This window comes from Carassius carassius, chromosome 5, assembly GCF_963082965.1.
Source record: "Carassius carassius chromosome 5, fCarCar2.1, whole genome shotgun sequence".
Taxonomy (NCBI): domain Eukaryota; kingdom Metazoa; phylum Chordata; class Actinopteri; order Cypriniformes; family Cyprinidae; genus Carassius; species Carassius carassius.
Window position 1 is genome coordinate 41278795 of NC_081759.1, and position 72089 is coordinate 41350883.

The 72089-nt window shown below is 37.8% G+C and overlaps 2 protein-coding genes across 2 annotated transcripts in view; one reads left to right on the forward strand and one right to left on the reverse strand.

The window, feature by feature from the left end:
* Positions 1–9481: 9481 nt before the first annotated feature.
* LOC132140478 (neuropeptide FF receptor 1-like) lies at positions 9482–43036 on the forward strand. The gene is made up of 4 exons (XM_059549259.1): positions 9482–9700; positions 36727–37086; positions 40857–40956; positions 41872–43036. The coding sequence occupies exons 2-4, from the start codon at positions 36759–36761 to the stop codon at positions 42857–42859; spliced, it is 1416 nt and encodes a 471-aa protein (XP_059405242.1). The 5' UTR covers positions 9482–9700; positions 36727–36758; the 3' UTR covers positions 42860–43036.
* Positions 43037–69259: 26223 nt separating this feature from the next.
* The window catches only part of LOC132141622 (hexokinase-2-like), a 30378-nt gene continuing 27548 nt past the window's right edge, over positions 69260–72089 (reverse strand). Inside the window, exons 17-18 of the mRNA XM_059551307.1 lie at positions 71355–71591; positions 69260–69433 (exon numbers count right to left, since the gene is read on the reverse strand). Coding sequence (XP_059407290.1) covers positions 69292–69433; positions 71355–71591 — 379 coding nt within the window. The 3' untranslated portion in view covers positions 69260–69291. The remainder of the gene's footprint in view (positions 69434–71354; positions 71592–72089) is intronic.

Here is a 72089-nt window from a genome sequence, read left to right on the forward strand (position 1 = left end):
ATAGATATGGGTATAATTTTTTGTACATTTGTGTAGGCTAAGATTGGATTGCAGAAGGTGATGTCATAATCATTATTTAAGGCTTGTTTTAAACTAGCTCATTTTCATGCTTCTGGCTTATTTTAGTAAACTCAGAATGAAAGTTCTATCATCATTTATTCACCTTCATCATGTTCCAGCACGCTCGTGTCTTTTCGAAAGTAGACTGAACAACAGTTTATAATGAGGACGGAAGCAACATAATTGTGTTTCGAATGACTCCTACACTATATTTTCTGTAATGTAGTAGTTTATCTAGCAGTTTTCTCTCTAAAGAACATAGGGTGCCTTTTATGCTTTATAAAATGTAAAGGGACATCAGTTTGTACCCTGTTTATGGAAAGTGGCGCAGATAATATTTAATCTTTTATAAATTATTTCTTATGAAATGGTCATGAACTGAGAAAACAAAATTCCCTTGAGCTTTTAAAATATAAGAGGTCACTGTGCTATTAGTCTCGTGTAGCCAGAGCTTCAATCTAACGGCTGATGGTCTGGGATCCATTGGCCAACCCCCGCGCATGAGGCCGTTTGACTGACATGTCAAACAACCAATCACAGTTCGTTTGGTTCAGCGTCACATCTCAAGGCGTGAAAATGTCACCACAATAACAGACTTCTGTGTAAAACTCTCAGATGTATTTATAAGATTCTAGGCCGCGGACTTTAATGATTTCAGATACTCTTGAACATCCAGCGTTTAGTTGATCACAGGTGTAAACGCTATGGCTTTCTTCTTTCGTGAGGGGTTTGGCAGCACATCATCTTTGTTTCCAGGCAGAACGTTAAAGAACGTGACACACACGTCTCCCAGAAATCCTGTACAATTCAACCGATCTGATGACGACTTCGACACTCGTGAAGCGTTTCTTCGGTCTTGACTTGTCAGAAAGACTCGGTGATGTTCATAAAAACATCAAACAGATGGCACGTGGGATTGTTTGCCATAAAACATTAAATATGAAGCGAGAGACAAAGTCCAGTTTAAGACAGATTCACAAAGGGTCATCTGAACTGTGAAATAGACTGCCAGAAAATGACTGACTTTTCTTTTTTGGTTCTCTTGGTTATGTTTCATAAAGAAACTTTATCCTAAAAATGCAGTGTAAGATCTAAATTTAATGTGGATCACATAGTTAATCTTGAACTTTCCTACATTTGATTGCAGACTTGTATCTGAGCTAATCAGAGCAGTGAGAGCTCTTTTTGACAGATATGTAAAATAACTGCAGTTTCTCACCATTTCATCTCATCTTCATCTTCATCTTAGAGAAACATTTAAAGGAAAGAAAGAGATCCAGTCTTCTTTGTGATTAAACCTTTAATGATGAAAATCACTTGATACATATGAAATGTTTTTGACTCATATTCTCCTGAATTATCTCAATGCAACTACTTTTTTTTAAATCATGAATTCCCGTGCAATGCTTTTAACAGTGAATGAGTGAGTGAGCTAAGATGCAAGCAGCTACAAATTTAATATTTAACAGTTTTATGATAGAAATGTAAAATCATCAGTAGTAATATTTTTGTTAAGTTCTGCCGATTTGAATTATAAAGATAAGATTGGTTTCATCACTCAGATAAGACACATTTCAAGGTATTCTGTTTGTAATATAATGCATACTCTTATTTATATGTCATAACACAAATATTAGTCTGAACTGCATTTAGCAGGGCTACTCATCAATGGTAAAAATAAAGACCTTGAATTAGTTTGCTGAAAAGCCGTTTGGCTGATTGGTCAAGGGACATAAGCATGTGAGAGGAAAGGTCAGATGTCCACAATGTGATTTGAATCAGGTTTTAGATTGACATTTTGAGCTTTTCAACACAGCTATTTAATGCAGAAAAATGCACCGTGCAAGAGGAGTGGTTTAAAATCAATAAAAGGAAATAAATTATATTGGTTGGTTTTCAAGGGCTTTAAATCCACGATAGCCGTAATTGACTCATTCATGTTTTATTTATTTTAGCAATGAAATAATAATAATAAAGATAAAAATGTATAATAAAATGTGATCTTTTTTATCACAATTTCAAATGCAATTTCAAATAGACACCCATGTTCTTTGTTGATTTATTTAACTATTATTTTTTTAATTCCAATTAATCTTAAGGCTGTTTTTAACTTATTCCACAACAAAGCACACATAAGAATCCTATTACATACAAGCTGCAAACAGTATGTTACCTCTTGTCCTGAATACGTTTGACCATCCAAACTTCTTATGTCATTCAAACCTGAAAGCAATATGTTATCGGAAAGCAATTGCTGCATGGTCTGCAATAAAAAGATTATCTTGCATATTAAAGTGGAAGGCAGTACTGTGTTAATGAACCACACAGAGGCATCATCACTGCCTTCCTCTAATCTAATAAAAACTATCTCTAATACAATGAACAGATGCATAAAAGAAGCTCAAGTTTCTTGAGAATCTGCTGTTTGCCAGCAAGAAATGTGAAGCTGAAAGAAACTCAACTCATTCATAACGACCTCGAGTGCACCGTTTTAACGAGTTGTCCGTGTTTGGAGAACAAAAGCATCAATGTCCTTGATTTCTCCTTTCAGCGCACTGACCCGAGCCAGTCTTTAATACAATTGAAAAATGGCTGTCAATCATAAAAGGTTGTGAATCCTGTCAAACTGGAAATTTCATTTTTATTGTCGCACACGTTAAAAGGAGACAAAAGCTTCATTCTTGAATAATTAGTATTTCATTTGGCATATTTAAAAGTGCAGCTTTTGAGAGTACTAATATGAAAAACCTGAACCACGATAGACAGATAGATAGATAGACAGACAGACAGACAGACAGACAGACAGACAGACAGACAGACAGACAGACAGATAGATAGATAGATAGATAGATAGATAGATAGATAGATAGATAGATAGATAGATGCTTTTACTATTGCTGTGAATATCCTTGCTGTTTAAAACTGCTATCCAGTGACATTATTTCTAAGCCGACCAAAAAGTGTTCACAATATTTTTTCATTGGTTGTTTTCCCCTTTCTTTCAGCGCAGCGTGTAAATGTTTGACTGATGTTCTTCTCAGTTGGAGAAAATAAATTTCCCTAAAGGCTGCGATCACACCATTATTTTGTTAGTAGGGTCCTAAGAGTAAAACTTAATGCATAATTCCTCGCTCAGTCAGTGTCTCCAAAGCCACTTTTGTGAAAACATTCTCTTTTATTGCATTTGTTTCCCTGTGCACCTGGATCAAGATCGTTCCTGTTGTTATAATCAACATTGTGCAACTCTACATATATGGTTTGCTCACAGGAGAAAAATATATATATATTTCTATCATAAAGGAAGGAAAGCTAATACATTCTCATCCTGATTGTGCATTTTTACACTACATTCTACATCATGCTGAGCATATTCTGGGCAAAATCTGACAAGAGAGCACTAACAAGCTGTTAAGATGCCTTCAGCTCGAGAGTGTTGTTACAACATTTTCCAGCAGGGGCAGACTGGACCATGCATTTCTCCCTCTATGACAATTCATCTAAACACAAGCAGCCAAAGATCATTTCACATTAAGAATAGGAAACATCCTCTACAACAGTGAGTCCTCATTCCTAATTTAAAATCATCTTTGGCTGCTTGTGTTAAAAATTTATTCCAGGCGATTAAATGGAAGATTCAGCCTTTAACAAACAATAAAATAAGGCCCTCGAAGTTTGTCCCATTTGTCCCAAGTTTTTTCTTAACACAATTTTCATTCATTCATTCATTTGTTGTCAGTAGTCATCTGTCAGCAACCAAGCATAATGAAAATTAATCATTTCAGGGCAAAGTCTGCAATAATTAAAAACATCTGGGTTAAAAGCAAACAAGCCTCAGCAGCTGGTGATTATTAGTTCATGTAATTTGTGTCATTTATGTTTTGCTATCACTGATTCCTTCATATCATGGAGCGAATAATAGGAGAAACCATTCTAACAGACTAGTGAGCATAAATAACAAAAATACAAAATCATAATAAATACCTTTGACCGGGTATACATTTGCATTCAAGGTATACATTTTATAATTGAATGCATTCCTTACAAATTAACCCTTGCATGTCTAACACCATGATTAAGTTAGTAGATGATTTGGGAGAGGTTAGCAATAGCAAGCTAGCGGTGAATGCATAAGATCCCACCCTCCCTGCAAATCACTCTCCAAAGCCACACCTCCTCCAAATCACAGACAGACAAATGCATCGCTGTCAGATTAGATCATGTCTCATTCACCGGTGAGCAAACATCCGGGTTTTTTCAGTATCACTACTCCAGTCCTCAGTGTCATGTGATCTTCTGAAATCATACTTTTGACTAATAATATAAATCAATATAATATAGTGATGCTGCAATGCATGCTGGGAGCTAGGGATAGTCACTTCCTAACTCACGATGCAATGTGATTTTTATGTATGCAGACTCACCGACGCTTCTGTGACTCAGAAAAAAAATTGTATAGAAGTGTAACTCCTACAGCTTCACTATTAAATATTAATGCTGGAACTGATGTCGCATTTCAGTGTTACCTGTTTTCAAGCACAGCTTAAAACTTGAGAAAAAGACTTTGAACCTAGAATTAGCAATCAGAAAACACCTTGAATAAAAGATAAACCTTTTCCGTCCTGTCAGAAGACTCAGCCACAGTTTGATTAAGACTAGAAGACCAAAGCTAAAGAACGTCTTGTAGTCCTACTTAAGACTGATAATATATATATAAAATTCTAGACAATTTTAATATGATTATCACAAGCCTTCAGATGCGCTGAACATCCAAGAATATCTTTGAACTCAACCGCACAAACTATCGATTTGAAGGAGAAAGACTGGTATGATTCAAACGATTTAACTAAACGTATTGTATTTAACAGTTTATTAACAGTACATGATCAACAGAGGTACGAAATCCTCATATTCACCATATTATTCTGCAAGAAACAAAAACGAAAAGCTGTTTTGGAGAATGAAGAGCACAGCATGTAAATCTCGTGATTACATTATCACCATCTTCAGTCTGCTGTTCTTTTGTAGGACTCTAGTGAAGTGTCTAAGTGACAGTGTCACAAGAAAAGCATGCTATTCCCTTCCCAAGTGGAAGAAATTATCAATAGGATAAATGTATTTTTTAGGGATGTAATACAGTACACGTCAATTCCTCCTTCACTACTGGTTTAATGTGAAATAAACATGAATGAACATCTCATCAAGTCTTGTGTCTGTTAAATTAAATCTGTTATGAAAAAATGAGTTATGACAGCCAATGTGTAAATGCATATATTTCAACAACAAATTTTGTAATATAGAAGCTAGTTTAAAAACTGCATCATGGACATGTTTGCAAATGATTTTTAAGTTGAGTGTTGATTATTATATTTATAATTTAAGTTTGGGCTCCGATGTTATAGCAATGCAAAATAGTGTAGAGCACCTAAGAATTTGTTTATTATTATTGCATATATTTAAAGAAAGAGCCATTTGATCAATAAACCACAAAAAAAAGAGATGTTCACAGTGTAAAAATAACAAACTGCTGATTTTGTCACATTGTGTTTAGTTTTAAAGGTGCCATCTGTCATGTCTGGCAAAAAAATCAAGTCATGCTCCACATTCCGTACCAGATGGGGGCAGTATGCCTCAATAAAGTGAATTAGTCTACTCTAGAGTAACAAACGAGAAACGGCATAGTCTCTATGCTCCGCCCCTACCTTCACAACAACCCTACAGCCATAGCCGAAGCCTAAGAGGAACGTTGGGTGATGTCAAGTGATTTTGAAACATGACATCTTCAAGCTACTCCCCTTCACCTTTACCAGTGAATATGTTCATATTCGTTTAGTTAATATTACATTCTGAGTTGTATATACACATTATTTGAATTAAATTAATTTGACAGACAGCATACTGTCAACATCATTGGTCAACATCAGACAGCTGATGTTGACCAAGCTAGCGCCAACCAACGTAACCAGAGCTGCCAACTCTCACAAGCATTCACCGTGAGACACACGCAATTGACTCTTTTCACACGCTTTCATGCAACACATCAATTTTCTCACGTACAGAAAAACCAGGAAGTAAAGAGGACACGGAGACCAACAGACTAGACAGAGCAGGTTAGTTATGATATAAAAAAATGTGTAAGTTATAGCTAGCTAATTATCAAACGCAGCTACGGTTAGCCATCGCTAACATTAGCACGTTTATAGAACAGCCTTCGATACATTTCTATGTTATAACTTCCCGAAAAAAATACACAAACATATAAAACAAACTTCTAGCGAAAAACTAACAGCATCTAACTTACCAATCCAAAAGAAAAATTGCAAGTTCGGTGTCGAACCTCATTTCTTTCAGGTCCATCAGTTGGTTTACTCTGTTGTTTACTCTGGTTTGGCTCCTTTTCTTATCGGATTTGATTTGTGATTCCGTGCGCGGTTGTTTCCCTGTAGCGGGTGGTGGTCTCTTGCCAAGGGCTTCAGTCACCTTTCCGCTCTCTTCCCTGAACTGAAATGAAGTAGTGGGCTGTACTTTCCACATGATTGACATCAGGTTCAAGTACGCCCACACATGCGCCCACAAGCCGTGCGAGTTATTCGTGTATTGCAGGTTGGCTGGTGGTTATGTTGCCCGCATACCGCCTCCCATGGCCGAAACTGGTATTACGACACCTGTCGGGCCGGGACATTTTTTTTTATGACATCATCGTCCTTATTTCTTCTCATTCTTTTGATGCGTGTAGGTCATTTTTTGGATATTTTTACCTCAATTTTTGCACATGGCACCTTTAATGAACAGGATTTGCATACTGTCAGAGACACTAAAACATGCATGGAGCTTCAATTAAAGATTGACTGGTCAGTTTTAAGTTTGCTGAGAGTGTTACTTGTTACGCACATCTTAAAGTAATCTATCACATCACGATTAAGCCTCATCTGTTGATGTTATTTGGATCACCGCCCAATAAATAATTAAGATTCATTATGGTGTTCTGTTCTGCTGTAATAATTTACAATCCATCACATAATAGAAAAACTGATGGGAAAATGGCTCCAATTAGACTCAGTGGAGCAGTGAGTGTCCTCAGTGGAGTCCAGACACAATTTACTAATAATTGCATAGGTTTTGAGCCAGAAAGATTTCGATGCAATGAACAAGTGTCTAAACAAACCAGCAAAAAATATAATAATCAGTCATGGGCCCACTCCTGAATCTGAACACAAAGCACGAGGAGAGCTAGATCTTTCCACACAACACATGTTGCTCAGTGCAGCCGCATTCAAAAGTAAAGGTATTTTTCAGTTAAAACACAAACCTTTGTTTGTTACCTTCAAGAAAATGCCAAAATCATCTCTCACACTCCCTCTAGAGGAAACCAAAGGTAACTTCATTCCTTTCTTTATGCTTTCTTAAAGATTGTGGTGCATTCATGGGAAACTCAGAACTGGAGTTGGATGACATGGAGGAAGCATCTGTAGAGTTTCTTCTAGAATAAAACCACGTTTCATCTACAAAATTCAATAGTGTTGTACAGTTACAATAGAATATATAAACAATCAATTTACAAAACATTAATAAATTGAATTAAAAAAACACACCTTTTACACAATTATTATAATTTTTTTTTTTTTTGTAGAAATTGCACATTGCATCTCACACCTGATGCCATAATTTTAACTTCCAAACTCATAAATATAAACTTTTCAGCAAGACTTCACACATATCAATACCAATACCATTTCCCCCACACTTTTTCTGTGCGGTCAAGCTCCAAAAATGAGACGATAAGTACTTTAACTAGATTCTAAAGTCAAAACTTTTATAAAATAAAAAATAAATTGCCATTTGCAACATATTTGTTTATAGCTATAATAAGGTCAAGAGAACAGGCGATGTTAAACGATTAGAGCCATTTTTCTGTCATCTGGTTTTCATGGTGGATTAGTGAATATGTATGACTAGAAAAATGAACTATTTACAATGAGATCAAACCCCAAATGTTCAAATCCATCTCGCATAAAATACAGAGCACATATTTGTAGATGCTCTGCCGAGTGTAACCATGTCAGTACAGTCTGTCATAGAGGAAAGCTGTAGATTTATTAAGCTTTGCTTAGTTTTAGGGAAAAATATTTCCTTAGCAAAAGAGCTTTGTATTGTAAATGTTAAAAGAACAGTGCATAAATAGATAGTTGTCATTATTTATTCTCTCTTATATCGAACTTTAATTATGATTTGTTTGCTCTGTGGAATACAGAATAAGAACATTTGAAAAAACCAAAGTGATTTTTCACCGAAAATTCCCACTTCTCCTTCTTTTTCAGATCTCATTCTTCATTTGAACCAGCCAGTCAGTTCTCAATGGAAAATAACAGCATGTGGGCTCTGAACAAACCATGGCATGAATTTTAATTTAGAGGTGAACTATCTCTTTAAAGCGACTATGGCCTGCAGACTTCACTAGCTTCACACTCACCCTAAATTTTAATTGCACGCAGTAATTCTGTAATCAAGGCCGATTCAGACCAACTCCTACTCATGTCAAGTCTGATTAATCGAGCTAGTTTACCTGATAGCTGTGTTTATCTCTGGAGTGGCTGCTGTTGTAGAACAGATTTGGAGGGAAAAAACTTTTGTAAGTGCTCTTTTGACTCGCCCTTTCAAAAGGAGAATGATTGCTGAGTGTGGTGCCTTTGTCTTGAAAAATACATTGTGAAAGACTTGTATAAGCATGGGCTACCCGCTCCGAAACACTTTATCTGGCAGAGCGAGCTAAGTGAGGACCACAATCAAACCTGTGACCCCTCATACAGAGAAAACTGAATGTTTAAATGCAATCCGACAGCTGTGATGCTGTGTAAAAAACGTTCCTCGTAAAGACAAAGTTTATCCCGAGTGTCAATCAAGAATGAGAAGCAAGGTCACTGTGGCTGTCGAGCATCTCCTGAAATGATTTTCGTGGCTGCGCTGATCCTTTAAAGGATTTAAATTCTGCCAAACAAGCTTTTAGACTTCAATAAGATTTCAATTTAGAAAGGATTGATAACAAAGAGGAAATTTTGAAGGCACGTGGAAGGTTGAAGAGGTTTAGAGGTTTCTAAACGAGTAATTAAAGGGCAGAACAGGTTGAGTGCATGTCTGTCTGCAGGGCACACCACGCTCTCTCAGTGATGGGAGACAGAAAGCATGATGAGTGATTTGTGTTATACAGTGTCCAGATTGTTGAACAAATGAGCATGAGTGCATTGTAATTTAAGAACGCAATGCAAACTTTCAGTAAATGCGTTCTGAACGGCTAATGAACAGAATTGCAGGATGACACAGTGCTCTCTCGCTCAGTGTTGTGAGTCAGGAGCAGCAGACGAGAGAGAGACAGCGCTGTAGAGGGCTGACTTCAGCTGTGGATATGAGTGAAAGGCTTCTCCTGTGCACTACTTGTTGACTCAGAGCTTCACCAGGAGCGCAGAGAGGATCAGCGGGGATGCCAATAATGTGTCGTGATCACCAGCCGTCCTTCTCAGCCTCACTAGTGCATTTATGAACGAGGAATACCTTTGTAAACTGCCTACATATTCAAGACGTTCGGTATTTTTTTATTAAAGCTGCAGTGTGACACCAAGGCGTGGGAGTGAGAAGTCCTCGTTTGCAGGTGAGTTATTATTTATACATGATCCTTTTGTCTTGATTTATTTACTTGGGTTTTATTTTTATAGGGACAGTACAGATAAGAACACAGATCCATTGCGAGTCACATTTCTTTTTAATGGCTCGAGATGCCATTTGGGCATTCATTTAAATTAAGGATGAGGGCTTTGATGGTTTGGTGCAGAACAGTCGGCTAGCCACACACTCAGAAGTTACACTTGTGCTCACAACTTTATTAGTACATGATTGCTCTGGTAAAATCAACTTTAATGCATATCACTTAAATTGATTGTGTTTATAAAAAATACAAAATAAAAAAACACCAATGAGTGATGGTTTGACGTGTTATTGTACTGGTCTTAATGGAAACTATAATGAAGCCTGTGGGTCTCTACTGGTAATTAATCACTTTCTGTTGGTGGCTTGTTAAAATCAATAAATCGTAATGGAACATGTACTCTGCAAAACCAGTTTTATTAACCCTCTGGAGTCTAAGGGTATTTTTGGGGCCTGGAGAAGTTTTGTCATGCCCTGACATTTGTGCTTTTTTCAGTTTCTTATAAATATCTAAATGGGTAAAGTCTAATCTCACTGTAATCAGCACAAACTGGGCTGTAATAATATGTGAAATTATTGTACGTACATGATTGTGTTTTTGAGAAAAAAAATGTTATGCATGGTTAGTGAAAAACTAAAAATGTTAAAACGCTTGAATAAGGCAAAAAAACACATAAAGAACAATGGTTCCCGGGATTTTTGAGAACTGGAGCTTGTAGCCTAGAATTTTTCTTTCTAAATTATGTGAAAATCATCTTGTTTACTCACTCAAAACAATATATTGATTTAAATTTTCTAAGACACTTTTTGTTGGTAAAAGTCATGCGAGTAGGCGTCAACTATCATGAATATCATTGTGATTTACACCTGAGAAGACAAAGGCCCGCATAATGAGTCGCATAATGAGCCGCATAATGAGCCGCATAATGAGCTGCATAATGAGCCGCATAATGAGCTGCATAATGAGCCGCATAATGAGCCGCATAATGAGCTGCATAATGAGCCGCATAATGAGCCGCATAATGAGCCGCATAATGAGCCGCATAATGAGCCGCATAATGAGCCGCATAATGAGCCTCTCAGTCAACTGTGCCACTGTAGGGAGGAGTTACAAGAAAGAATGTGAAGACAAAATAAATCTATATAATTTTATGTTTGTAGTTTATTTAGAATATATTTAATTATCCCACAACATAATTTAATATTCACTTGGGGGAGCAGTTAAACAGTTTATTAGGAACAATCAAAGCCGACTTTCAAACTAATTTTTTGCATCATTACAATCCTCACAGAATCCTTCAGAAATCCTTTTAACAATATTATTTTCTACAAAAAAACATTTATTGTTATTATTATTATCATTATTATTAATGTTGAAAAGAGCTGAGAATATTTTTTCAGGTTTTTTAGGGGAGATAAATTAAAAGAACACCATTTTTTGTTACATTTGTTACAGTTACATTTATTTGTTACATTTATATTATTTACATCAAGCTTTTGAATGGTATAGTATTGTATATTGTTATTGAAACTTCATAATGTTTCACTTGATTATACATTTAGTCAGGAATTATAGTTTGGAAAAAGTCTAACTAGTAAAATGTTTACACGTTATGTGAAAACTAGTACAAGTATATAAATAAATAAAAAGAGACTTACTCATGTTTATGATCTCTGCTGAATAAAGTGCTTCATTCTTTTTTTTCTGAGGAAATACATTTCTCAAATCCTCAACCACATCACACCTTTTTGGGGTGAATTATGTCTTATTCCTCTCATCGCGAAGCAAACAGTAAAATAAAAACTTGAAGAACAGTCTGGCTGCTTTTTCTTCTGTTATGGGCGTATTCAAGCCACGCGCTTCAGTTTGAATCTGAATAGCGCGTTCGGCGCGGGGGCGTGGTCACATTAGATATTATCAGTGTTGGGAAGGTTACTTTGGAAATGTAATAGGTTACAGATTACAAGTTACCCTGTTTAAAATGTAATAGTAGTGTAACTTTTTCAATTACTTTATTAAAGTAATGTAACTAATTACTTTTGAGTACTTTTTGATTACTTTTCTAAATGTGTGAAAATTAAAGAATAATAAATAAAGGCATATACATCAACTTAAATACAGTTATCTAATAAGCATGTGACGTATTCTGTGTAATAAACTCCTGAAACATTGGTGTTTTTTTAAACTGCTGTCTCTTTGTATATGATGATAGTTTTCTCAAAATAAGTAAAATGCACATGAAGTGACACAGAGCAGTTCTAGAAATTATGTTTATGTGCTCGTGTACTCCTATATTGAGGCAGCAGAGGTTGAAAACACTGCGAGCTTCAGTAGGCCTATGTGTAGTAAATGAAACCATGTCTTTGCCATTAATTTACAGGAGGGGCGGACTGGGAAAAAAAATCAGACTGGAAAATTCAAACTCATACCTCCATCTCTCCATCTCTCTCATGACTTTAATACTCAAGATTGAACAAAACTATACTTTACAATACAATACTCTACAATACTACAATATCTTTATAGAAAAATCCTAATACTGTACACGATGTTTTTCCCTTACAAAAAAATTACCATGCTTTTATTAGCCTATATAAAAGTAAAATAACCTTGTTTTGTTTTTTTGCAAATGGATTTGTATTTATTTTTAAATAAATACATTTGTAAAATAATTTTACATTTTTGGTTATCACATTTAAACAATAGTAACCATTTTCTCTGGATTTATAGTTAAATATTAAAATGTTAATTCTCGTAAGGGTTGTGTTGTTGTCTGTCGTAGCTCCCCCTAAACCTATGAATTTTTTTTTTTTTTTCAGCTAATTTCCTACTGTAACCTTACAACAGATAATAATGATGTCCTTTATATAGTATTTTGAGTGATGACTGATGAGCAACGTGCTGCTGCTTGATTAAATAAATAAAAAAACAAAGACAAAAAAGCATCTTTACAGATGAAACTGACCTGAAACCCTGAACAGTAGTTCTGCTTCTCTGCTCCAGCTGTCCACTCTATTCTCTCTCTCTCTGACACTCTCTCTCTCTCTCTCTCTCTCTCTCTCTCTCTCTCTCTCTCTCTCTCTTTCTCTCTCTTTCTCTCTCTTTCTCTCTCTCTCTCTCCCTCTCTCTCTCGCATTGATTACTCTGAGTCTGATCCAAACCGTTTGGCGGAGACGCGGAGAGCGCGCGAGTCATGACTAACACTTCATGACTTATTAGAGATTTAATTATCAAATGGCGCATTCGCAAATGATCGCTTTATTACATTCGGCAGGCAATTATACAATAATGATATTAAATAGTGGGGCAAAATCGGCCTCTAGGCCACAGGGAATTGTCCCGGTTCTCCCGGTGTCCAGTCCGCGCCTGATTTCCACAGACACGCAGAATGTGCAAGTCATATATTGCACCTACTTTTGATTTAGTCATCCAAAATGTGGCATATTCCGTCCGCGTTAGGCATTCCGTTTTTATGACTGGATTCTACGAACCAGACTGTATTTCCGCATCCCGGAAATTATTAGGGCGGCATGTGTCAGAATAGTCAGTGCAATTTGGGTGCAATTTAATTACTCCTTTTTTCGTAGTAACTGTAACTAATTACAGTTACAATAATTTTGTAATTAAATTACGTAACGCCGTTACATGTAACTAGTTAGGCTACTCCCCAACACTGGATATAATGAAGGGAGATGTGAAAAACAGACATCGCGTTGTTTTCATATGGATTACTTTATCACAGAATATCTGTTTTCGGCGGCACTTGTTTAGTTTAAAAGTAGACATGTCAAGCTTTCTATAGATATCTCTCTCATGTCTCTTTGTTGAGTATTCACAGAGTTACAGTTCATTTTAATGACGTGTTTGTAAATGAAGATCAGCGCAGACAAAGGCTGCAGACAGCACACCTTGTTTGTTATCTTTATTTTATAAGTGCACAAAGTTTTGTTGTTATTATGTCTGTATCCAAAAAAAGTAGACCCTTTACAGATTCGATTGATGTATTGCTCCTATCTGTACGATTAAAACTGAAAGTGTAATTTAAGTTCTTTTCAGGGTAATCAGGAGAAAATGACTCATAACGCGTATTCGCGTTAATCGACTCCAGAGGGTTTCATTCATGGTTTCATTGGTTAAAAGTTGATGGTTTGTAATGGCATGAATTTTCTGTGATGGTTCTATAGTTTTTTTTTTCAGAAGGGTATTTTGAGCGTAGCAATATTACTATGAACAATACGTCCTGAATATCTAACTTACATGCATAACTACTTTTTACATTTACATACAGTAATAGGCATTTGCCAGACACTTCCATTGCATGTGAAATCACGTTATCAGTTCTTGCGTGTATCAGTATAGACCCAGTATTAAAGAGCACATGAACACTAGAAATATCAGTCGAAGTGATAACTGCTGTCTCTTTAGCAGTGCAAACGCTGCTGTCATTAGTGCATCTAGGTTTGAATTCCCTGTTATGAAAGCTTCCTCTGATGTCTGATTTAGTAGCCCTGCAATATTTGCATATTTACATATTTAATGAAATAGCTGTTCCACATGAGATATTTCAACATCATCTTTCAAAATATCCTGCTCCTGTCTCTTGCTACAGCAGCTTGGATATAAGATTTGGAAAACGTTTTTATTATTATCTGCTCCAATACGTATAAAGATTACAGGTAGGCAAGTGGGTTCATAATGCACAATTTTTGCATGAAATGCAGCGTGAAGTGTGTGGGGGGGGGGCAATGCAATCACACATGAATCACAAACTGCTGTCACATATATTTTAGTGGAAGCTCTTTATCCGTTGCAGTTTTGGGGATATTTTTGTGTTAGAGTTCCAAACCATAAAGCATGTGAGTCCTATGAAATATGTGATTTAGTTATTAGAGCCACTGACATGACATAAAGCCCTCATACCATCATAATTAGTGTTTGCATGGGTTGCTCTAAGATATAAAGTGGCGTTTGGGTGAAGTCTGCACTTTGTACAATGAAAAGAATGAAAGCCTCTACGTTATTTGCTTTCTTTTGAATATAAACTCAGAAACACTTCTTGCAACTCTTTAACAACAGGTGAGCTCCATCAATGAAATGTTGAGTGAAGCTGTCACAACCTGAGATTATTTGATAATAATTTAGATCCAGTTTGTGTTCAGAGGTGGAAAGTAACGAATTACATTTACTCGCGTTACTGTAATTGAGTAGCTTTTTTGTGTACTTCTACTTTTTTAAGTATTTTTTTTAATCTGTAATTTTACTTTTACTTAAGTATAATTTGTTTGAAGTATTGTACTTCGCTACATTTTAAAACACATTAATTACTGAGTAAAAAAAAAAAATCGCTCCCTGGAAGCTATGTCAGTAAATAATGAGCAGGAGGGCAAACTGGCGCTAAAATCACAAGAAAGATGCAGACGGACAAAACAGGCGTTAGTGGTGCAGACACCGCTGAAAACGAAACCCCGTAATATTCTGAAGTTGAACTCAAGGAAATGAAGTGAACCCCTGGCCATATGTATGCTCTATTATGCTGTGTATGCTGTGCTTGCCTAGGGAGACCAAACTAGCAGCTTATAAAATCTCGACAGGACATCAACCCCACGTAAGCATATAGAGGTGAGCTAAATAATTGCGTCATTGCATTGGTGGTTAAAATGATGCTTTGACATTTTAGCAAGAGGTTTTGCACAAATTAGCCAAAAAGACTGGTGCGGAGTGTGCGATATATATTGTCTGCGATAATATCATAATTGTTGTTTTAATGATGTACGCGCGCATTTAGAGTGTTCTTTCACTGTGTGATTCAGTCTGTTGAAATGCATTTAGAATGAAATCAATCAAAATCATTTAGAATCAAAATCACACAAAGAATACTGTCTTTTCCTCTAAAAATCATAATCACACACACACACACACACACACACACACACACACACACACACACACACATATATATATATATATATATATATATATATATATAGATCAGTGGGGATTTCTTTAAGACTGCAAGGGAAGCTCAGCTTCCCCTCTAATGTAAAAAAAGAAACCCAACGGTCAAATATGTACTATTGTGTATTATGTATTGTGTTAATCAGCTACATGTCGGCTGACTCGATTTTCTTCTCATACATTCCCGTAGCGTCACAGTGCATTTCCCTGTTGAAGCCGAGCGTCCATTGACTTCAATGGGGCTGCTTTGAACAGTTTTTTTCAGTGCTCCGAAGCTAGACGGTCATTGGATAAATGCTGCGATTATGTCCCGCCCACGGACGCTCAGCGTCTCTGGAGGTGAATGAAGACTGGGCTTCCGCGTGATGATTGGAGGATCTGTCGATCTCCTTTTGACTGACAGCGATCTGCACCATAAGAAGTCGGTGAAGCTGTTTCACACTCAGTCCCATGATCGCGGATTTCTCAAGTGTATTCGAAAGACAAACTGCGGCAATATTTCTTGATATTTGTAAAATGCAGAACCACCACAAAATTAAATTGGTAACTAAGACAGATTGAAAATGTGCGCGCGCACACACACACACACACACACTATAGCCATCTAGTGATTTATTACAATTTTTAAACTGAATTTCCCCAAAAATGGGCAAAAATCTTACATTAAACCTTATAAAATTATCCATGGTATCCCCATGTATGAAAGTTAGAAATCTGGGTCTTTTATGAAGTGAATTTTACCTGAAAGGCTTTTTTCTTTTTTTGTAAAAAAAAAAAAGCCTATTTAAATAAATATTTATTTATTTATAGAAATGTAAAAGATTTAAATCCTCCAAAAACTGTACAAAGTTTAGTAAAAACATAAATGAACAGAGTAAAATTATATTTGTAAAAAATTTAAATATTTTACTATTACAAAATGAAATGTTATTGTCTGGGGTCAAAAAGACCCCGAGTGTCACTACAAATGAAGACCATCAGAGGGTTATAATGTAGGCCGAAAATGAGCTTCCCCTCTTTGAAAGACCAGCAGCCGCCACTGATGTATATATATATATATATATATATATATATATATTTTTTTTTTTTTACAACAGGACAGTAAACTAAGAGACTTGCGTTTTAGACACCATATTGCCATTGTTTTTGCTCTATTTCTACAACAAAAATTTATTCCAAACACAGCCACCAAAGCAAAATTTTGCATCTCTGAGCAACATGACAGTGTTTCGTTTCTGAATGAATCAACCGTTTAAATGATTTGGTTCAATCGCAATGACTCACTTATTAACAGTGACTTGCTGACACATACTGGCCATTTTAATTTCACATTTAAAGTATCTTTTTATTTTTTTATTTTTTTATAATTAAGTTTTTACAATTTCAAATGAGTATTCAACATTTTATGTCTGGCATATCAAAACATTATTCATGCATTTGTAACTGCAGGTTAAATGCATTCTTCTCCTGCACTAAACAGTGTAATACATCTAAATGCCACATCCGATGAAGCTTTTGCATTTCCTCTGTATTGAAAAGATGAGTTTGTTGATACTGATTTGCCAGATAACAGCCCAAATGTTTTATTATTCTAAATAACTGATTCCTTTAATTAAAAACAACTAGTTTGAGACTAATAGACCTATTCCAGGGGTGTCAAACTCAGTTCCTGGAGGGCCATAGCCCTAAACCTGCTCCAGCACACATATCATGTAGTTTTCAAATAAACCTAAATGATTAGATTAGCTGGATCAGGTGTGTTTAATTAGGGTTAAATCTAAACTGTGCAGGACTGTGGCCCTCCAGGAACTGAGTTTGACACCCTTGGTCTGTCCCATTTTTGACTCCCTCCCACTGGTTAAAATGTAACTAAGTAATTTTTACTCTGAGTAAATTTTAAATGAGCTACTTTTTACTTTTACTTGAGTGGATTTTTTAGACTGGTACTTTTACTTGTACTTAAGTAAAATTTCATTAATGTAATGGTACTTTTACTTGAGTAGAATATTTTTGTACTCTTTCCACCTCTGTTTGTGTTTTGAGTGAGGTGCTTCCGGATGTGCTTGAGTTTTGCTTTGGTGAATTGATTCTGAAGGAGGGAGCAGATGAACTCATGGAAAAGAAATTTATATTGCAATTGATATCGCAGTCAGAATCTTCCAGACTAATCAAAAGATGAGAGAGCTGCAAAGAGATGGTGATACTTGAGCAGAGTGGCCTTGGAGTTGGTGTCTGAAATGAAAAACAACATCAATAACTAAACCAAAAGTCTTAACTGTCTCTGATTACTTCGATAAGTGTGGCATTAACATGTGATGCAGACCTTGCCCTTTATAATATGGCCATCTGGCGTTCTGCATAATGTCTGAAACGAAACGCTAGAAAAATAAAGCGGAAACAGCTTTTTAAGAGACACTATGAGTGTGAATCTGGCATTGACTCCTTGGACAAATCTAGTGAGTTTCACATAATTAGAGCAGAAACCACACTTATGGAAAATGCTGAATGATTTACATACTCTTATCTTCACCAAGGCTGCGTTTGTTTGATCAGAAATACAGTAAAAAGAGTAATACTTCTGAAATACTAATGAAATATGGATACCAACTGTTTTTAATGTCATATATTTTATGCAAAGCTGAATTTTCAGCAGCCGACGATTCCAGTGTCACGTGATTTTTCAGAAATCATTCTTACAAGCTGACTTGCTCTTATTATTAATGTTGAAAACAAATGCCTAATATTTTCTGGAAATTGTGGCACACCAGCATTTAAAAGGTTAGTAAGACTTTAACCTAACCTAACCCTTAAAGAAGAAAAGTAAAAATAATAATAATGCTACTGTAAATCAGACACATGAAATGGATGACAACAAGAGAGTTTCATTTGAAATAATTGCGGTCCGTTCAACTTGGACTGAACTTCTTTTTTTTTTTTTAATGATTCCACAAAACATCAGGCAGTGAATTACAGTGTATATTAAAATATATTGAAAAGAATACAGATGAATGAAATCAGCCTTTGTAAGCATAAATGACTTCTTTCGTAATATTCTATAATATATTTCATAATATACATACATACATATAGACGAAATATGGTAACTTGCCTTGCTCTGACAACACTGAACTTTTTCATTAAAATCATAATCTTTCCCTGAAGGCATGCTGTCTGTTAGTTCTCACAACAGCAAAAAATGATGAAATTGGATTTTTAGGTTGCACTACTAGACACACACACTTGTGAGAAACCCTTTCATCAAATATGTTCTGTGTCCTAAGAGAGCAGTGAAGAGCAACAGCTAATGAAATTGCATGAGAAGGGCAAAAGAAGCAGCAGCTAAATAAACAACAGCAACAAAAAAATGATGCCTACATCTCCCCAAGCACTACTTAATTCATTTACATTTGGCCCTTATCCCTGTTCCTACAAATCAGTGCAAAAATCACTGTAGAATAAAATAACCAGTTTGATTCTACGGTGCAAAAAGAAAATGGTCATAAAACTTTAAGAATATTTTAAGTGGACCCCTGGGAAAGTAAAATATATCAAATGACTACTTTTTCATAATGTGGGTTCATAAGTTTTCCCAAATAGTTAAATTCTCTCTAGAGATAGAAACCACAGAATCACTTGAGCTATCGACTCATTGCACCTTCATTTTCAAGTTCGATCCAAAACATGAATCTTTTCAAAACTTGCTAAGTGAGACTTTATATACAGTGTCCTTGTTACTCGTTACATGCACGTACTATAACAAAAATCAATTATGCATAATTGCATACGACTAATTCTAAACTAAACCCTCATCCTAACCCTAACCATACATGCAGTTAATGTACATGAAAAAGCAGAACAACAGATACCAATTTTGTTATACTGCCAGACATCACAAAGTATTATTTCTGTGATAGCTCTGAAAAGATATTCTATTATATTCTATTATAAAACAACTACATTGCTGTGCAAAAAAATAATAATAACTTTAAATGTAGAATTTTAAAATTGCAGTGTGCGTCCAAACAGTTACAGTTTTTCTCGATTGTTTACACACATTTTCTGAAAGCATGCCTCATATTCTCAAAACTCTACACACAAATCCAAAAACACACACACAATGGGCAAAACCCCTCAATGCTCCTGCAAAATTAAACTTTACATTCAAAACAATGTTATTTCTTCTCAAAATGTTATTTTGTTTTCAAATGACACACACAAACCATCATATGAATAGACATTTATAAGAACCATTTGAACACTGATGTGCTCAGTGTAAAACACTATGATGAATGGAAAACACTTATTCTCCATTCATCATAATCAGTGTTACACTTACTACAGACAGTACATACATAAGTGTTTTGTAAAATATTTGAGAATATTGTTTTGACAGAACACACAAATACACGGTAACGAATATATTTAATTTTTCCCACAAAAACAATGTACACAGTGTACATCCCAACCAACACAAAGTAGGACATACAGTGGTCTACATACAAAACAACAGAAGAATTTACTGTATACAGTTACAGTAATACTGTAAAAAAAAAACACTATGCTGCTTCCTCTCTTCTGTTGCGGTCTGGCCACAGCACCTCATCCACATCACGAGCAATGTTTTCCCTGGCCAAGCAGCGGGGGAAATATCGCCTAGCATGGCGATTCCAGCCATGAAAAGCATCAGCTGCTATATCTCCACATGCGTCCTCCATAGCTTGGAGAAGAGGTATACGCGTTTGAGGATTTCGGTCATACACTTTCCATCTCCAGGCAGAAAAAAATTCCTCAATAGGATTGAGGAATGGAGAATATGGAGGGAGATAAACAACTAAAAAGCGTGGGTGGGCAGTGAACCAGTTACGAACCAGAGCAGCCCTGTGGAAACTTACGTTGTCCCAAATGACAACGTACCTGAGCTGCTCTGGGCCATCTCCCTGATCTGGTGGAATGAGTGTGTTGTGTAGGGTGTCCAGGAATGTGATCAGATGGGCGGTGTTGTAGGGGCCAAGGGTAGCATGGTGATGGATGACGCCGTGATGGGTAATCGCTGCACACATTGTGATGTTCCCTCCGCGCTGGCCAGGGACTTCAACAATGGCACGCTGGCCGATTATATTCCTTCCCCTCTTTCGTCTTTTTGTGAGGTTGAACCCAACCTCATCAATGAAGATGAACTGGTGCTCCACTGCAGCCACCTCTAGCTCAAGGACTCTCTGAAACACACATGACAATATCAGAAATAGACATGGAGTGGTCACTATTGTGAAGCTCAATCATTATGATTACAATATTGAAATATGTATAATTTACAGTAATGTATACAGTGTTGAGAGTATGCATCAATTGTGGGACTCACTTGCACATAGTTATGTCGCAATTCTTTGGCTCTTTCTGAATTGCGTTCAAATGGCACCCTGTAGACCTGCTTCATCCTGAGATGATTTCTGCGCAAGACACGGTCCAGTGTTGATAAGCTTACCCTATCAATATTTTGAAATATGTCATTTTTTTCTATTATCTTTCTTTGTATTTGTCGTAATGTTATGGCATTGTTTTCTAGGACCATGTTAATGATTTGAGTTTCCTGTTCAGGAGACAGAACACGTTCCCGACCGCCTTGTGTTGGTAATCTTTCAGTTCTGCCAAACAAATACATAGTAAAATAGTGTAAATACAAAGTAGGTATACATTTCCTATATACATGAAGCATACTTTACAGCATTTTTACAGTCCAACAGAACAGTCCACAGGCAATAATGTACTACTGTACTCATTGAATACTGTATTTATATGTAGTACTGCAATTTTCTAGTGAAAGTAGATTTCTTACCTATTCTCATTTCGGAAAGTCCGGATGATGGATGCCACAGTGTACCTGCTCAAATTTGGCTGTACTCTTTGCCCAGCCTCCCTCATTGTTAGACCATGGTTGACCACATGATCAACTAAAGTGGCTCGGATCTCATCAGAGATTACGTTCCTTGGCCTTCCTCGTCCTCGTCCTCGTCCCCGTCCTCCTCCTCCTCCTCCTCCTCCTCCTCCTCCTCCTCCTACTCTCACTCCTCTGGCTCTGCCTCTGTTTCCAATGTTGGCATCCATTGTTCCATTGAAGAGCTCACCTGTTGCCCTTTTATGCTAAAGCTCTGATTGCTAATTGTAAAACTGTGTGACGGGTGTTTGCCCATGTGATGAGTCAGTGTGCATATCTGAATGGCAGTGTGTTCCTTGTGAAAACAAGAAATTTTCTGCATGAAAATTGTGCCTAAAGCAGAGAATTGTGTGTAGTGTTTTGAAAAAAGTGTGTTTTAGAACTGCAGTTTGAGTGTAAAGCAGGAATTGTGCTTGTAGTTTAGCAGAATTGGCTCAGGGGGTTGGTGAATGAGTTACATGTTGTGATCATTGTGTCTCAAGTACCAGAAAATGTGTGTAAACAATCGAGAAAAACTGTAAGCAAAAAAATTAAAAATAAAAAACTTTAAATTTTGATGCCAGACATCTCTAGCTTCTACCAGCAGGGATAAGAGGGCTTACTAACCAAGCCTTGTAGTCCAGAAGACTTGAAACTCCTCAGGGAGTGTGGATGTTGGCCAAGAGTAATTATACTGACTTTCCACAAAAGACCAGGCAAATGACATGCAGCTAATGTTGAAGTTGTCAGTGTTTGATTTGGGTGCATTCAAGCGATGAAGAGCTTCTAAATTAGCAGAGATTATTGGTGTTAATGTCTGCATTGTATGTATCATTGTATCACCAAGACTCGTGCTCATACATTTTCATAATCAACTAAACAAAAAACATCTCAGCCCTGTCATTAAAATTCTGCACTGGTATCTGCATTGGTAGTAACCAAAATTATATGTTAGGCATTTTAAATTGGATGAGGCAATTTTTCCTAATAATGATAATTTGTCACACACACACACACACACACACACACAGACACACACTTACACACACACACACACACACACACTCACACACACACACACACACACAATCACACACACACACACACACAGACACACACTTACACACACACACACACACACACACAATCACACACACACACACACACACACTCACACTCTCTCTCACAAACACACACACACACACACACACACACACACACACTCACAGACTCACAAACTCACACACAAACACTCACACACAAACTCACACACTCACAGACACACACTCACACACATGCACACTCACACCTTATCTGGCGATGACACAATCCATATGGCCTTTCATTATTCTCACCTCCATAATTTCAAGCCTCCTCCTGAAATTGTAAAAAGAAAGATTAATATATTTCTTAGCTATCACTTCAGCTTATTCTGAGAATGAAATTGGTCATAGAACAGCTTTAAAGACTTCTGGAGGCACCTGAAATCTATTACCCTCCTTTCGACGTGCAAGTATTTTGAACTGTATTCCTGGTGCGCCTCTGGCTTAAAATTTGTCTATATTTATTTCATAGAATATCTACTGAAAGTTGCGTCTGCTAACTGCAGAGTCAAGGTAATGGGACTGAGGTGATGAACAGTACTCAGAGGATTTGATCTTGTGCGCTAAATATTCTCTTTAGTTTTCCAAAGCGTATACTTTAAAATAATCCAATGTTCACAAAATTCATACACAGAAATGAATGATACAGTAATGCTTACTGAAGACAACAAACCAAGTCAACCAACGAACGAGAACTGAGAGCTAAACAAAGTGTGTACTGTCTAATTGCTTTAATAGCTGAAATGCAACACATAAAATGTAGTGTTTTACAGTTTTTTTCGATTGCTAAACGACAGTTGGAGTCACATGTGCAAAACTCTAACTACAGTCTGCAGTTCATGTGACCAAACTCTAGTTCGTTTTTCATTGCTTGAACACAGTTTTCAAAACTCTACACACTTATCCCACGACTTTAACCACAACCTGCACAACACTGTGGATTTACAGCACTTTGTTCAAATGCTAACACACTGCTGTCAAAACTGTGAAGCACACATTCAAAACAGAAGAGATTTCAAACACTGCTGATTGTAATTTCAGGATTAGCCCTAAAATTATTTGTTCAAATTACAGTTTGTTTTAGTTTCTACTTTTTTTCCTCATTACTGTAATTCTGTAAATTACTACAGACTATTGAAGCAATCTGCTAATTTTCATTTACCTTAAAGAATTGTTGTGTTCTAAAAATGTAAATAAATCATGTTAAAGACTGTCACTCTTTTCTTTGAAGAAAATATTACTTTGTATGAAGTCACAGAAATTGTTCAAACTGAAAAGATGAAAAGTGAGTATTTTCTGTATTGGTGTTTGATGCTAGTGTTTCTCCTCTCGGTGTGTTCTGAGTGACGGTGTGTGTTATCTCAGTGAGGGTTGTGCGTGGTGTTTCTCCTCTCGGTGTGTTATGAGTGACGGTGTGTGTTATCTCAGTGAGGGTCGTGTGTGGTGTTTCTCCTCTCGGTGTGTTCTGAGTGACGGTGTGTGTTATCTCAGTGAGGGGTGTGTGTGGTGTTTCTCCTCTCGGTGTGTTCCGAGTGACGGTGTGTGTTATCTCAGAGAGGGTCGTGTGTAGTGTCTCTCCTCTTGGTGTGTTCTGAGTGACGGTGTGTGTTATCTCAGCGAGGGTTGTGTGTGGTGTTTGTCCTCTCGGTGTGTTCTGAGTGACGGTGTGTGTTATCTCAGCGAGGGTTGTGTGTGGTGTTTCTCCTCTCGGTGTGTTCCGAGTGACGGTGTGTGTTATCTCAGTGAGGGGTGTGTGTGGTGTTTCTCCTCTCGGTGTGTTCTGAGTGACGGTGTGTGTTATCTCAGCGAGGGTTGTGTGTAGTGTTTCTCCTCTCGGTGTGTTCTGAGTGACGGTGTGTTATCTCAGCGAGGGTTGTGTGTGGTGTTTCTCCTCTCGGTGTGTTCTGAGTGATGGTGTGTGTTATCTCGGCGAGGGTTGTGTGTAGTGTTTCTCCTCTCGGTGTGTTCTGAGTGACGGTGTGTTATCTCAGTGAGGGGTGTGTGTGGTGTTTCTCCTCTCGGTGTGTTCTGAGTGACGGTGTGTGTTATCTCAGTGAGGGTTGTGTGTGGTGTTTGTCCTCTCTGTGTGTTCCGAGTGACGGTGTGTGTTATCTCAGAGAGGGTCGTGTGTGGTGTTTTTTCCTCTCGGTGTGTTCTGAGTGACGGTGTGTGTTATCTCGGTGAGAGGTGTGTGTGGTGTTTCTCCTCTCGGTGTGTTCTGAGTGACGGTGTGTGTTATCTCAGTGAGGGTCGTGTGTGGTGTTTCTCCTCTCGGTGTGTTCTGAGTGACGGTGTGTGTTATCTCAGTGAGGGTTGTGTGTGGTGTTTCTCCTCTCGGTGTGTTCTGAGTGACGGTGTGTGTTATCTCAACGAGGGTTGTGTGTGGTGTTTGTCCTCTCTGTGTGTTCCGAGTGACGGTGTGTGTTATCTCAGAGAGGGTCGTGTGTGGTGTTTCTCCTCTCGGTGTGTTCTGAGTGACGGTGTGTGTTATCTCGGTGAGGGGTGTGTGTGGTGTTTCTCCTCTCGGTGTGTTCTGAGTGACGGTGTGTGTTATCTCGGTGAGGGTTGTGTGTGGTGTTTCTCCTCTCGGTGTGTTCTGAGTGACGGTGTGTGTTATCTCAGTGAGGGTTGTGTGTGGTGTTTCTCCTCTCTGTGTGTTCCGAGTGAGTGACGGTGTGTTATCTCAGTGAGGGTTGTGTGTGGTGTTTCTCCTCTCGGTGTGTTCCGAGTGAGTGACGGTGTGTGTTATCTCGGTGAGGGTTGTGTGTGGTGTTTCTCCTCTCGGTGTGTTCTGAGTGACGGTGTGTGTTATCTCAGTGAGGGTTGTGTGTGGTGTTTCTCCTCTCGGTGTGTTCCGAGTGAGTGACGGTGTGTTATCTCAGTGAGGGTTGTGTGTGGTGTTTCTCCTCTCGGTGTGTTCCGAGTGAGTGACGGTGTGTGTTATCTCGGTGAGGGTTGTGTGTGGTGTTTCTCCTCTCGGTGTGTTCTGAGTGACGGTGTGTGTTATCTCAGCGAGGGTTGTGTGTGGTGTTTCTCCTCTCGGTGTGTTCTGAGTGACGGTGTGTTATCTCAGTGAGGGGTGTGTTCTGAGTGACGGTGTGTGTTATCTCGGCGAGGGTTGTGTGTGGTGTTTCTCCTCTCGGTGTGTTCTGAGTGACGGTGTGTGTTATCTCAGTGAGGGTTGTGTGTGGTGTTTCTCCTCTCGGTGTGTTCTGACTGATGGTGTGTGTTATCTCGGCGAGGGTTGTGTGTGGTGTTTCTCCTCTCGGTGTGTTCTGAGTGATGGTGTGTGTTATCTCGGTGAGGGGTGTGTGTGGTGTTTCTCCTCTAGGTGTGTTCTGAGTGACGGTGTGTGTTATCTCAGCGAGGGTTGTGTGTGGTGTTTGTCCTCTCTGTGTGTTCCGAGTGACGGTGTGTGTTATCTCGGTGAGGGGTGTGTGGTGTTTCTCCTCTCGGTGTGTTCCGAGTGACGGTGTGTGTTATCTCAGCGAGGGTTGTGTGTGGTGTTTCTCCTCTCGGTGTGTTCTGAGTGACGGTGTGTGTTATCTCAGCGAGGGTTGTGTGTAGTGTTTCTCCTCTCTGTGTGTTCCGAGTGACGGTGTGTGTTATCTCGGTGAGGGGTGTGTATGGTGTTTCTCCTCTCGGTGTGTTCCGAGTGACGGTGTGTGTTATCTCGGTGAGGGGTGTGTGTGGTGTTTCTCCTCTCTGTGTGTTCTGAGTGACAGTGTGTGTTATCTCAGCGAGGGTTGTGTGGTGTTTCTCCTCTCGGTGTGTTCTGAGTGACGGTGTGTGTTATCTCAGTGAGGGTCGTGTGTGGTGTTTCTCCTCTCGGTGTGTTCTGAGTGACGGTGTGTGTTATCTCGGTGAGGGGTGTGTGTGGTGTTTCTCCTCTCGGTGTGTTCTGAGTGACGGTGTGTGTTATCTCAGCGAGGGTTGTGTGTGGTGTTTGTCCTCTCTGTGTGTTCCGAGTGACGGTGTGTGTTATCTCGGTGAGGGGTGTGTGTGGTGTTTCTCCTCTCGGTGTGTTCCGAGTGATGGTGTGTGTTATCTCGGTGAGGGGTGTGTGGTGTTTCTCCTCTCGGTGTGTTCCGAGTGACGGTGTGTGTTATCTCACTGAGGGTCGTGTGTGGTGTTTCTCCTCTCGGTGTGTTCTGAGTGACGGTGTGTGTTATCTCGGTGAGGGGTGTGTGTGGTGTTTCTCCTCTCGGTGTGTTCCGAGTGACGGTGTGTGTTATCTCGGTGAGGGGTGTGTGTGGTGTTTCTCCTCTCGGTGTGTTCCGAGTGACGGTGTGTGTTATCTCAGCGAGGGTTGTGTGTGGTGTTTGTCCTCTCGGTGTGTTCTGAGTGACGGTGTGTGTTATCTCAACGAGGGTTGTGTGTGGTGTTTGTCCTCTCTGTGTGTTCCGAGTGACGGTGTGTGTTATCTCAGAGAGGGTCGTGTGTGGTGTTTCTCCTCTCGGTGTGTTCTGAGTGACGGTGTGTGTTATCTCGGTGAGGGGTGTGTGTGGTGTTTCTCCTCTCGGTGTGTTCTGAGTGACGGTGTGTGTTATCTCGGTGAGGGTTGTGTGTGGTGTTTCTCCTCTCGGTGTGTTCTGAGTGACGGTGTGTGTTATCTCAGTGAGGGTTGTGTGTGGTGTTTCTCCTCTCTGTGTGTTCCGAGTGAGTGACGGTGTGTTATCTCAGTGAGGGTTGTGTGTGGTGTTTCTCCTCTCGGTGTGTTCCGAGTGAGTGACGGTGTGTGTTATCTCGGTGAGGGTTGTGTGTGGTGTTTCTCCTCTCGGTGTGTTCTGAGTGACGGTGTGTGTTATCTCAGTGAGGGTTGTGTGTGGTGTTTCTCCTCTCGGTGTGTTCCGAGTGAGTGACGGTGTGTTATCTCAGTGAGGGTTGTGTGTGGTGTTTCTCCTCTCGGTGTGTTCCGAGTGAGTGACGGTGTGTGTTATCTCGGTGAGGGTTGTGTGTGGTGTTTCTCCTCTCGGTGTGTTCTGAGTGACGGTGTGTGTTATCTCAGCGAGGGTTGTGTGTGGTGTTTCTCCTCTCGGTGTGTTCTGAGTGACGGTGTGTTATCTCAGTGAGGGGTGTGTTCTGAGTGACGGTGTGTGTTATCTCGGCGAGGGTTGTGTGTGGTGTTTCTCCTCTCGGTGTGTTCTGAGTGACGGTGTGTGTTATCTCAGTGAGGGTTGTGTGTGGTGTTTCTCCTCTCGGTGTGTTCTGACTGATGGTGTGTGTTATCTCGGCGAGGGTTGTGTGTGGTGTTTCTCCTCTCGGTGTGTTCTGAGTGATGGTGTGTGTTATCTCGGTGAGGGGTGTGTGTGGTGTTTCTCCTCTAGGTGTGTTCTGAGTGACGGTGTGTGTTATCTCAGCGAGGGTTGTGTGTGGTGTTTGTCCTCTCTGTGTGTTCCGAGTGACGGTGTGTGTTATCTCGGTGAGGGGTGTGTGGTGTTTCTCCTCTCGGTGTGTTCCGAGTGACGGTGTGTGTTATCTCAGCGAGGGTTGTGTGTGGTGTTTCTCCTCTCGGTGTGTTCTGAGTGACGGTGTGTGTTATCTCAGCGAGGGTTGTGTGTAGTGTTTCTCCTCTCTGTGTGTTCCGAGTGACGGTGTGTGTTATCTCGGTGAGGGGTGTGTATGGTGTTTCTCCTCTCGGTGTGTTCCGAGTGACGGTGTGTGTTATCTCGGTGAGGGGTGTGTGTGGTGTTTCTCCTCTCTGTGTGTTCTGAGTGACAGTGTGTGTTATCTCAGCGAGGGTTGTGTGGTGTTTCTCCTCTCGGTGTGTTCTGAGTGACGGTGTGTGTTATCTCAGTGAGGGTCGTGTGTGGTGTTTCTCCTCTCGGTGTGTTCTGAGTGACGGTGTGTGTTATCTCGGTGAGGGGTGTGTGTGGTGTTTCTCCTCTCGGTGTGTTCTGAGTGACGGTGTGTGTTATCTCAGCGAGGGTTGTGTGTGGTGTTTGTCCTCTCTGTGTGTTCCGAGTGACGGTGTGTGTTATCTCGGTGAGGGGTGTGTGTGGTGTTTCTCCTCTCGGTGTGTTCCGAGTGATGGTGTGTGTTATCTCGGTGAGGGGTGTGTGGTGTTTCTCCTCTCGGTGTGTTCCGAGTGACGGTGTGTGTTATCTCACTGAGGGTCGTGTGTGGTGTTTCTCCTCTCGGTGTGTTCTGAGTGACGGTGTGTGTTATCTCGGTGAGGGGTGTGTGTGGTGTTTCTCCTCTCGGTGTGTTCCGAGTGACGGTGTGTGTTATCTCGGTGAGGGGTGTGTGTGGTGTTTCTCCTCTCGGTGTGTTCCGAGTGACGGTGTGTGTTATCTCGGTGAGGGGTGTGTGTGGTGTTTCTCCTCTCGGTGTGTTCCGAGTGACGGTGTGTGTTATCTCGGTGAGGGGTGTGTGTGGTGTTTCTCCTCTCGGTGTGTTCCGAGTGACGGTGTGTGTTATCTCGGTGAGGGGTGTGTGTGGTGTTTCTCCTCTCGGTGTGTTCTGAGTGACGGTGTGTGTTATCTCAGTGAGGTGTGTGTGTGGTGTTTCTCCTCTCGGTGTGTTCCGAGTGACGGTGTGTGTTATCTCGGTGAGGGGTGTGTGTGGTGTTTTTCCTCTCGGTGTGTTCCGAGTGACGGTGTGTGTTATCTCGGTGAGGGGTGTGTGTGGTGTTTCTCCTCTCGGTGTGTTCCGAGTGACGGTGTGTGTTATCTCGGTGAGGGGTGTGTGTGGTGTTTCTCCTCTCGGTGTGTTCCGAGTGACGGTGTGTGTTATCTCGGTGAGGGGTGTGTGTGGTGTTTCTCCTCTCGGTGTGTTCCGAGTGACGGTGTGTGTTATCTCGGTGAGGGTTGTGTGTGGTGTTTCTCCTCTCGGTGTGTTCCGAGTGACGGTGTTTGTTATCTCAGTGAGGGGTGTGTGTGGTGTTTCTCCTCTCGGTGTGTTCCGAGTGACGGTGTGTGTTATCTCAGTGAGGGGTGTGTGTGGTGTTTCTCCTCTCGGTGTGTTCCGAGTGACGGTGTGTGTTATCTCAGAGAGGGTTGTGTGTGGTGTTTCTCCTCTCGGTGTGTTCTGAGTGACGGTGTGTGTTATCTCAGCGAGGGTTGTGTGTGGTGTTTCTCCTCTCGGTGTGTTCTGAGTGACGGTGTGTTATCTCAGTGAGGGTTGTGTGTGGTGTTTCTCCTCTCGGTGTGTTCTGAGTGACGGTGTGTGTTATCTCAGCGAGGGTTGTGTGTGGTGTTTCTCCTCTCGGTGTGTTCTGAGTGACGGTGTGTGTTATCTCAGCGAGGGTTGTGTGTAGTGTTTCTCCTCTCGGTGTGTTCTGAGTGACGGTGTGTTATCTCAGCGAGGGTTGTGTGTGGTGTTTCTCCTCTCGGTGTGTTCTGAGTGATGGTGTGTGTTATCTCAGCGAGGGTTGTGTGTGGTGTTTGTCCTCTCTGTGTGTTCCGAGTGACGGTGTGTGTTATCTCGGTGAGGGTTGTGTGTAGTGTTTCTCCTCTCGGTGTGTTCTGAGTGACGGTGTGTGTTATCTCGGTGAGGGTTGTGTGTAGTGTTTCTCCTCTCGGTGTGTTCTGAGTGACGGTGTGTTATCTCAGCGAGGGTTGTGTGTGGTGTTTCTCCTCTCGGTGTGTTCTGAGTGATGGTGTGTGTTATCTCAGCGAGGGCCTTGTGTAGTGTTTCTCCTCTCGGTGTGTTCTGAGTGACGGTGTGTGTTATCTCAGCGAGGGTTGTGTGTGGTGTTTCTCCTCTCGGTGTGTTCTGAGTGACGGTGTGTGGTGTTTCTCCTCTCGGTGTGTTCTGAGTGACGGTGTGTGTTATCTCAGTGAGGGTTGTGTGTAGTGTTTCTCCTCTCTGTGTGTTCTGAGTGACGGTGTGTGTTATCTCAGCGAGGGTTGTGTGTAGTGTTTCTCCTCTCGGTGTGTTCTGAATGACGGTGTGTTGTCTCAGCGAGGGGTGTGTGTAGTGTTTCTCCTCTCGGTGTGTTCTGAGTGATGGTGTGTGTTATCTCAGTGAGGGTTGTGTGTAGTGTTTCTCCTCTCGGTGTGTTCTGAGTGACGGTGTGTGTTATCTCGGTGAGGGTTGTGTGTAGTGTTTCTCCTCTCGGTGTGTTCTGAGTGACAGTGTGTGTTATCTCAGTGAGGGTTGTGTGTGGTGTTTCTCCTCTCGGTGTGTTCTGAGTGACGGTGTGTGTTATCTCAGCGAGGGTTGTGTGTAGTGTTTCTCCTCTCGGTGTGTTCTGAGTGACAGTGTGTGTTATCTCAGTGAGGGTTGTGTGTGGTGTTTCTCCTCTCGGTGTGTTCTGAGTGACGGTGTGTGTTATCTCAGCGAGGGTTGTGTGTAGTGTTTCTCCTCTCGGTGTGTTCTGAGTGACGGTGTGTGTTATCTCAGTGAGGGTCGTGTGTGGTGTTTCTCCTCTCGGTGTGTTCTGAGTGACGGTGTGTGTTTTCTCAGTGAGGGTTGTGTGTGGTGTTTCTCCTCTCGGTGTGTTCCGAGTGACGGTGTGTGTTATCTCAGTGAGGGTTGTGTGTGTAGTGTTTGGCTGCACTGAGTCTGTTTTGAGCCGTGTGTTAAGAGTTGTGTTGCTTGGAATGAGTTTTGCAGGTGATGTGAACTGTTGAGCTCAGGTGACTGTTGCTAGTGCAGACTGTAGTTAGAGTTTTGCACATGTAGCTCAAGTTGTGCTCACTGTCGTTTAGTAATCGAAAAATACTGTATTAACAAATATATGAAAATAGCGTTTTATGTTTTCTTTGGGTATTGACTTTTTAAATAACCTCAAGTAAATGTATCTTGATTTAAGGATATTCAAATATTTAAAAGGGAATACAAAATGAAAATACTGAAGAAGATATATTAATTTTTACAGTGCATGCCACATTGAATGGCACTTAGGCCTTCATTTGAAGAAGAGTGAATTAAGACTTTTTAGACCTTAATTCTTGGCAATATAGTTGACTTGATTGACTATTGGATGAGAGTTGAAATAAACTGACTTTAACAGAAAAATTTACAATTTTGAATTGAATTTTTTTTGCATTATTGACACTGTTTTCCTGTTTATTACTGAAAAGCTGCTTTTACACAGTCTGGAGGGTAAAAAGAAAGGTAAAGGTGACTTGACCCACAGAAACCCTGTATTTAAACATCCAAAAAAAGGAGAGACTTTTATGCAGTAGATGACAGTAGATATTATATTAAATTACCACCATACAAACATTTGTCCCTAGAAAAGAACTCACCTTCTGGTTGCCAATTTTGTGATTTAATTGCAACAAGGTGATCAAACAAAGTACTTTCAAAATCCAGAGAATGAATTCACTTTTCAGAAGAAACAACACTTTCTTTTCCTATGAATGTGTGAGTAATTTGTGTTGTGAAAATGGCTCTGTCCAGAGGTGATGAGAGGTGGCTTGGGTCAACCCATGAATCCAGTTTTTATTCTGTTGTATTATTAGTATTCCTTTGAACAGAGGTTGAGTAGTGTGTGATGGTTGTGGAGCAATTTTGTTCAAAGTCAAAGGCCCCAAAAATGAACATTTACTCTCATGCTGTTCTGAAGGTTCTTCCTTCTTTGGAACAAGATGTTTTAAAAAATATTCTGGTCACTTTGCCATGGAATTGCAGTGAATTGTCGACTAGAGCTTTCAAGTAAAAAAAAAAAAAACATTTAAAAAAAAACATAAAAGTTGAAAGAGGTCAAACAGATTTCAAAACGGTTTGAAATGTGCACACTTAAAATATGAAACGACAACTAGCTTTAATGTTGATTTAAAAAGCCTTTGATTAAGGCTCCAGCCAATTAAAGTTGGATTAAGTAATATTATTTTTTCAAGTATGTTACAATGGATGTGCACATTAAGATTGCTATGAGTGTCTTGTGCTTACTCTCTAAATGCAATATACAGTCATAAACAAGGAACACATGAAGCCTTGTTTGTCCAGAATTAAACTCTGATCTCAAATGTCTCTGTGCAAATCATATATTTAATAAACTCCGGCCTAGCTAAGAAAAAAGAAAAGCTTTTAGCCTCCATTTGGCTAGTTGAAAATAAGATCAAAAGAAGAAGCTGAACATTAATCATAAAGACAAACCTATTAGTGAAGTTAGAAAAGCAAGATATTTTCTACTATAAGAACACATTGCTGCAGCAACATATAAACTTCTACATCTTTGCGGAGTCACTTTCACAAACTTTTATATTTTCCCTTTAAATTCTATTCCCATTCAATGGGATCACGGTTTGACTTGAACAGGCAGAATGTATACCAAAACATAAATGCTATATGCATCTGATTTTGCTTGCATGTAAACCTGTTGTTGGCGACTGCCATAACCAAATTATAAATCCACATAATAAATCCACTTTAAGTCTGACTCAGTGTCAATTCACAATATCATAACAGGAAATGCATCATAACATCTGTATAGTTGGCATAAAGGTGGTCCCCTGACAAATAAAAGATGAAAATATCCTCTTGTGCATTGGCATGTCTCATGTTGCTCTATGTGTAACTTTTCTAAGACAGCTTTTGCAAAAGGTTTCACTTAGATCTCAAAGGCACTGGGGGAGCCATGAAAAAAATAGTGGTAAATCTCTAGCAACAAATATAGAGTCCAGTCCTGCAGGCTTTCTTCTCAAAGAGCCCTGCAGACAGCTCTATCAGAAGTCGAAATCATGAAGTGACATTTTATACAGCAGTCCTAATGCCCTCTGCTAATATAAGAGGTTCAATCTTTCAGAACACTGAGTCCCCAAAGCCTGACGTGATGCATCTTGCTGTGCATTCTTTGACAAAGCTGGATATTTTTTGAGTGCAGCTTTACTAATGCTGGGCATTGTGCTGTTTATTATATTCTGGGTGGTTTTCAACAACAGCAAGACCGAAGCATTTCCTATGAATCAGAAAGTGAAATGGAAGACAGACTGCATGACAATTCACTGCTCGGGAAGATGATTGATCAAATGGACTGAAGATTGCAATCAATCTGTGCTCAGGACTTGTCGGTAAGGAAAAGAACAAAGAGTGTGCTTCACAATAATATTTGTAAAGCCAGTTCTGGCCTTTCCAGTGAACTTTTGTGCAATTAAGTGAACTTACGATACAGTTCCACTCAATTTGTGCAAAATAGGGACCATTAGCTACAATAGAAAAGTGTTGAAGAATGTGAAGATGAGTAACGTAATACACTGAATAACATAAAATCAACAGCCAGATATGGAGAAGTAATACTATAAATAAGTGTGTTGTAGCTGATATTTAATTTGCTTCTGAAAATACATTTTATTCTGTCTTTTCTGTTCCTTGGTGATGGCAGCGTTAGACGTATACCTCTCCTGACTTATAAATGCATCATAACACAGCCTGATTGTCTGGAAAATCTCACTTCATGCTGATTATATTATGTAAATTGACTACTGATGTGAAAATACCAATATGAGAAGAGTAACAGTGGTAACAGTTTCAAGTTAAATATGTCTTGATGAGTTAGTTTCTTACAAACAGGCCACATTTGTTACTTTTAAACCGTCTCGTATTGCAACATTGTGTCACTTTGAAAGTCTATTACTGACCGTTAAACTTCTCATTAAACAATTTTTACTTACTGATTGGTTATTTTATCATTTGGTGCAACATATAAGTTGATGAAAATAATCGGAGGACGTAAAAAAAAAAAATCACACAATACTCAAAGAAACAGATTCACATCATCTGTTATTTTCTGCTATAATGAAATTAATGACTGCCAGCCTCTCAATCTCAATGTGGATGACGACAATTATTCTTTCGTTTCCTCTGCATTTGCATTTCTGATTACACTTGAAGAGAGATTAAAATGAATCGTGTGATTGAAATAATGAATGTGGTTTGAAACAGAATTAATTGTTCATTGAAAGAATGAGGCGTGGAATTACTGTCATGCTTATGCATATAAAAAAAAACACTAGCTAATATCTACAGTATGCATCACACTTTATTATTATTCTTTTTTCCCTCCAGCTGTCAGTGAGGCTTTTAGACTTGAGTCACTCATAACACTCCTCACATTTAATAAAGGTCACAGAAGAAAAAAAACAATCAAAGCTCTTCGGACAAGGGGCAAGACGGAGAGAGTCAAATCTTAATGGAATCTGAATTGCAGCATCTCTTAAATGAGACAGATCAATTCAATTAAGCTATTAAAAAACTTTTTGATTAATACAGCATATTCAGTGAATGCTGAGAAGGCTTTTAGTGAATGTGTTCCAAGGTTGGATAGAATACTGAAGCTTTAAACTGAAAAAAATGAGTCATTTACAGCCACCTTGCAGACAGTGTATCCTGAATCACACAGACAAGCCTTCGGCTCTAGCTGAGACAGAGATTGATACAGAACACTGAAGGTATTTACTTTCTGACTTCCCAGCATGTCGCCCACGATTGTTTTATGACATGCTGCAAATTCAGCAGCTTTGCACAGTAGGACGCAACTCCAGCTCCAACATGCTGTTCTCAGGACATTAATGGCTGGAGAAATTCAGACCTTGTGGGTGCTATCTTATCTGTTTTAATCACAGCTCAAGAGTTTATAGTTACGAGAACATACAGTACAAATCTTAACAGTGTGCTCATGAAGTGTGCGCTATATTCAAGGTAATGTTTAATTGTTTTGATCTATGCCCCAAGCGATTTATCTCTTCCATTGAAACATCAGTTTAAAAGCATTGGAAAGCCAAGAAAGATCTCTCCAGTCAACGTTCCCTCACAATGCCGTTCATTGTGTTACATATATTACTGTCTGTATTTATCTCTTCAGTACCTGAAAAAAAAGAGGATGGCAGACCTGCACAAGCACAAAGAAAAACATATTTTTCTCCATCATAATTCAAACACAAAACTATTTCACTTCAATTAATTCTGTAGGCGTTCGTATTTTAGTTTGGCATTATATGATATTCCTTCTAAACCACCATTCTATGACTTTAGCTATCCAACTATAATTAAATTATTTCAGCGCAAACCAGTCAATGCACCGACTCCATCCCAATCTCCCAATAGGTGTGCTAAAATATTACAAATATAAATCATCTATAGAATGTTCAGTATTCCACTACTGAAAGCAATGACGTCGTTATCATTTGCTTACTGGATTGTAATTTATCATCTTTTTTGATCATGAATCTAATCAAGATTATAACCACAATAAAAATTTATACTTACACTGCAGTTTTTCCCCCACTAGCATTTTTAAGCATAAATTATTACAATTTATGTAAGATTTAAGCATTAAAACAATTTGCCAAGCTATGAATAATACACTTTTATAAACAATTATATTTATTCCATGGCCCTGAATGAATGAATTAAAATGATTATATTATTATATGTATATTTAAAGATGATTAATAATATATATTAATTGAAATATTTGATCTTTATATATATATATATATTTTTTTTTTATATATATATATATATATATATATATATATAAAAGCATATCAATATTTAACAAAAATTAAACTTTCCTCACCGTAAAAGCATCTACATATCATGGATGGAAAAGTATAGCAAGTAAACTAAGTGTGGGTATTTTTATTAAATACATAATTATGTAAATTTATTTGTAGTAGACTTAGCATGAAGTAAATGTATTAAAAATACACTTTGTATTTAAAATGTGTGTGTGTGTGTGTGTGTGTGTGTGTGTGTGTGTGTGTGTGTCTATAGTGCAAAATGTTTTTTTTTCTGCCTTGTATTTTTTTAAAAGAAGAAAAAAAATGTCCGTACAATACGTTTTCACAAATAGAAAGGATTGTTTTAAACTCACTATGCATAAAACCACAAAAAATAAATACAAAATGAAAAATGAGCATTGAACAGTCTCCTAGACACGCATCAGACGCATCTGTAGAAAGTGACTGCACATTCCCATTAGCCTGACGCACTCCTGTGCCCAAATTCTCTAGCATTTTACACTCAAAAGTCATCTTTGTCTCCATTTTGACAGTATTGATTAGACTTGGCTCTGCTTTGGTGTGTGTGTGATTTGTGTTGGCCATCAGGTGCAAAGCAAGAGAGACCCGGCACATCAGAAATGGAGATGTTGCCAGAGCTTTCTGTGCTCTATTTGAACAGCAGCATCCAGAATGACTACGCAAACAACAGTAACGTCACCAACCACACCGGTATCACCTACTACCCTTACTACCAGCACTCTCTACCTGTGGCTGCCGCCCTGACCGTGGCCTACCTCTTCATCTTCCTGCTGTGCATGGTGGGAAACGGCTTGGTGTGTCTGATTGTGCTGGAGAACCGGCGGATGAGAACAGTCACCAACCTCTTCATCCTCAACCTGGCTGTGAGCGACCTTCTGGTGGGCGTCTTCTGTATCCCCACAACCCTGGTGGACAACCTCATTACAGGTAACACACACAGGAAAAAGAGAGAAATACCTGTCTTAATTCTGTCTTTAAACCTTCTTCGGCACTCGTGACAAAAAGCATACCCTTTGAGCATCTCTCCACAGAGCGGATCTCTTTTATTACTGTCTGGTTTGCTCTTATCCACTGCATTACGGAGGCTTGTGCATCAATCCCACAGTTCTACACCTAGTGCTAATTCTCATGCAGCACTGACCTATTCTGACATTCACTGGCAGCAGCACATATGTCAGTTCTTACGTTTGCTCTTGCTATTGAACTAATTGGCTCTACAGAACGAAAGGCTATGCTCAAACGCTGGGTTTGGGTCAGAACAGCAAACGCTCTTTCTGAGAACATTTTGCTGATTGGCGCGTGTCCTTGCTTGTTCTGAGCAACTGGATTAACTTTGTAACATAATGAGGACAAAAACATACTTTTTTTCTGCACGCTGTTTTCTGGGGCAGAGCTAGCCTGGCCTTCATAGTTCAGTCAGAAATCTTCTTCTGCTAGAGATATTTTTTAAACAGTGTTTAAAATGAAAGTCAGTGGGCTCCAAACTGGACCTTGTAGCGTTCGTTGTTGTTGTTGGCTAAAACTTAAACCGAAATACTAATGAAGCAGCCAGAAAAACATCAAGTCTTTTTGTGCAATGGTTGCTGTTAGCAGTCTGGAAGGATTTGCATTTCTAAACAGGGAAAATGTAATTAGTAAATTTAATTACCAGAAGGCCATCCTCACACTCCCCCAGTGGTTTCTTTTCTCTTGCACTGTCTTTAGAAGGCTTTAAAAGCATATAAATGCAATTCTTTGGACAAAAACCACTAGTTTTTACTGGAAATGTTACAGCAAGAAACTGGCCTTTAAGCCTCCACTAGTGCACTTGAAAGAACATAAATTTGCTTAATGTGGAGCAAAGGTGGTCTGTCTCTTTCTGACCTTTCTGAACAACCCATATAGTTTTCACAAAATGTTCTTGTTAAACTACCCACAAGTTTTTCTGATGAAACTACTGTTTAGTTTGCCAAACATAATAAGTATTGATTCACCCGTTTTTTTCTCTCTCTCTGAAAAAGCTGTTTGTTTGTTTGCCTGCTGTGCTCTGGACTCAAAGATTACATTCTCCCTCATGCTGCTACATTGTTTATAATATCCAAATTTATTATGTGCCTTTTTTAATACTTCTGATTTGTCCATTTAGCAGACCATTGTCTATGGCAGCACTGGGCATTCTTTTTAAAACTCCTGCTTCTATGTGGTCTGTCCAAATCAGATTTAAACTCAAAAGGATATTTAATGTCCAATTAGTTACATATTCGTTAAGTAGCCATATACTAAGCAAGATAATGCACAGCCAGACAGTCATTACCACAAAATGGTTCATGATAATACAAAATCCCAATCATTCTGCTTTTTTCTTTGCGATAATAACTGCACATTATCCTTTATGTTTCCTTCATCAACGCTCTGATAAAGCTACGCTTGCACATTATTATAGAGAACTGTCTCACTGTATAGAGATGGTCACTTCCTACAATGGATATAAAAATAACACTTTTTTCCCTGAAGTACCTACACAATTACCGTAAAACCGCATTAGTACATCTTCAGGTTCTAAACGTACTCCAAGGTCTCTTTCACTACTTGGAAGTTCTTTTTTCTAGTTACATGCACATTTATGCATTTGTGCATATCCAAAGTGACTTGCATTGCATTCAAGGTACACTATATTGCCAAAAGTATTGGCGCCCCCTTCTAAAGAACAGGTTTGACTGCTTTAGTAATTTCCATGAGTACAAATCTTAATTTTTAAGCATATAATGGTATTCTAGGGAATTGTGTGCTTCTACTATTATAGAAACAGTTTTGACAGGAGTCTTTTCTATTCTATTGGCTCTGTGTATAAAGCAAGGTTAAAACATAAGTAAATGTGTGGAAGAACTTGACTGGTCTGCTGTGACTTCAAATACAGAACTTTGAGGCAAAAACTCATCACCAAACATTGATGACTTGTACATAAGAATAAAGTCATTTCTTATTACCTTCTGATTTTAGATACCTCCAAAACTGTTGCAGCAGAGATGGAAATACACATTTTAAATACATGAATTATGTGTCCATCTTTGTTGCCACAGTTTTGGAAGGGCTTTTTTTTTGTTCTAAAGAAGGGGGTGTCCCAATACTTTTGTCCATATAGTGTATGTACATATCATTGGTGTTTGTTGATGAGTGTTTAGATCAAGGTCTATATTTAAAGTCACAGAAGACCAGCCAAGTTCTTCCACACTGACTCAATCACTCGTTTCTTTTTTAACCTCCAAACTGTTGCTATAAAATTAGAAACACACAATTTCCTAGAATATCATTAAATGCTTAAACATTAAGATTTGTACTCATGGAAAGTACTAAAGTAGTCAAACCTGTTCAGTGGAAGGGGGCGCCAATACTTTTGGCAATATAGTGTTATTATCTATGAATAATAATTTCTGATGGAAAACATTGTGTGTACCTATGATGTAGTGGAAGAGTAACACAATTGTTTATTCTGGACTAAGATTGCATCCTTCTCTTGTGAATGGCCTCCAGTGAGAACCGAACTGGACGTATTGATCGATTTCTTCATAAGCATGGAATCGCTGTGAGCTACTGATGCTTCACAGAGAGACCACAAGACACAAGAGCTAACTGGTCACTGGTCTTCTATTTTTTCTCTGTCCAGTCCAGATGTCTAAATGTCAAGGTGTCTTCAAACCTCCCATCCTGGCTGTCTAAAGTCTGTACATTATGTTGCTGGAATAGAACCACACAGAATCTGTCAACACAGTGGTTTTAAAATTAAAAGAGGAGAAGGAATTGAACAAAAAGTTACAGTACAGACTTTTACATTGTTACAAAAACAAACAGACATCTATTTCAAATTGTAAATTAATGCTGTTCTTTTGAATTTTTGGTAACGCTTTATTTTAAGGTGCCCTTGTTACACGCTGCATGTTTTTTCTATTATAACAATAATAAATTATGGATAATTACATGCATGTAACCCAGCAGATTCAGCTCAATTATACCCCAGTAAATTCCTGGTTAAAAACATCTGAATAGTGCTAAAGTGTCTGTTTATTCCTGCTTCATCTGGCCAGTATAGGAATTTGCATCAGTGATTGTATAGTTTCCCAAGGAATGCAAGAGTATATGAATACTTCGATAAAAGCATCTGATAAATGCATTACTGCTAATAACTGCTAAAATGTCAGTGTAACTTGATTATGTCCATAGCCAATAGCATTCCAATATTATCCCTGCTTTTCCAAAGTATTATTAAAGATAATTCCACACTGTATGAATATGCTGAATGACTTGAGTCATTACTGCTATAGTGAATCATTTCCCACTGAGTCATTCTTAATATAAGTGAACAGATCTATTAATGTTAGGAGAAATCAGTATTGTGAGGCAAGGTCAGGAAAAATGTGGGCAGCTGAAGCTTGGGCTTGAGGGAGACAGTGTTGTGAAGAAAGAAACAAATGATATTACAGTTGCAGCATTCAGCATTCTGCTGATGAAACGAGAGGAATCTTTCACTGTCTGCATTCAGCAATCTCTCACCAAAAAGATGTGTGTGTGTGTGTGTGTGTGTGTGTGTGTGTGTGTGTGTGTGTGTGTGTGTGTGTGTGTGTGTGTGTGTGTGTGTGTGTGTGTGTGTGTGTGTTTGAGGTGGTTTTGTGTAGCACAATTTACCTTGTCAGTCATTTGATATTTTTTTCTCTTCCTCCAAGGTTGGCCGTTCACAAACACAGTGTGTAAGATGAGTGGTCTGGTGCAGGGCATGTCCGTCTCTGCCTCGGTGTTCACGCTGGTGGCCATCGCAGTGGACAGGTCAGTGCTGTCGTCACAAGGTTGCATCTCACAAAAACAGCTTTTCAAAAGCCAAATTCAACGAAAGAAATAGGAAAGAATGAATATTTCTACTTTTTTGTTTTGTATTGTTACATAATTTTCATAGCTATTGGGCATATTTCACTTTCTATTTTTTATTTTTATATATATATTAAAGTGTAATTTATTTCTGTGATGCTCCGCTGTATTTTCAGCATCATTCCTCCAGTCTTCAGTGTCACATGATCTTCAGAAATCTTTCTGATATGATGATTTGGTGCAAATTATTGTCAGTACTTCATTATTAATAATGATTCTTATATTTTTAGTGTTCTATCCATCTATGAGTAGCAAATAGTCTGAAACTTTTCTAATAAGTAATATACAGCATTTAAATAAGAATATATATATATATATATAAATACAGTGAAAAATATGACTAATTTAAGAATCTAATGAGAGTCAATATGGGGGGAAATGTGGTTAGTTGCCATAGTAATAATAATGCACAAAGAATCTTAATGGATCTTAAAAGCCTTACTTTTCTTTGTTCAGAGTATAAATTCATTCTTTTCTTTTTTTCAATCTGCTTTTGGGCTGAAATGTGATCTGGACATTGTGAGATTAGCCCAGTAAGTGGGCTGTGAATTATGCACATTCAACATTTCTAAATGTGCATAACGTCAAAACACGAGTGAAAAAGTGTTTTTTTTTCTTCTTCTTTTTATTTACCACTTCTCTGGTCTGTTCAGAATATAGGTGTACATAAAGATATATAGATAGTTTTTTATGATGAAATAGAGTGAATAATAAGAGGGGGAGCGAGACGAAAACATTTCTAATGAAGAAACTGATTACAGAAAAACTCACACTTGTATAGAGTTTATTACAGGGCTCTGTTCTGATCTCTTCCAGGTTCCGTTGCATTGTGTACCCCTTCCAGCCCAAACTCACCCTGCCGGTGGCCAAAGTGACCATAGTGATGATCTGGGGGCTTGCGGTGGTGATTATGTGTCCGTCGGCGGTGACGTTAACCGTGAAGAGAGTGGAGCATCACTACATGGTCCACGATGAAGACTACAACCACACATACCCGCTGTTCTCCTGCTTCGAGAACTGGGCCAGCCCACAGATGAGGAAAGTCTACACCACCGTCCTGTTTGCGCACATTTATCTCATTCCCCTCACCCTGATCACGCTCATGTACGGACGCATCGGGATCAAACTCTACACCACCTCTGTGATCTCTGGGAACGATCATCAGGACAGCGCACAGTCTCACGGAGCCCCGCAGGAAGGAAGGCCGCTCATTTCCCAAAAGAAGATCAAAGTGATTAAGATGCTGAGTGTGGTGGCGCTTTTATTCACGCTTTCCTGGCTGCCTCTCTGGACGCTGATGCTCCTCACCGATTACGGGGGTCTAAAAGAAGACGAGCTGGATCTTCTGAGCGGCTATGTCTTCCCATTCGCTCACTGGCTGGCGTTTTCCAACTCGAGCGTCAACCCTATTATCTACGGCTACTACAATGAGAACTTTAAGAGGGGTTTTCAGTCGGTGTGTAGAACGCATTCGTGCTGCTTTGACGGGATGAAGGCGAGGAGCAGACCGCGACGGAAATCCAGAGGAGATGTGAGGGAACCTGTGGTCAATTCCAACCCCTTGGCTTTTGGTGGAAGGAACCGGGTTTACACAGACGGCGATGGGAAGGACTCCAGGACTTGTCTGGAGTTGGAGCAAAGGAGAACCGGTCGGCTTTGTAATAACTCGGTCTGCTCAAACGAAACAGGATCCAGCGCAGGATCTGGGATAAAAGGGGTCACGAACCAAAAAGGGTTTCAGATGGAGGAGGCAGAGAAAATAAGTCCTGTCAGGGTGGGTAAAAACCAAGCTTGGGACCAATAGATGGATTATTCATGCCAAGAAATGATTCCACAGATCTTTAAATGAATCAACTGGACGATTAGATCAAGTTTGTCTTATAAAGGTGCTTCACGATGCCAAAGAAGAACCCCGTTGTCTAAATGGTTCCATAAAGAACCTTTAAAATCTGAAGAACCTTTCTGTTTCACAAAAGCTTCTTTGTGGCAAAAGAAGGTTGTTCAGATTATAACAAGGTCAGAAAGAGATGGTTCTTTGATTGTATGGTTCTTTGTGGAACAAAAAATAGTTATTCAATGGCATCGCTGTGAAGAACCTTTTAAGCACCTAAGTCCTAAAAAAATCCTTTTCCTTTTTAGACTCTGAATCATTTCAGTGACCGAGAGAGCTCAATACACTGAATAAATAAGCTTTCCATTGATGTATGCTGTGTTACGATCGAACAGTATTTGAAATTATTTTAAAATCTGGAGTCTGAGGGTGCAAAAACATTTAAATATTGAGAAAATCCCCTTTAAAGTTGTTCAGATGTTCTTAGCAATCCATATCACGAATCAAAAATTAAGTTATGATGTACTGTACTTTACTGTAGGACATTTACAAAATATCTTTACTTAATAAAAGAGAAATGGATCATTTTGACCCAAACAATGTATTGTTGTCTATTGCTACAAATATACCTGTGATACTGATGACTGCTTCTGTGTCCCAGCCATGTTCGACACTTTGCGTTTCCCTTAAAAAGGTGGTCTGTGTTGTGTTGTGAGCATTTACATCATGTGTGTTGTCAAATTGATGAAGATATTTCTTAGAGTTTTTAATTTGCAGCGCATTGAGCTCTCTCGGCCACCATAGAATCAGAACTCCTTTTTCTACAAGAATAACATTTTTAGCTCTATTTTGTTTCAATAAGCAACGTTAGAAGAGGCTAAGGTTGTTTATAAAAGAATTTGTGTAGTATTTTATTGGATTTCAGAGATTCTACTGTATATAGCCAAATTGTGCCACTGGTATCATCTGCATTAAACTTCACCTTTTCCACTTAATTAGGGTAAGGGTTTAGGTACTTTAGTACCTTAAAGTGTACATATAAGTACCAAATTGGTACAAATTACTCTCTTTTGCAAAGCGCCCCAGTGACATCTTTTGTATCTTTATTTTTTCTTTTTCTGAGAATTCATGCCAAAACTGTCATGCATTTAAAGTCCACCTGTAGCCTAAACATTCAACAGGACAATCTGTGGGCTAATTGGTGAAGGACTCCCTTTAAAACGTTTTAATCTTTGCTGATATTTGAATTGGAGTCCAAACTGTTTATCTCAGCTGCGCTCACCGAATGGGCCGTGTTTATGTTTTCTCAAGACGGACTCGTGCAGCTGCTCAAATGTTTGCCTGAGATGTGCATTTGTCTTATTTGTGTTGTATTTGTCCAGTGTATGTGAACCGTCCATGCACAATACCAAAAGGGACAGATGCTTTTATGTAGAGAGCGAACAGAACAGCAGTGCAGTGAAGATGCAAGAAGATGTTTATATTTTAGTGTTCACTGTGTGTCCTAATTAGTCTGTGCCAAGTGGCTTATGTAAGACCTGGCTTTTGCTATTTCTTTAGCGTGCATTGATGTCTGTTCTTTACTTAATGCTTTGATAGCAAGGGGAATTTGCTGTAGATGGACTGTAAAAATAATTAATGTGATCAGTTCATTCTATTATCTCTCTAAAAGTGTACATTACATCTACCTATTTATATCTATCTGTATACCTTCGGTTCATAAGTTTGAAATGAACTGGCCAAGCCCCACAGGAAACTGAATTGGATTTTGAACAGGAAGGCTGCAACTTAAAGAAACTCAGCACAGTCTGATCATAGAGAAACTTTAGAAGCTCAACAAAGCATGGTTTTTAATTACTTTTGTAGAGTAATTTTCCCCCCTCTTACAGATTAGGCCTGTTTCTAAAAGTTCAATTAACAAGATCAATACAATTTTTGAAATAAATTAATACTTTTATTAGCAAGGACGCAATGCATTGATCGAAAGTGACAGCGTTCTGCTGTTCTTTGAAACATTCTGATCATCAAAGAATCCTGGAAAAAAAAGTATCATTTTTCCACAAACTGTTGATAATATCAATAAATGTTTCAGCACATGAATAAATCACATTTTGCAATATATTCAGATATAAAATTATTTTAAATTGTAATAATATTTCACAATATTGCTACTTTAGTGTATTTAGATCGAATAAATGCAGTCATATGCATAAAAGAATAAAAAAATATATATATTACAGTCCCCAATATACTGTACAAAGCCAAAAAAAATTGAAAAGCAAACAATAAACAATAAAAAGCAACTATTTCAAAGAGATACACATTCACCACACACATTTACAAAACAAATGATTTCAGAACTTCAGAACAGACAAAAAAAAACGTGAGCCTGTGAAGTGAAACATTATCCATATTTTATTATGTTTGTTTTTATGTGGCTTCATTAAATAGGTGAGTTTTGATCACTCTTGTTACCTCTCTGCTGCCTTGGAACTGTATCTATAGAAAAAAAACACAAATTACACCCCAAAATGTCAAAATAATTCGCTTGTCTCTGAGTAGGAAGCTTAACAAATCCTGATAGTTGGAACTAATTAACACAGATTTCCCATGACAAAGTGAGTATAATATAACAAGACAAACAGAATAAAAGAAGAATTAAGACTTACACTCTCTGACAGTCACAGTTCATAAAAACTAAGTCCCTGTGATAAGCTCAGTAATAATTTGCTTCAGTTTTATATAATTATAAAACATAGAGCTCTCCAGTGGCGGAGCAAAGAAATCATCATTATTTCAACATAAAAATGTGATTGACTATAAAACATTGGACCATTTTAGTGCCTAAAACACAACTAAAATAAATTAAATTCTTCTAAATTGCAATTGAGATATTTGTGAATTAGATCAATTAATGCATATAACAATAACAATATAATAATTTGTGTATTGTTCCCCTGCACCTCCAGGTAGTTTAATAAAGGAGCTCACTATAGCTTTATTGATTAGTAAGTTTGGATCTGGTTTTCAAAAGCCAAATCATTGCATACTCTTTGATGTGACATACAGATAGTGATAAGAATTGGTTAATAATAAATAAAAAAATTTATAAAAAAGGCCAGAAGTCAGCAGCACATAAATGCCAGAATGTAAAATTAGTTTTTATGCATTTAAATGGTTTCATTTCTGTTTGTAAAAAATTTTAAAAAAGTGAAAGTGTTTTAATGACATGTGCACATGATTGGAGCACAAACCCAGTCATAAGGGTCGATTCTTCAAAACTGAGATTTATGCATCATCTGAAAGCTGGATAAATCATCTCTCCATTGATGCATGGTTTGTTAGGAGGAGCCTATTTAAAAAATCTGAGGGTGCATAAAAAATCAAGATACTGAGAAAATGGCTTTAAAGTTGTTCAAATGAAATTCTTAGCAATGCATATCTCTAATCAGAAATTAAGTTTTGATATATTTACGGTAGGATATTTACAAAATATCTTCATGGAACATGATCTTTATTTAATATCCTAATGATTTTTGGCATAAAAGAGAAATGTATAATTGTGACCCATACAATGTATTGTTGTCTATTTCTACAGATATATCTGTGACACTGATGACACAGATAGCCTACAACATCTCACCAGATCACAGTTCACTGTTGTTCTACTGAAGCTCATTAGCCACATGTTCCTTTCGCGCTCGTTTGACTTGCATCTGGGGCAAAAAAGTCTAAAAAGTCTCACATTTGATGATGGTTCCTCACCTTAATAAATGCATTTCTTGTCAAGAAAAAAAAGGGACAAAAACAGCATTTTTGAGAGTGTGGTCAAGCTTAGGTCAGTGGTGGCTTTCTATATGGCCTTTAAGAAGTAAACTCTTCTGGATTTTGCCCTGTGTTTTGGTTTTATAAAGTAAATCAAGTTACGAAACATTATGATCAACTCTAGTAGTATTTAATGGCACTTACTGGAATTAGGGTACAAATTAGGTCTAATATTACGAAAAACGCATAATTCAGTTAAGATTTGTCAGCTTCTTCTGTTCGGTGTTTTTCTCTTTGTGTAAATAGATGGTTAATCAGTGTTCGACATTGACAAGTGCTGTCCTTTGAAATATGATTAGACTGTGCTTTGACTGAAAATAACAGTTCTGTTATAAATCTGACGAAAATCCACTTTTATGTCTTTAGTTGTTTGAACTATAGTCTGCACAAATGGACCCAATGTTCTGAAAGAAAGTGCAGCTTAACATAAAATTGCATTTGAAAATCTAATTGGAATTGGGTGAAGTGACCAAAGCCATGTCATGTAGCTGTCTGCTCATCATACCTCAGGATCATGGGCTATTTCTGAATAACATACAGAACACTATTAAACTATTTCTGCTGTAATGTGAAACTTCTGTATTCATCATGGCACGAAGATCAAACAAAGCACAAAATAAATCACCTTCTTTATTTCTAAGCTGATAACTAGATGGCAGGGTTGTTTGTCATTAATAAATGAATTCCTATTTCAAATCCATTTCACTTCCTGAACTAATTAGACTAATTAGTATCTGCATCAGAACAGATTTGTAGCACTGCATCACTGTCTCAGTAATGGCTCCTCTGCAGTGAATGGATGCAAATGTAGCATATACTACAGTGTGAAATGCTTGTTGTGGAATAATGTTCCACTTCCTTTTGTTAAAAACAGTAGACGACATACTTTGTATACCGTTCGGTATTCAGAAAGAAGTAAACCAGCAAATGTAAAACAACTGTAGTTGATGTTAAATATTATTAGTTTGTGGCTAATTTGTCGTGCTGTAAAGTTTACAAAAAGGTCTAGTGGCTATAGAAGTTTTCTTATCAGGTTTGTCTGAGCTGAATTTCAGCACTATAGATGATATGATTAGTGTTATTAATTTCGGGTGGAAGACATGCTTTCTTTTAAACTAAAAGCGTTTGAATATGTGTAGCTCAGCAAGGTCAGTAAAAAGCTTCTAGAGCATTGTGGTTCAGTAAAAGCAAAACCATCTAATTTAGACTGTTTAGAGAATTTGTCTGTGATGAATTCAATTCAGTGTCTGAAAATGCTAAATTAAAGCTTAGTAAGCCTCCACCTGGCAACGTGACACTATGACACAGTTCAGCATCAAGGTTTGTGTAAGAGCCAAGTATGTTTCCGTTCATTTCTTTTCTGTGTTTAATCCAGCAATTTCCACGCTGTACAATTTGTCATGGAAAAACTGAATTGTTTCTTGTTGCTTTGCCTCCTGGCTTACTTTGGAAATAAAAAGAGAATATTGTCTCATAAATATTTGGAATTCATTTACTGCGTATCATGAAAAACTGTAATTAAACACGGCTTGCTTTTTAGTGCTAGTATTAGCTGAAATGTTTCAGGAACTGAAGCTGTGAGCAAGAATGGTGATGAAAGATCTGAAATGATTTTAATCACCATGGACAACCAGAAAACTACTTTTTTAGTTTAGTTTAGAAAGTTAGTGGTCTGACAGGAAAATGTTGTACTGAATCAGATATAGAAATAATACATATAAATTTAATAATAACACCCCTGTGTCTGTGGGATATTTCCATCTACTACCTGCCTCGGGCATCTAGAATCATTTATTTTATTTTTCTTATTAATAACTTCAATATTAACTTACTTACCATTCTTTCAATTGGAAGCCAAAGGAAACTATTTCTATGCTAATATAGCATACATCTCCCAGTGCAGAACAATAAATGGATGTAAGCCTGTAGCTGTATGTTCCTGCTCTGAATGTTACACAAGAAGACACACAGACATGTCATGTCATCTCATTAAAGCGGACACTGTCCACCAGAGGTGTCCTGTTAAATCCTGGTGTTCGCACAGATGTCATACTCGTGCAAAGATGAGGTGAAGACTATTAAATAATGTGTTCTACAAGTGAACTTTCAAATCTCCACTGTTCTTCTTCAAACTCTGTAATGACACACAAGTTCTTTATCTTACATTCTAAACAGCTAATACGTATATAGGTTATAGATTGAGGTTTTCTCATTTATTTAAACTTATAATTATCACACAAAAAAAAAGTTGGGACACTGTACAAATTGTGTGTTGACATTTCCCAACACCACAGCAGTAATGAGTTTATGAACTACTTTACTTCTAAAATCGATACTATTAGAAATAAAATTGCAACCATTCAGCCGTCAGCTACAGTATCACATCAGACAGTGCACTATAGACCCCCTGAGGAACAGTTCCACTCATTCTCTACCATAGGAGAGGAAGAATTGTATAAACTTGTTAAATCATCTAAACCAACAACATGTATGTTAGACCCTATACCATCTAAGCTCCTGAAAGAGGTGCTTCCAGAAGTCATAGATCCTCTTCTGACTATTATTAATTCCTCATTGTCATTAGGATATGTCTCCAAAACCTTCAAATTGGCTGTTATTAAGCCTCTCATCAAAAAAACCACAGCTTGACCCCAAAGAACTAGTTAATTATATACCAATCTCGAATCTCCCTTTTCTGTCCAAGATACTAGAAAAGGTGGTATCCACACAATTATATTCCTTCTTAGAGAAAAATGGTATATGTGAGGATTTCCAGTCAGGATTTAGACCGTATCATAGTACTGAGACTGCTCTTCTTAGAGTTACAAATGATCTGCTCTTATCATCTGATCGTGGGTGTATCTCTCTATTAGTTTTATTGGATCTTAGTGCTGCGTTTGATACAATTGACCACAACATTCTTTTGCATAGACTTGAATACTTTGTTGGCATCAGTGGAAGTGCAGTAGCATGGTTTAAATCGTACTTATATGACCGCCATCAGTTCGTAGCAGTGAATGAAGATGTATCCTATCGATCACAAGTGCAGTATGGAGTACCTCAAGGCTCAGTACTAGGGCCGCTACTCTTCACGCTTTATATGTTACCCTTGGGAGATATCATCAGGAAACATGGTGTTAGCTTTCACTGTTATGCTGATGATACTCAGCTCTATATTTCTTCGCAGCCCGGTGAAACACACCAATTTGAAAAACTAATGGAATGCATAGTCAATATAAAAAACTGGATGACGAGTAATTTCTTACTGCTAAATTCTGAAAAAACAGAGGTGTTAATTATAGGACCTAAAAACTCTGCTTGTAATAACCTAGAACACTGTCTAAGACTTGATGGTTGCTCTGTCAATTTTTCGTCATCAGTTAGGAACCTAGGTGTGCTATTTGATCGCAATCTTTCCTTAGAAAGCCACGTTTCTAGCATTTGTAAAACTGCATTTTTCCATCTCAAAAATATATCTAAATTACGGCCTATGCTCTCAATGTCAAATGCAGAAATGTTAATCCATGCATTTATGACCTCAAGGTTAGATTATTGTAATGCTTTATTGGGTGGTTGTTCTGCACGCTTAGTAAACAAACTACAGCTAGTCCAAAATGCAGCAGCAAGAGTTCTTACTAGAACCAGGAAGTATGACCATATTAGCCCGGTCCTGTCAACACTGCACTGGCTCCCTATCAAGCATCGCATAGATTTTAAAATATTGCTTATTACTTATAAAGCCCTGAATGGTTTAGCACCTCAGTATTTGAATGAGCTCCTTTTACATTATAATCCTCTACGTCCGCTACGTTCTCAAAACTCAGGCAATTTGACAATACCTAGAATATCAAAATCAACTGCAGGCGGCAGATCCTTTTCCTATTTGGCGCCTAAACTCTGGAATAACCTACCTAACATTGTTCGGGAGGCAGACACACTCTTGCAGTTTAAATCTAGATTAAAGACCCATCTCTTTAACCTGGCATACACATAACATACTAATATGCTTTTATTATCCAAATCCGTTAAAGGATTTTTAGGCTGCATTAATTAGGTAAACCGGAACCGGAAACACTTCCCATAACACCCTATGTACTTGCTACATCATTAGAAGAATGGCATCTACGCTAATATTTGTCTGTTTCTCTCTTGTTCCGAGGTCAACGTGGCCACCAGATCCAGTCTGTGTCCAGATCAGAGGGTCACTGCAGTCACCCGGATCCAGTACGTATCCAGACCAGATGCTGGATCAGCACCTAGAAAGGACCTCTACATCCCTGAAAGACAGCGGAGACCAGGACAACTAGAGCCCCAGATACAGATCCCCTGTAAAGACCTTGTCTCAGAGGAGCACCAGGACAAGACCACAGGAAACAGATGATTCTTCTGCACAATCTGACTTTGCTGCAGTCTGGAATTGAACTACTGGTTTCGTCTGGTCAGAGGAGAACTGGCCCCCCAACTGAGCCTGGTTTCTCCCAAGGTTTTTTTCTCCATTCTGTCACCGATGGAGTTTCGGTTCCTTGCCGCTGTCGCCTCTGGCTTGCTTAGTTGGGGACACTTCATCTACAGCGATATCGTTGACTTGATTGCAAATAAATGCACAGACACTAATTAACTGAACAGAGATGACATAACTGAATCCAATGATGAACTGCCTTTAACTATCATTTTTGCATTATTGACACTGTTTTCTTAATGAATGTTGTTCAGTTGCTTTGACGCAATTTATTTTGTTTAAAGCGCTATATAAATAAAGGTGACATGACATGACATGTGAATAAAAACAGAATGCAATGATGTGGAAGTTTCAAATTTCAATATTTTATTCAGAATGCAACATAGATGACGTATCAAATGTTTAAACTAAGAAAATGTATCATTTTAAAGGAAAAATAAGTTGATTTTAAATTTCATGGCATCAACACATCTCAAAAAAAGTTGGGAAAAGGCCATGTTTACCACTGTGTGGCATCCCCTCTTCTTTTTATAACAGTCTGCAATCATCAGGGGACTGAGGAGACAAGTTGGTCAAGTTTAGGAATAGGAATGTTGTCCCATTCTTGTCTAATACAGGCTTCTAGTTGCTCAACTGTCTTCCTCTTTATGATGCGCCAAATGTTTTCTATGGGTGAAAGATCTGGACTGCAGGCTGGCCATTTCAGTATCCGGATCCTTCTTCTACACAGCCATGATGTTGTAATTGATGCAGTATGTGGTCTGGCATTGTCATGTTGGAAAATGCAAGGTCTTCCCTGAAAGAGACGACGTCTGGATTGGAGCATATGTTGTTCTAGGACGTGGATATACCTTTCAGCATTGATGGTGCCTTTCCAGATGTGTAAGCTGCCCTTGCCACATGCACTCATGCAACACCATACCATCAGAGATGCAGGCTTCTGAACTGAGCAACGATAACAACTTGGGTTGTCCTTGTCCTCTTTTATCATTCCTGTATGTGATGCAGTGCTGTATAAGGGCCAAAGGTCACGGGCATCCAGTATGGTTTTCCTATAGAGCCACGTTTCTAGCATTTGTAAAACTGCATTTTTCCATCTCAAAAATATATCTAAATTACGGCCTATGCTCTCAATGTCAAATGCAGAAATGTTAATCCATGCATTTATGACCTCAAGGTTAGATTATTGTAATGCTTTATTGGGTGGTTGTTCTGCACGCTTAGTAAACAAACTACAGCTAGTCCAAAATGCAGCAGCAAGAGTTCTTACTAGAACCAGGAAGTATGACCATATTAGCCCGGTCCTGTCAACACTGCACTGGCTCCCTATCAAACATCGTATAGATTTTAAAATATTGCTTATTACTTATAAAGCCCTGAATGGTTTAGCACCTCAGTATTTGAATGAGCTCCTTTTACATTATAATCCTCTACGTCCGCTACGTTCTCAAAACTCAGGCAATTTGATAATACCTAGAATTTCAAAATCAACTGCGGGCGGCAGATCCTTTTCCTATTTGGCGCCTAAACTCTGGAATAACCTACCTAACATTGTTCGGGAGGCAGACACACTCTTGCAGTTTAAATCTAGATTAAAGACCCATCTCTTTAACCTGGCATACACATAACATACTAATATGCTTTTATTATCCAAATCCGTTAAAGGATTTTTAGGCTGCATTAATTAGGTAAACCGGAACCGGAAGCACTTCCCATAACACCCGATGTACTTGCTACATCATTAGAAGAATGGCATCTACGCTAATATTAGTCTGTTTCTCTCTTGTTCCGAGGTCACCGTAGCCACCAGATCCAGTCTGTGTCCAGATCAGAGGGTCACTGCAGTCACCCGGATCCAGTACGTATCCAGACCAGATGCTGGATCAGCACCTAGAAAGGACCTCTACATCCCTGAAAGACAGCGGAGACCAGGACAACTAGAGCCCCAGATACAGATCCCCTGTAAAGACCTTGTCTCAGAGGAGCACCAGGACAAGATCACAGGAAACAGATGATTCTTCTGCACAATCTGACTTTGCTGCAGCCTGGAATTGAACTACTGGTTTCGTCTGGTCAGAGGAGAACTGGTCCCCAACTGAGCCTGGTTTCTCCCAAGGTTTTTTTCTCCATTCTGTCACCGATGGAGTTTCGGTTCCTTGCCGCTGTCGCCTCTGGCTTGCTTAGTTGGGGACACTTCATCTACAGCGATATCGTTGACTTGATTGCAAATAAATGCACAGACACTATTTAACTGAACAGAGATGACATAACTGAATCCAATGATGAACTGCCTTTAACTATCATTTTTGCATTATTGACACTGTTTTCCTAATGAATGTTGTTCAGTTGCTTTGACGCAATGTATTTTGTTTAAAGCGCTATATAAAATAAAAAATAAAGGTTTTCCGGTCTTGACCCTTACACACAGAGATTGTTCCAGATTCTCTGAATCTTTGTATGATATTATGCACTGTAGACGATGATAACAATTTTTCTCTGAGAAACTCTTTCTGATATTGCTCCACTGTTTTTCGCGGCAGCATTGGGGGAATTGGTGATCCTCTGCCCATCTTGACTTCTGAGAGACACTGCCACTCTGCGAGGCTCTTTTTATACCCAATCATGTTACCAATTGACCTAATAAGTTGGAAATTGGTCCTCCAGATGTTCCTTATATGTACATTTAACTTTTCCGGCCTTTTATTGCTACCTGTCCCAACTTTTTTGGAATGTGTAGCTCTCATGACATCCAAAATGAGCCAATATTTGGCATGAGATTTCAAAATGTCTCATATATATATATATATATATATATATATATAATTTAGCCTTATCCCTGTCACACTGTCTGGTCTCTGTTTCCCTGGGTGTCCACTAGTGGTCTCACTTCCCCATAGGCACTACGATTCCCACTAGCCTTGTCCCTTCATCACAGTCATTGCACTCCTGTTAATTGCTCTCAGGTGTCTTCACTTGTTAGTCATTATCCTCCCTATATTAACAAGTCCTTTTCTGTTTGTCTGCATGTAGTCCTTACTTTTCGTCACCTGGTTTCCTCGCGTTCATAGTTTTCGAGTTCCTGTTCCTGATCCTTTTTTTTGTTTGTTTGTTTGTTTCTGTTTTGGACTGATGTTTGGTTACGACCCCGGCTTGTTTTGACTCTGATTTTGGATTGCCCAATAAATCTCACACTGCACTTGGATCTCACGTCTCCTGTGTTCCCGAACGTGACAATCCCAGCTAACATAACTTTGTCTGACTAGGTTCTCTCAAAGGTTTGACAGTAACAGTAACATTAATAGAATGTTCATTCAAAATTGCTACATTCAAAGACAATTCAAAAGTAACATCCCTATAATGTTTACAAAATGATCAAATGGAATGTTTCCATAACATTTGTATAAAGAAGATTTTTAAAACATTTAAACAATTGGATGTTTTATCCAGAATATCCAGGAATAATATTATTAGAACATATTTGGGTAAAACTTCATTTCTTTATACATTCTAGCAGCTTTGCACCTACTGGATAGTCAGCTATTTCTGCTTATACTTATTTTGGCAGCACACATTCTACTGGCTAAAAGTAACTTTGCAAGTAAATGTCAACTTATTTTATTACTTTGGGTGAGGTTCATAAAACATCAATAATTACCATAGCTTTGATCCAAAGTCCAGAAGTTGACGTTAGAGTAGAGATGATAATAGAGGGAGATTCGATTTTTTTATTAAGATTTATAGAATCTGTTCAGGTGGTTCTGGTCAAAGAGAAAGAAAGATATTCTGCGCAACCTAACAAAATAAACAAATAATGTTCAGCTTTTTATGTTTAATATTCAGCCTGCTTCTTTGACTGTGATTGGGCCAATCTTGTGAACACTGGAGGTGTGGAGATTTAACTGTAGGCTGTCACATCTTATTGTCATCTGTTACAAAATTGCATGTTTTGAAATGTGCAGCTTGGTTTCAATAAATGGTGTTTTTCAATATATTTTCAAACTAGAAAAAAAAAAAAAAAAAAGTATCACTTAGTGTTACATGTTCACCGAAAGCCAATTAATGCCTTTGAAATGTCACACGTTCTAATATCTTACTGGGGTCATAATGTGTAATCTGACAAGACAAGATACATTTGAAAAAGAAAAAAGGAAAATATAATTAAAGCACAGTGTGCAGCATGGTTAAAGGGACAGTTCCCGCAAAATGAAATGATGATAGTTTTGATAATATTAGTAATGAAGCCGTTATATCCAATGACTTTTATAGTATGATGACAAAATGTTCATTTTTTTTTTAGCATCACTCCGTCTATTTTCTAAATGTATTTTCTGTTTCATCACGAATTTAAACCTCTTTCCAAAGAATTTCAGTAAGTGTTAAATTTTTCCTTCTTTTTAGATTTTGAATGCATGTGAATGGAAATAAAAGTGATGAAAATTGATTAACTGATAAGACTTATTTAAAACGAACATCAAACATTTGTTTAAAAATTAATTTCAAAGCCATTAAATCAATACAAATGATCTCAAATCTATACCATTATTAATTGAAGACATTGTGATGGACCAGCAGCTCAGATATCTAGGGACAAACTGGTGTTTTTCCTCCTTTCTTTGATTTTTGTGCCTGTTGTGTCTTCAAAAGGCATGTTTACAATATTTAATATTTAGTAGGTCAATATCTAAACATCTACACCAGCAATCAAAAGCACAAATAAACCACTGGATCAATGCACATTTTTAACAGTGCTTGAAAGTTTTGCTCTACCCCAGGGCCATTGAAAATCATGATTTGGTTTCTTTGATTCCTAGTCACATGCAAATTGAATGGTTTTACAGTACAATAATCCAGTATAAGACACATTACTTTATCATTACTACATATTCATTACTCTAGCATTTGTGCCAAAGGACTGTCCAATGGACATTTATACAATTCTCAGTGCATTCAATGACTGCAGCCTTCAATCCAGTGCCATCTTCTCTTTTTAATAATAACCATGCAATTTAATGCAACAATGCTAATGGCAGGGCTTTTAACTCATAGAGTTCCTGAGGAGCAATGAAGGTACTTAAAGTAGGCAAGAAAATAAAAATGTAAAATTAAACTAAATTCCAATCAATGACAGTTATTACACATTGTTGAGAAACTTCAGCATTTTTATATCAGGGGCTCTGCAGGAAAGGTTGCCCACCCCTGCTCTAATCTAATCTCCTTCTCAGAAAATAACCTGGAGACGTATTTCAGAATTAAAGACACATCTTATCTCTTAGTCGCCATGGAAATTGTAGTTAGAATCTTAACTTGGCAAATCTTAACTTATGACTTAAGATAAGAAATGTCTTTCATACGGCCCCAGGTTTTAATGAACCAGTCTTATCTCTTTTTTTTTTACTTTTTGGTTTCCAAAAATGAGCCAGAGAAGATTTTTAAGTTTTTACAAAGTGATGAAATTTCCTGACAAAACTCTACATATATGCTTTGTATAACAGAGATTGTACCAAAGAAGCTTAAAGCAGGGAACAACCAAATAAACTTTGCTATGCAGAAAGTTCAGATTCTGCGGATAATAACAATAACAATCAGTCAAATCTATATCAGTGTCATGTTCACGTTATTTTATTTCAAGTAAAAATACATTTTTTATTTATTTGTTAACTTACCTTGGGTGTCACTACCCTACAGTATAATGCAACAACTTCACACAAAAAAAGTTATGAAATTTCATTAAAAGTTTGACAATCAGAAATTTCGTGCACACCCCATCTGCTTCATGGGAAACAAACAAACTGGCTTCAAGGGTTCTGGATGGTCTTCAGTGACCTTGCCAGATGCTCTTCTACCATTTAGAAGAACAGTCTAGAAGCTTTGCTTTAGAAATATCATCTCTTTCTGCTTGTTCTCCCTGGAGAGCAGTGACAGTAACCAGAGAGACTTAATCATCCATCCTCGACTAAACCATCAGCTCCAAGCCTGGCATCTCTTAACACACATACATCTCATAAAACATTGTTTAAGAGCAGGGGCAAACACATTAACACTCCTGAAAAACTCCTAAATTCTTAACCTTAAAGAAAATTATGACATCTTTAAGATTCAGCAGCACTATTTCTGAATCACTAATACACCTTTAAATCATTTTATGCTGATAACATAATCTGTAATTAAAATAACTGTATACATATTTGAAAAGTATAGTTGCAAAAACAGATAACTCCATACATTTTCAAAAATCATGTGTTTTATTATGTAACCATGTTTTTATTGTGTTAGCTAGCTGTAATTTTTTGCTATTTTTTATTAACCTAACCAAAAAAACTGCAGTTTGATTGAGATTAATTGGAATGCACAATGAAAAATAATAATAATAATAAATATGATTTTTGAACATTTTTTTAAACGGTTATCTATTTTTGAAAATGAACTTGTAATTTCTCTTTTGAGAACTTTAGAATAGAATAGAATAGAATTTTTGCTAGTGGTCTCAGAAGTTTGGAAACTGACTGTAATTCTGAAAATGATCAAAATATTTAGCATACTGCAAAGATATGTCATATATTGGACATGGTGCGATAATGGTGCAAAAATACCTCACTATCTAGAAACAGAATGTTGAAGACGAGGCAATAATCGCAGCCGAAAGCAAGAAGCAGAGAGCGAGGGAGCGAGAGGTTAAATAAAAGAATAAGTGAAAGGACAGAAGTGAAGACGTGTGTGTGCCACAGGAGGACAATAGCTGAGAGACTCATCTGTTAGACCTCACCTCATCACTGATGATGGACCTGTACAGCCTCCAGATTATAGAGGACAGCAGCTTCAATCACAATGGACTTGATAGCAAAAGAGTCTCCTGCAGAAACAACACAAATATGCCTATTAAGATGATTGCTCAAATCAAACACAGACTGATTGGCTAATGACGAAAGGATGCTCTTCCATTGAATCACATGCGCACAAAGCCTCTCGAGTTATTTGTGCTTGTTTGTCTTCCGCCGCAGCTCTCTGTCGTAGAATATTTTTCTCCTTGAATGACATTTTGGTTAAAGGGAAAATATAGCGGCGGTCAGTTTGACATTTATTATGTTCTGGCCGATCGCTTCTACTTCACCCAAAAATGAGAACCTCGACCTCAAACCTGTATTTACAGTCTATTCTGTCAAACACTAAATGAGCTGCTCTTTTTCATATCGCAAAAGTACACAGTAAAATCTTTATTTTGTTAACTTGTAAATAAAACAAGATTACTGGAATATGGTTTACAAAAATAGTATTTCGTTTTTTCTTTCCGCATTTAACGGTGCTTGACTTTTCTTTGTAATTACCAAAGTCAAAATTGTTTCACCACTGATTTTATAATGTTAATGATGATTAATCCATGATGTCAAATCATTTATCACACCAGGTTTGATATTTCTGATGTCAGACATCAATGCTTTTTAAATCATGTGACCGATTGCAATTATGGGTAGTTAAAAACATGCCAAAAATGATTTTTTTTCTTTTCTATTGTTATAATCACGGCTGCTCCTGAACTCAAAGCTGTGATATATTATACGACTGCAGAAGGCTTGTAATAGCTCATAAAGTGCAGAAGTCAGTACTTTTTTGCATGAAGTATACAGTAAATCAGATTTCTGTGCATATGGAAAACAGAAGCTCATTTATTGTATGGACAAAAACAGCCTTCCGAAAAAAGAAAGTCGGACACTTTGACATGACTGGCATTGTATGCAGAGGATCAACATGTGCTTTAACTCATGTTTCCTTCACACACACACACACACACACACACACACAAACACACACACACACACACACACACACACACACTATTAAATGAATCAATTAAAGTCTGTCTCAGGCAATTAGTGAGCTCTGTCTCTTCTTCTGTGCTCCTGTTTCTCACCTCATTCCGGTCTCCATCTGTGTTTCTCCATCCATCTGGCTTATAATTTTCACCTTTCGCCAGTTTTATCAGTTTCTCGTTCCACACTGCTGCAGGAAAATTTCTCGAGTTTCTCGAGATGTGTCTTTTAAAATGTCCTGGTGACTGGAAAGTGAAGAGATAACTTTTATCACACGAAGGCATTACAAACGGCCATTCATTTCTGCTGTGTTGTTTGTTGTGAAGGCACCAGTTTGGTATAATGTCACCAAATGCATAAACCTACATCAACTGAACTGAGTGTTTTTGTTATATTAATATAAAACGTCTGAAACTGATGTGCTTGGCTGTGGCCTCGGGGCAAGATAAACAATGAATATTAGTTGTTGTTGTTTTTTTTTTAATAAGATCCCAGAGAAAAGCTGTAACAAATGTCAATCATCAGTTTTTATGCTTCAGGTAAAACAACATGCAAATTTGATCAACTTTAGTGTTTACTATTATAATAGGTATTTTCAAAGCCTCACAAATACACAGTCTAATAGTTATTTGATAGGATTTCACCTTCATACGAGATTAATATATTAACCATATATTAATATTCATATATTAACCAACTGATCCACAATCAACAACATAGGATTTTTTTGTTTTGTTATCATTATCTAACTGAATTAACATAAAGCTTAACCTTTTTGATTAATTTAATTGCAGTGCTGTGAGATGTTTTCTGTTCTTGTCACTCTTGAACTAAAATAAGTAACTATTAACTATTAACTATTAAACAGACCACTTAAAAAAATAAGGATAAATAGAAGTGGACTCAGAAGCCTTAAAGGGATTGTTCTATATTTCTATGAATTTCTGTCTTCTGTTGAACATAAAAGAAGATGTTTTGAAGAAAGATGGTCGTCAGTTGCCATAGATAGAATGTTAAAAAAAAAAAAAAGTTATGGTAGTCAATGGCTACCAGCAAATGTTTGATTAACAACATTATTCAAAAAATAAAAAATAAAATAAATAAATAAATATTTAAAAAATTTAAAAAATAAAATAAAATATATAGGCTATATATATATAACACTTTTTTTTTTTAGCATTTAGAGGGTGAGCAAATAATAACAAAACGTTCATTTTTGGAAGAATTATCCATTAAAAAAATATTAAAAATTTAAGTTTTCTCAGAGACTGTCAATAAAGACCCTACAGAAAGGATATTATGATTTTTAATGGACAAGATAGAGGTAATCATGTATTACGTCACCAACAATGCTATTTCAGTGCATGAAACGTGCATAAAACATCGATGAAAGCCTTTTAACTCCTCGTTCCCCAGAATCCCCCGGTGTCTGTCAGACAAAGGCACTCAAGTCAGAAATGAAGGGATCGGCGCACTAAAGCCAGGTTAAGCCAAATGATCCACTCTTACTATAGCCTTCTAAAATTGGTAATCACAGATACAGAGTGTGCTGTTTATCTCTGACACTCTTCCATAGCGCTCATCTTAAAGAGATCAACTAAAGATCTAGACACAGCCGTCTTTCAGCAGTCTGTGCCAGCGAGCAATAGTAATATTGTTGTATAAGGCATGTGTACAGTTGGTTTTCAGATTTGGGGTGACGTCTGTCTGTTTTCAGTTTGCTAGATAGATATACACAGCAGAATTCAGTCATTTTTGCCAATCTGGGAATTTTTCATTGCATTGTAGACATCCTGAAAAGAATTATTAGAGGGGAAATTGAAAAATTGAGCATTGAGTCAGCAACACAAAAGGGAATGCATGAGCCGTGTACCCTGAGTGCAGTGTAAATTGCTTCAAATGTAGCCGTGAAAGAAAAATAATAAAATGTTATGAGGGGTTTGTCTGCTGTTTTTTTTTCATACCAGTAAAAATACATTTTTAAACCAAAGATTTCACATCAGACAAATAAATAATCACATTCCATTTTTCAGTGTTTTACACATATTGCATACAAAGCTCAAACATTCAAACCTGTGATCAAGAGAATTACATTTTGATTAAATTTTCAATGCCATTTATGCTTTTTTTTTTTTTAAGTTAATGCATTTTGCCAATTTAATTATACGTTTGTTTTATAATTGTTTTTAATATTTTTTTTATGATTTTCTAGACAATAAAAAATGGGAGGGGGGCATTAAATTAGAAAGCATGTTCAGTGTTTTTTATAAATATATACAGTACAGACCAAACGTTTGGAAACAGTACTATTTTAATGTTTTTGAAAGAAGTTTCTTCTGCTCATCAAGCCTGCATTTATTTGATCAAAAATACAGAAAAAACAGTAATATTGTGAAATATTATTACAACTTAAAATAATAGATTTCTATTTGAATATACTTTAAAAAAAATAATTTATTCCTGTGATGCAAAGCTGAATTTTCAGCATCATTCCTCCAGTCTTCAGTGTCACATGTAACATCAGTCGATCACATGATCATTTAGAAATCATTCTAATATTCTGATTTATTATGAGTGTTGGAAACAGTTCTGCTGTCTAATATATTTGATCAATAAAAGGTTAAAAAGAACTGCATTTATTCAAAATAAAAATAAATTCTAATAATATATTTTCTTTACTATCACTTTTTATCAATTTAACACATCCTTGCTGAATAAAAGTATTGATTTTATTTTTAAAAAAAAGAAAGAAAAATAAATTACTGACCCCAAATTACTGACCAGTAGTGTATATTGTTATTACAAAATATTTATATTTTAAAAACATAGCTTCTTTTTTTTTTATTCATCAAAGTATCCTAAAAAGTATCACACGTTCTGAAAAAACATTAAGCAGCAGAACTGTTTCCAACTTTGATAATGAATCATCATATTAGAATGATTTCTAAAGGATCATGTGATAATGATCCTAAAAATTTAGCTTTGCATCACAGAAATAAATGATAATTTAAAGTATAATACATTTAAAAACAATTATTTTAAATTGTTATAATATTTCACAATATTACATTTATTTTCAGTATTTTTGATCACTTGAATGCTTGATGAGCAGAAGAAACTTCTTTCAAAAACATTAAAAATAGTAATGTTTCCAAACTTTTGGTCTGTTCTGTATATATTCAGTTTGATCTTGTGAGGTAGCTTATTAATCTTTTCTGAAGGTTAACCTACTTTTAATTAATTTCTTTTACCTTCTTTTTATTTATAAGAAATACTTCAGGGTCTTATTTTTTAAAATTGCATTAATTAATCATTTCAACTCAAACTTCTCATGTAGATGTTACCACATGAAGCACGGTTTTAGCTTAAAGAAGAGATTTTTACTGCAGAGGGGATTGAGCTCCCAGTGCGAAAGCCGAAGGTGACAGTGTCAATGAAAAAGCGTTTTTACACTTTCATATAGTCAATCCTCATAGCTGGGTCGTTTCGTTCCCCACAGCATCCAGTGCGAAAAGGGAACTGTCCCTTATATAATAGCTTTATTTTCAAATAAGCTCCACTTTCACATGCAAGCTGCACATCTCTCAACTAAAGAAACACCAAGACATTGTGTTCTTACACATGCACAGACACACAGATGAGCTTTCCTCTGATTCAGAAAGGCATTCATCGAAAAATGTTAATAAGCACATTGCGGAAAGTGTGCGGGTAATTATGAAGAGGACAACTCGCAGTAAGTGAGAGGAGAGCTAAGATTGTCTACATACCAAACCCAGTAATGTTGAAATAGAAGGTTACCAAAGCACATCTTTCCTAGTCATTAACCTCTTCTAACAAATCATCTGCATGGCTGCATTTCTCACTCCAGGAGATGATCCAATCAGCCGATGAAGGAAGAATGAACCTCTCGCTTGCACTTTAACAGATTGCGTCAGCAGGTATACATTAATTAAATTCTGCTCATGGCAACCTATCGCGCTTAACAAAATCACATTGTGAGCATTAATGCATCACGAAACATACAGAGCCAACAGATCAGCTCCACTAAGGGAGAGAAACATCAACCAATCATTCTGACTGATTTCTGACAAATGTCTTGATTTCAAGATTTGTTCTCAGACTAACCCCACATCAGGGAATCAGAAAGCATGTCTTTAATCACAAACATTTCCTGTATGGATCCAAAAAACACTATGTATTTTAATTAACACTTGTCTTAAAGGATACTGTCAGGATTTACTACGGACACACAGTGAAGAATTCATGCTGAAAAGGCTTGGACACAGTTATTTCTGCACCTGACCTTATTGAATATGCATTTGTAGGAGTTTCCCTTTTAGACCTAAAATGCATAGGAGGACGTTATTCAAACCAATCATGCAACACAAGTTACTAACATTTGCACCTGTTAAATGACGCTATTATTTAACACCTAAAAAAGCATGTCTTAATCTATTTTGCGCTTGAAATAGCTGCAGTTATTGTTGCTGGAGGAGGCATCGCAGAAAACAGAGAGCGTATAGAAGAAGGCAGAGGACTGGTAAATAATTAACTATCTGTCATCCAAAAGAAGACACATGGGTCCATTCAGAAACCTTGAAATGACAAACTGTGTTTCACAGTCATCTTTCTGTTTTCTGTTTATTTGCAAATAAAACATTTTTCCTTTTCCAGTTTATTTGAAGACGGGGCTTATTTATGTTTTCTTTGTGTGAAGAACATTAATAATCTAAAGAACCTTTTGTGCATTTGAAAGGTCTCCGGAGTGTTAAAGGTTCTTTATGTAGAACCACAGACAGCTTGTTGAGGAAAGATGTGCTACTATTTCTCAAAGCGATCAAATATATCATTTACAGTTGGCAGGCAATTTATAGAGGAGCGATGAGAGTCCTAAACATCTCAGAAACACTAGACGGTTTGCAAAAGCAAGCACCCTACTTCTCCTGCAACCAGGTAACAAAATACAAATCCACTTCTGTTTATTCTGTTGACATAATTCTAGCATTTTGAGCCGTGCATCAAGAACGAACGAAGCTCTAGGTGACAGTACGTGATGGTTTTTTTCCATAGAGACAAGACTGCAGTGAACTAAAATACTCGGAGATATTTCTGCTCCTGTTCGCTAAACAGTACGCAGACCATCTTTTCATGAGCTGCCATCTGCCGTCTTATTGTGTGACAACTAATGCAGGGATGTCCGTTTAAGAGATCCTCAGCTGATGCGAATGATGGCACATTCTGGAGAAAGAAACTCTGAAATAAACACGGTTCAGTCTGACTGATTGGCCTATTCTGAAGGCGAGAGAGAGGCCTGTTAAACAAAGACACAGCTCTGTTTTCATCACGAGGCTTGCTTGTGCATGCACTGATTTTCCATTCTCTGAGGCTTCTTCTCCAAAACCGTCTAGAATTATATGGTTCAGTTAAATTCAGTTATTCCATGCCAAAGGGTTTGTTGCATGGGATGAACTTCTACTTCTTCTCTTAATCCTGGGCTCCAGGCTCCAACTTTCCAGCATTCAGCCCTAGTTCTGTACTGAGTGAAATAATCATCACATGTCAGACTTCCACTGGCTCCTGCTAACGGATTGAAAAGGATGGAAACTGGCTCGTTTTCCCCTGTGTCCCCTCATTATGCCTCAGCTCTAGGTGTTATTATTCTACCTTACTTCCCAGAGTCTCTGTTTTTAATCTCCCAGTGGATCTGCGCAGGTGTCTTGCTTTCCTCAAGTGTGTGTGTGTGTGTGTGTGACAGAGAGAAACTGCACACCTGGCATAAACAAGAGCGCTTCTCTAGCCAACACCAGGCACTGATTTCATTGCCTTCATAAAAACATTTAAAGATATCTAAAAACAGGTTTGTGCAACTCTACTCTGGACAGGGAGAACCAGCGTGATGATTGTACGACAAACACCTGCTGATAGCGGAGACTGTCACTCATGCTGATGAAATAATCGCTGCAAGACTGTAATGGATATGATTCTTCAGCGCGGACAAACATATTGTTTCTAAATTGTGCTCGCTTGAATTAATGTGTCAAGGCATTCAGACTGGAATACATGTGTGTCAAATTACAGTGACATTTGCTTTGGCATTTTATGGTCCATAAAACAAATATTAATCTTCATACAGAGTAAATCTGCATTCAGTGTCATTTAAAATAGGTGCGTTTTTTGGGTGGGAAACTTTATTTTTTAGGATTCTGAAATTATCTTTTCATTTCAACTTCACACTTACGCTGATATACTGTGCAACTACATTTCTGTAAGATTAAAATGTTTTCTTTTTCTTTTTTGAAAGAAAATCAAGGCTGTATTTTATGATGCTGTTAAAAACAATAAAGTAAAACAGTAATATTGTGCTTTAATCTTTTAATTCTATTTGAATATATCTTAAAATAATACATATTTTAACTGCAGCAGTGTCACATAATTCTTCAGAAATCATTTTAATGTGCTGATTTTGATGCAAACGTTTCTTATTATTATCAATCTTGAAAATAACTGTGCTTAATATTTTTTTTGGAAACCATGATACATTTTTTAGCATTCTTTCATCAATAAAGAGTTTATAGGAAGAGCTTGGATTTGGAATAGAAATCTATTTCAACATCATAAGTATCTCTACAGCAGATTTGATAAATTTAACGAAAGAAGATCTAACTGACACAAAACCTTTGAAGTGTAGAAAACACTTTAGATTAGAAAGATTTTAAACAGAAGTGATTGAATTCTTAGAAAAATAATGCACATCCGAGCCGAAAGAGTCGCATGAAAAGTCCTAGTTATAGTTTGTTTAAATCCATAACATTAAGTATGAGCAATATTAATTACTGTAGCAAACAGCACTAATTAATGCACACACATCTGACAATGCTTTAAAGGTGTATCAACGTTAATGCTATATCTGTAACACATTCTGCTGTGAAATGTTCTCAGGATTATTTACTCTTGATCAAGTGCACATCAAAAGCAGAGCATTGCACAAGCAAGAAGCTGGAGCACAAACAAACAGAATCATATTTTAATGGATGCACTGCCTTATGAGCGAGTCTCAGAGGAGTTCATCCGATAATAGCATGACGCTTTGAACAGAACCCGTCTCATTGTTGCCCTTTTTGAGTTTAGGGTCACCTTTGATGAGATCCTTCATCGTATACCTGACACACGAGCACTGAAGTGCACACTGAGATCATGAACATAGACCTGAACCGGCTGCAGACCTTGAAAACACACTTAACTGCACAGAGTTTTTCAGGAACACCAATTAGTTCAAAATACTACATTTTGTACATTTGCAATTAGAATTATTATTATTATTGTCACATTGACCCAAAACCTTTTGAACTATATCACACTGCATCTGTTTACATTGTGCAAATCTTTCCTAAAAGCAAGACAATCTAAAGGAATAGTTCACATGAAAATAATCTCACCGTCGTTTACTCACCGAAAACCTGCAGGATTTCTCTCCTCTAGTGCAAAACAAGATTACACACATTCACACTTCAATCATATATAATGGCATCTAATGGGAGTGTGTTACAGACCATTACATCTTTCCTAGTACTAAATTATTGTAAATGTAATAGTACTATTACCGTTTGCACATACTCTCTCTCTTTCTCTGTGTGAGTTATGAAAGATTATTAAAGGAGACCTATTATACAATATGTTATACAAGTCTCAGGTGTTTCCAGAAAGTGTCCAGAAATGTATTATTTATTATATGTGTCCCTGCAGCACAGAAGCAGTCATCAGTATCACAGGTGTATTTGTAGAAATAGACAACAATACACTGTATGGGTCACAATCATTAGGATATTAAGTAAAGATCATATTCCATTAAGATATTTTGGGAATTTTCTACCTAAAACTTTGTTTGATTAGTAATATGCATTGCTGAGAGCTTCATTTGAACAACTTTAAAGATGATTTTCTCAATATTTAGACTTTTTTGCTCCCTCAGATTCCAGATTTTACAAATATTGTCCTCCTCACAAACCACACATCACTGGAGAGATGATTTATTCAGCTTTCAGATGATGTATAAATCTCAATTGTAAAAACACCTTTATGTCTGGTTTCATGTTCCAGGGTCAAAACTGAATTAAAAGCGCCAAAGTTGGACAAGAAAATGATCAAGTTGCCCTTTAATTGATAAAGCATACAGAAGTGCAGGTTTAATCGTGGCCTCATTTGAAACCAGCTTTTAAAACCGGTTTCATTATGGATTTGACATTTTAGAAAACAATTAAAGGATAATTTAGTCTTCATTCTCCAGGTCACAGAAGTAGTTAAATCTGAAAGAGAATAAACGAGGCACAGGTTCATTTTGAGAGGTATTCTCAGTTTAGTGCATAACAATGATCCTCTGGTGCTCCCTGTTCAGTGAAGCGAGCCAAACTGGGCGGAAAATGTGCTTTTTGTGTGTGTGTGTGTGTGTGTGTGTGTGTGTGTGTGTGTGTATTTTAAAAACATGCTCTTGGCGTTCCTTTTAAAAGCCATTAATTCTCATATGAAACCACAATTGATCCATTAACCGTGCACCTGCTGAATCCAAATATTAATTTCTAAAAAACCTATAGCAGTTGCACGCATTACTTGCACACATGCGACATATTCACAATAATTTCCCCCAACAATATCTTTTTCATCGCATCTCAAATCATTCAGCAGTGGAAGTGAGGACATTTCAACATCGGACTCTATAATATAGTATAATATTTTCAAACTTCTTGTATGATTAGATTAACTGATGCAAAATAAAATTAAAAAAACATTCTGTTCCTGGTGACCTTCAGTTTTATTTTTCTCATTTTTTAACACATGCATTATTTTATTGCATGCTCTGTTTCCTTGGAAACCACTATAACTTTAACATAAATTACGAGTTGTGATGGAAAGGACACAAGGGTGACAAATTTATCCCTTCACGGAGATATCGATGGTCTTACAATTATTACGTTCTTAGTTTAGATGATTACAACTGCAATTTTTTTTCAGTTTAACTGAAATGTAGTGACAGTAAATTACTCAAGCTGTAAAAATCAAGTCCTAGTGTTGAAGAAACACCTCATTATGATTTATCATTTTAAAAAAATGTTTATTTCAACACAGCAACACATTTAAACAGTCTTTGAGCGTCCTGCACACATCTGGAGTTTGTGTCCAGAGATCTTGCTTAAAAAAAATTAAACTGAAAAAACAAGCGAGTTAAAGGTAATTTCTACTGCACTTCTGCTAAAAGCATCAGCTTTGCTATTGTGCACATGTCATTTCTTAATGCCAGAGCCTGCAGTGTTCATGTAGATAAAATTTAAAAAAAAGAGTGAGAAATCAGCCGAAGGAATATTTCTGTGCTGTGTTTGCAGAAGGTTTCTTATTGAAAAGTCTGACAAAATGACACTCACTCAATATTTGCTCAAAGAAAACTGCACCTTACATCTTTTTGGAGAAACCCTTGCGATAAACTGCGACGCACGACTCTGATCAGCAATGGAAACATTCATCAATAAGAAATATCCCAGAAGCGCTGAGAGAAAAGATGCGTTCATTTTCACAGCGTGAGGCTCTTGCCATCGAACGGTGATGAGTTCACCTGCCATTTACAACATTTACTTCATCTGTATACAGGAGGCTCGTGTGTATTCAGATTGCATTAGTCGATATTATACACAACTTCCAGTCCAGCACTCAAACCATCAAGTTAGCCTTTAAAAAGCTTGCATCTTGACAGCTTTCTTCAGACCAACATCAGAAGACTAATTCAATTAGCTTCATCTCAGTGGACCTCAGTAACGAGAACAGCAGCACAGACGCAATTTAAGAGATCAGAAGAATCATGATTTAAGCAATTTAAAGGAACCGTTTTCTCAGTGAACTAGTCCTTTAGAAGGAAGAGTTCAGCACAAAACACTTACGTTTACTCACCTACACTCGTCAAAATAAAGGTGCTTCACAATGCCACAGAAGATAAAGGAAAGAAAGAGATGGTTCTTTGACTGAATGGCTCTTTTATGGCATTTTTAAGAGTGCACTAAATGAACAGAAGAATCTGCAGCCTGGATTATATTGTATATATGCATGAACGGAAATAAATTACAATCTTTCACAGCTCAACAGGTCGATAAAATCTTTCTCAGACGGTACAGTCATTCAAATCAGTAACAATACACATAATAGTTAGACGTTTTTTTCTACAAACAATCTCCCATCAGCATACGCCGAGTCCATGATCTAAAGCATCAAATAAATAAGACATTCTTTGACAGACAGGAGTGTTGTTTCAGTGGAAGCTCAGTCTTGACTGGTCTCTACTTTCTAGCATCTCTTAATCGACAGGCCACGGCCGTGATGAGGGCGGCACCTTTCCCGCTGCCGTCTTCTGATTGGAGGAGAGTGACCTCACAGCGGGGGGCCAGGTCTCTCAGGGTTTCTCTCATGATGGAGGAGAAGCTGACGAGACAATGAGGAAGACCACAAAATCAGCTTTTCTTTTACAATGCATGTTAATTCTACACTTTTCAAAACTCTCGATCAGTGTTACTTCAGGATTATAATTGTGCACTACTGCAGCATTTATTAATATTTTGCATTTGCTTTAATTGTTATATTTCCTGTTTTTAATTTAGTTTCGATTTTTGACCTTAATGTGGGTTTTTTTTTTTCATTTAATATTCAGCTTTATTTCACTGTAAAATAATGACAGCTTTAGTTTTAGGTAATAACAAGACAAACTCAATCAAATCGTCTGGCGCAGAGTATGGGTGTTTCTAAAGCATGCGGGAAAAATTCATTTATAAAATTCATTCATTCAAGAAAGAATCGCGGCGCATTTGGAAAATCTCAGAATCGATGCTGAATCATTTCTTGATTCGCGATGCATGGATTTATTTTCCCAGCCCTATATGTTGACTTGTCTCCTATTGTAAAAGACAGAATATACCAAATATCTGGTCCCTTTTTTAACAGCCAATAATCAATAATCATTTATTTATTCATGTGAATAAAGCTGAAACGACCAAATCAGGACAGACACTTGGCTTAACTCCTCTCAAACTCTAAATGAGAATCAAAGTGTTGTTTTTATCAGAGCGGGTCGCTGAAGGAAAAAACCTTTGCATGTCAAAAGTCATCCTGAAAAAAAAAATAAATAAATAAATAAATAAATAAATAAATAATTTTGCTTCACCTGACAGTTTTTTACCTTAAGTAACACATTCAACTTTTCAAAATGTTGGGGTTGGTAAGAGTTTTTAAATGCTTCTGAAAGATGTCTCTTATGCTCACTAAGGCTGAATTTATTTGATAAAAAACACAGTAAAAACTGTAATACTGTGAAAAAATATTACAATTTTAAAATTGCATTTTTCTATTTTAATATATTCAAAGCTGTAATTTATTTCTGTGATGCTCCGCTGTATTTTCAGCGTCATTCCTCCAGTCTCCAGTGTCACATGATCTTCAGAAATCATGAAAATATGATGAAGTACTGCTGAAAAAAATACCAATTAAATAAATGGAAACAGAAATATATTTTAGGATTTCAAAAAGTTCAATAGAACATAATTTATATAAAAAAAAAGAATTAGGAAAAAAATAAGAAATCTTCTGTAACCTTATTAAATGTCTTCAAGGTCACTTTTATTCAATTTAACGTGTACTTGCTAAATAAAAGTATTCATATTCTTTAGAAACTAAAAAAATTAAAGCTGTACTGACTCCTAACCTGTGAACAGTGGCTTGACTTTTTTCCATTAAAAAGAATATTGGAGTTTGTAGAAAACCTCTAAATTGAAGCTGTAATCGTGCACTAGTATTTGATCTCAGAACAGATGTGTGGATGAAAGATCAGCTGTGAGGAATATTGGCCGTATGTTGCCTATGACAGTCCATCACTGACTAGAACGAGGAAAACATGTAATAAAACCAGCTGTAACGTCTAGTAAGGGGGAGAAATAACCTCAGCTATAGCTGAAGTAAAGAGATCACTGGCATTAATGAAGAGTCAGGTGATCTGACCCTCCGCTCAAGCTGTTGTGGCACAATGACATCAGCTCATCTTTTTCCTCCCCTCACAAAAGCCCATGTGCTTCATGTAGAATGTCAACTCATTTTATGAACCGCTCATTTAAATACATCTCAATTATCAGTGGCAGATATTATCTACAAAAGAGATTCTGTGGAAGAAAGATAACAGCAAATGTCTTTAAAAAATAAAAAAGCATGTTAAATTGCAATTCAAAACATTTCACTCACTGTTAATGCAATGCATTATTTTTTCAATTTCAGTGCAATTCAACATGCTTTTTTGTTTTCGAAGACGTTTTGTCATTATTTTTCTTCCATGAGATTCAGTCTAATCCAGGCCACTCACTGCGGGTGGAGCTTGTAGAGCGTGCCGTCCACTCCTACAGTGATGCGGAGCGTCTGAAGGCCTCGGTTCAGTCGGATCTTGTCCACCACGGCCGCCAGACCGGCTCCACACAGCTGCGCCGCACGCTTGGACACCACACTGCACACCTCCTTCACCAGAATACTGTCATCACACGTGCTGCTGATCAAACCCAGGTGCTGCAGGATGGAGCGCACCTGCCTCAGCGCCAGACGATCGCTGCCAGAAACAGCACAGTACTCCTCAGTAATCACAGAACAAATACACCACAAACAAGGGTTCACAAAACAGGACGACTGGATTAGTTTCCCCAAAGACGGAATATAAACATGTCAAAAACATGCCAATATTTACAGGTGGTCCTCGGCTGGAAATGTTCCCGTTGTGACTGAACAATAGAAAACACTATAAATCTAATTAAACGTGCCGAGATGCCTTAGGCAGATCAAATAATATTGGACATAATCATTGTGCTTAGCATTTCTATATCATCTGAAGCAAAACAGAAGACCCCAGAGGCTCAGACAGCAGTGTCTGGTGTCGGACTCTTCTACACACACACACACACACACACACACACACACACACACACACACACACAGAGAGAGAGAGAGAGAGAGAGAGAGACACACTCACACACACAGAGAGAGAGAGAGACACACACAGAGAGAGAGAGAGAGAGAGAGAGAGAGAGAGAGAGAGAGAGAGAGACACACA

What these genes read in the sequence shown, in the direction of transcription:
- LOC132140478 (XM_059549259.1), top strand. Translation starts at nt 36,759, where the DNA reads ATGGAGATGTTGCCAGAGCTTTCTGTGCTCTATTTGAACAGCAGCATC. An exon ending in GGTGGACAACCTCATTACAG is followed by an intron (nt 37,087 to 40,856) that starts GTAACACACACA and finishes TCTTCCTCCAAG; the next exon opens with GTTGGCCGTTCACAAACACA. An exon ending in GTGGCCATCGCAGTGGACAG is followed by an intron (nt 40,957 to 41,871) that starts GTCAGTGCTGTC and finishes GATCTCTTCCAG; the next exon opens with GTTCCGTTGCATTGTGTACC.